General features: G+C 44.5%; 1 protein-coding gene across 1 annotated transcript; it reads left to right on the top strand.

The window, feature by feature from the left end:
* Positions 1-16,698: 16,698 nt before the first annotated feature.
* Positions 16,699-65,008, top strand: LOC122559456 (aldo-keto reductase family 1 member C3-like). Its single transcript, XM_043708910.2, has 9 exons — positions 16,699-16,833; positions 21,265-21,432; positions 32,087-32,203; positions 45,316-45,396; positions 47,763-47,885; positions 49,451-49,560; positions 55,598-55,763; positions 60,358-60,440; positions 64,823-65,008. The coding sequence occupies exons 1-9, from the start codon at positions 16,744-16,746 to the stop codon at positions 64,863-64,865; spliced, it is 981 nt and encodes a 326-aa protein (XP_043564845.1). The 5' UTR covers positions 16,699-16,743; the 3' UTR covers positions 64,866-65,008.
* The last annotated feature ends 7,081 nt before the right edge of the window (positions 65,009-72,089 follow it).

Here is a 72,089-nt window from a genome sequence, read left to right as displayed (position 1 = left end):
ATTTGGCCGGTGGCTTGCACGTCCTTGGTGGAGTGGGAGGGGGAGTTGAAGTGGTCAGCCACAGGGAGGTGGGGTTGTTTAGTGTGTGTCCTGGAGATGCTCTCTGAAACATTCCGCAAGTTGGTGTCATGTCTCCACGATGTAAAGGAGACCATACGGACACAGTAGATGAGGTGTTTGGATGTTCAGGAAAATCTCTGAAGATGTGGAAGGATCCTTTAGGGTCTTGGATGGAGGTGAGGGGGGTGGAGGTATGGGTGCAGGTTTTACACCTCTTGCAGTGGCAAGGGAAGGTGCCGAAAGGGAGGGTGTGGACCTAACAAGAGAGTCGCAAAGGGGATGGTCTCTGCGGAATGCTGAAAGGAGTGGGGAGGGAAATATATCTTTGGTGGTGGGGTATAACTGTAGCTATACAAACATTGTAACTATATCCACAACCACCACTTCCTCAGGAAGTTCATTCTACACGCGAACTATTCTCTTTGGAAAACCACTGCCCCTCGTGGTTTTCTTAAATCTTTCTCCTCTCATCTTAAAATATGTCTCCTACTCTTAAAAATCTACCACCCTAATGGAAGCATCCCTGCCATTCACCTTATCTATACTTCTCATGATTTTATAAATCTCTAGAAGGTCACGCATCAATCTCCTACACTCCAGCGAAGAAGGTTCCAGCCTCTCCTTATAACTCAAACCCTCCATTTCCAGCACCGTTAGGTCCATGCCCCCACCAACCCACCCTCCACACCTGACACCTGCCCTTGCACCGAAGAGGTATGAAACCTGCGCCCATACCTCGCCCCTCACTTCCATTCCCATTTAACATCCTGGTAAATCTCTGCTGACCCTTTCCAGCATAATAATATCCAATAATATCCTTTCTATAACAGGGCAACCTGAACTGGACATCGTAGTCCAGAAGTAGTTCTGTATAATCTCAACATAACATCTCAACTCCTATACTCAAAGGTCTGAGCAAATAAGGCAAGTGTGCTGAATGCCTTCTTAATCACTCTATATGATGCAAACTTCAAAGAATTATGTATGTGAACCTCTAATCTCTCTGTTCTATAACAGTACTCAAAGCCCTACTTTTTATATAATTCTTGCCTGTGTTTGTTTTCCAAAATGCAATACCTCGCAATTATTCACATTAAACTCTATCTGTCACTTTTCAAACCATTGACTGAATTGAACAAGATCTCTTTGTAATCTTAGATAAACATCTTCACTATCCACTTTAGCACCAATTTTGGTGTCATCCGCAAACTTATTAAACATGTCTTCTTTATTCTCATCTAAATCACTTATACAAACAAATGTGGACCCAATACTGATGTAGGTTTGCTTGCTGAGCTGGAAGGTTCAGCGAGCAAACCTACATCCAGAACCTCAACCTGAGCTACAAATCTTCTCAAAACTCGCTATCAGTACTGATGCTTATGGAACACTGCAGGTCACAGGCCTGCAGACTAAAAAACAACCCTCCGCCATCACTCTATGTCTGCTGCTTTTAAGCCAATTTTGTATCCAATTGGCAAGACCACCCGGAATCCCATGTGAAGTTACAAAACTGATTAGTGTACCATGTGGAACCTTGTCAAAACCTTCACTAAAGTCCAAGTTAACAATGTCAACCACTCTGCCTTCATCAATCTTCTTGGTTAATTCCTCAACAAACTCAATCATGTTTGTGAGACATGAGTATCCAACCCAGACCAATTCCCCTATTACTTTACATTTACCCCTGCCGAATCTACCTAACCCTGAACACTATTGGTAACTTAGCATGGCCAGTTCACCTCACCTGTACATTTTTGGATTGTGGGAGGAAACCAGAGCACCCAGAGGAAACCCACGCAGGCACAGGGTGAATGTGCAAACCCCACACAGACAATCGCCTGAGGGTGGATTTGAACGTGGGTTCCTGGCGCTTGAGGCAGCAGTACTAACTATTGAGCCACAGAGCAGGCATAGTCAGTTAGGAGAGCTGAAAGCTAGAGTTTTGAAGCAAGCATAGAACAACAAAATTTGTTATCAAACACAATAATTTAATAGAGGGCTGGAATATTAGTTAACCTATGAGAAGGATACAGAAATCAGGTTAGATAAATCAGGAACTGAATTTTGATGTTTTGTAGACAGTTCAAATTACAGAAGAGAAAATATAAAGGGGGATAAATTTCCAGCATGTGCTCCAGTGTTTCCCTTGGCATTGTGGGAAGTTAGGGAGGAATTTACTGAGCCCTTTGCAGAAATATTTGTATCATCTGTAATAATGGGTGAGGTGCCAGATGACTGAAGAATAGTTAATGTTGTACCTTTGTTTAAGAAGGAGTGTAAGGAGAAGCCTTGGAACTACAGATTCTGTGAGTCTGACTTTGGTGGTGAGTAGGTTGTTGGAAATGATTCTAAAATATAGGATTTATATGCATTTGGAGAGACAAGGAATGATTAGGTACGGTCACCATGGTTTTGTGCAAAGGAAATTGTGTCTCACAATCTTGATTGAGTTTGTTGAGGAACTAGAGCTTAAAAATGTGTTGCTGGAAAAGCACAACAGGTCAGGCAGCACCAAGGAGCAGGAGAATTGACGTTTCGGGCATGAGCCCTTCTTCAGGAATGGAGGAAGAGAGCTTCTTCAAGGAAGGCATCCATGCAAGAGGATTCACAGTAGGTTAAAATCTTCGAGGAGAAAGTGAGGACTGCAGATGCTGGAGACTGCCTCACAGCACCAAAGTCCCACTGCTGCCTCACAGCACCAACGTCCCACTGCTGCCTCACAGCACCAACGTCCCAGGGGCGGCACGATAGTTCAGTGGTTAGCACTGCTGCCTCACAGCACCAAGGTCCCACTCCAGCATCTGCAGTTCTCACTTTCTCCTTTGTTGAGGAACTAACCAAGAAGATTATTGAGGGTAGAGCAATAGATGTTCTTTACTTGGACATTAGTAAAGCCTTTGACAAGGTTCCACATGGTAGACTAATTAGGAAAGTTAGATCACATAGGATCTGGGGTGCTCTTGCCAATTGGTAATAAAATTGTTTTAATGGCAGGAGACAGGGACTGATGGTGGAGGATTGTTTTTCAGACTGGAGGCCTGTTACCAGCAGTGTTCCACAGGGATCAGTGGGTCTACTTTTGGTTGTCATCTATATCAATGATTTAGATGAGAATTTAGAAGAAATGGTTTGTAAGTTTGTAGATGACACCAAAATTGTTGGTATAGTGGACAGTGAAGATGGTTATCTAAGATTGCAAAGAGATCTTGATCAATTCGGTCAATGGGCTAAGGATTAGCAGATGGAGTTTAATTTGGATAAATGTGAGGTATTACATTTTGGTACAACAAACAAGGGCAGGACTTATACAATTAAAAGTAGTGTCTTGTGGAGTGTTGGACAGAAGTGGATACTGCAGATGCTGGAAATCAGAGTCAAGATTAGAGTCGTACTGGTCAACACAGCAGGTCAGGCAGCATCCGAGAAGCAGGAGAAATCAACATTTTGGGCAAAAGGCCTTCATCAGGAATGGGTTGATGAAGGGCTTTTGCCTGAAACGTTGATTTTTCCTGCTTGTCAGATGCTGCTTGACCTGCTGTGCTTCTCCAGCACCACTCTAATCTTATGGAATGTTGTAGAACAGAGAAACCTAGGGGTTCAGGGACATAAGTTTTTGAAGTTTGAGTCACATGTAGCAGTCCTTAGTTTCTCCTAGTCACATGTAGACTTACCTTCATTGCTTAAACCTTTGAGTATTGGAGTTGGGATGTCATGTTGCGGTTGTACAGGATGTTGGTGAACCTCTTCTGGAATACAGTGTCCAGTTCTTGTCATCCAGTTATAAAAAGGATATTATTAAGCTGGAGAGAGTTCAGAAAGGACTTATTCATAGAAATCATAGAATCCCTAATGTGTGGAAACAGGCCATTAGGCCCAACAAGTCCACACCAACACTCCAAAGAGTAACCCACCCAGACCCGCCTCAGGCGACTGACTGTGTGGAGTTTGCACGTTCTCCCCGTGTCTGCGTGGGTTTCCTCCGGGTGCTCCGGTTTCCTCCCACAGTCCAAAGATGTGCAGGTCAGGTGAATTGGCCGTGCTAAATTGCCCGTAGTGTTAGGTAAGGGGTAAATGTAAGGGTATGGATGGGTTGCGCTTCGGCGGGTCGGTGTGGACTTGTTGGGCCGAAGGGCCTGTTTCCACACTGTAATGTAATCTAATGTAATCTAATCTAAAAAAACCCATTCCCCTACCTAATATTCTATCTTTACCCCTGACTAATGCACCTAACTACACATCCCTGAAACACTATGGGCAATTCACCTAACCTGTACATCTTTAGATTGTGGGAGGAAACCGGAGCACCTGGAGGAAACCCACATAGGCATGGGGAGAATATTCAAACTCCACCCAGACAGTCACCTGAGGCCGGAATCAAACTCAGGTCCATGATGTTGGGAATGGATGGTTTGAGTTATAAGGAGAGGCAGGATAGGCTGGGACTTTTCCAATGGAGTGTAGTAGTTTGAGGGGTGACCTTATAGAGGTTTATAAAATCATGGGGTGTATAGATAAAGTGAATGGCAGGTTTCCTTTCCCCAGGGTGGGGGTTTTCAAGACCTCATTTTTAAGTTGAGAAGGAGAAATGTTTAAAAAGGACAAGAGGGACAATTTGTTTTACACAGTTCATGTGTGGAATGAACTTCCAGAAGAATTGGTGGATGTGGCAGTGTTACAACATTTAAAAGACATTTGGATAAGTTCATGAATAAGAAAAGATATGGGCCAAGCGTAAGCAGTTGAAATTACATTAGTTTGAGATTATGGTCAGCATAGACTGGGTGGACTGAAGGGTCTGTTTCCATGCTGTATGACACTATGACTGCATCTGGGCATGGCAATAATTCTCATGATTAAACAGTCTGCTGAAATCTATTGCTCTGGGCAAGATTTGAGTGAATGGTGAACCCCTGTTGAACACTACTCCCATATACATCAGGGCAGGAGCAAAGCAATTTGGAGAGAGAAATAAGAATCAAATTCAATAAGTGATGAATTTTCTAAGAAAACTTGAAAGAACTGGGCCTCTGGGGGAGAGCTCACATTTCTGAGAATCAGTAGTGAATCAAAAACAAAACTATTCCCCCCAACGAGGAGAACAAAACTGAGCACATTAATGCAAGTCCTGTATGGTGACATTTTAAAGATATTTAAAAGACGTTTTTAAAAGTTTACTGAAGAAGGAAATCAGAAGGGGGAAAAGAGATTGCCTTCGCTGAGAAGATTAGGATGAATCCAAAGAGGTACTTGAAGAATATTGAAAGGTAAAAAAAAGCTAGAGAGAGATAGATTGGGGTCCCTCAAGGACCAAAGTGGACATGTATGTGTGGAACTGCAGGAGAGGGGTGAGGTTCAGAATGCATATTTCTCCTCTATGTTTACCATGGAGAAAGACATGAATACTTGGGAACTTGGGAAAATTAGTTGTGATATCTTGGAGAGACTCCATATCACAGTAGAGGAGGTGTTGGATGAATTGGAATTTATGAAGAATCTCCTGGTCCTGACCAGATATATCCAAGAACACTGCAAGAGGATAGACGGAAAATTGCCGAGGCCCTGGCTGATATTGTTGCATCATCGTTAGCCATGGGTGAGGTCCCAGAAGATTGGAGGGTTACAATGTTGCATTATTATTCAAGAGGGGCTGCAAAGAAATGCCTGGGAACTATAGACCAGTAAGTTTAACATCTATGGTGAGTAAGTTACTTGAGAAGATCCTGATCCATGCCTCACAAATTTGTTAAAGTTCTTTGATGACAGATGTTTCTGTGGCCAGCAGCGAGAAATCAGAATGATTTGTGGGCGGCACGGTGGTTAGCACTGCTACCTCACAGAGCCAAAGACCTGGGTTCAATTCCCGCCTCAGGCGACTGACTGTGTGGAGTTTGCACATTCTCCCCGTGTCTGTGTGGGTTTTTTCCGGGTGCTCCAGTTTCCTCCCACAGTCCAAAAATGTGCAGGTTAGGTGAATTGGCCATGCTAAATTGCCCGTAGTGTTAGGTGTAGGGGTAAATGTAGGAGAATGGGGTCTGGGTGGGTTGTGCTTCGGTGGGTCAGTGTGGACTTGTTGGGCCGAAGGGCCTGTTTTCACACTGTAAATAATCTAATCTATGTGTTGCTTCCCTGGTGCCAGGATCAAGGATTTCTCAGAGATGGTGCAGAATGTTCTCAAGGGGGAGAGGGGCCAGCAAGAGGTCATTGTCCACATTGGAACCAATGGCATAGGAAGGGAAAAGGTTGAGGTTCTGAAGGGAGATTACAGAGAGTTAGGCAGGAATTTAAAAAGGAGATCCTTGAAAGTCGTAATATCGGTATTACTCCTGGTGCTACAAGTTAGTCAGGGCAGGAAAAGGAGGATAGAGCAGATGAATGCATGGCTGAGGAGCTGATGTATGGGAGAAGGATTCATAGTTTTGGACCATTGGTAGAAGTGAAGTAGAAGTGAGCTGTACAAGAAGGATGGTGTGCACCTAAATTGGAAGGGGACCAATATACCGGCAGGGAGATTTGCTAGAGCTGCTCGGGAGGATTTAAACTAGTAAGGAGGGGGTGGTGGTCGGACCCAGGAGATAGTGAGGAAAGAGATCAATCTGAGATTGGTACAGTTGAGTACAGAAGTGAATCAGTCAGGGCAGGCAAGGACAAGGTAGGACTAATAAATTAAACTGCATTTATTTCAATGCAAGGGGCTTAGCAGGAAAGGCAGATGAACTCAGGGCATGGTTAGGAACATGGGACTGGGATATCATAGCAATTACAGAAACATGGCTCAGAGATGGGCAGGATTGGCAGTTTAACGTTCCAGGATACAAATGCTACAAGGAGGATATAAAGGGAGGAAAGAGAGGAGGGGGAGTGGCGTTTTTTGATAAGGGATAGCATTACAGCTGTGCTGAGGGAGGATATTCCTGGAAATACATCCAGGGAAGTTATTTAGGTGGAACTGAGAAATAAGAAAGTGATGATGACCTTATTGGGAAATTGAGAAACAAACTTGTAAGGAGATCTCAGCTATCTGTAAGAATAATAGGGTGGTTATGGTAGGGGGATTTTAACTTTCCAAACATCGACTGGGACTGCCATAGTGTTAAGGGTTTAGATGGAGAGGAATTTGTTAAGTGTGTACAAGACAATTTTCTGATTCAGTATGTGAATGTACCCACTAGAGAAGGTGCAAAACTTGACCTACTCTTGGGAAATAAGGCAGGGCAGGTGACTTAGGTGTCAGTGGGGGGGCACTTTGGGGCCAGCAACCATAATTCTACTAGATTTAAAATAGCGATGGAAAAGGATAGACCAGTTCTAAAAGTTGAAGTTATAAATTGGAGAAAGGGCAATTTTGACGGTATTCGGCAAGAACTTTCGAAAGTTGATTGGAGGCAGATGTTCGCAGGTAAAGGGACAGCTGGAAAATGGGAAGCCTTCAGAAATGAGATAACGAGAATCCAGAGAAAGTATATTCCTGTTAGGGTGAAAGGAAAGGCTGGTAGGTACAGGGAATGCTGGATGACTAAAGAAATTGAGGGTTTGGTTAAGAAAAAGAAGGAAGTATATGTATAGACAGGAGAGATCGAGTGAATCCTTAGAAGAGTATAAAGGAAGTAGGAGTATACTTAAGAGAGAAATCAGAAGGACAAAAAGGGGACATGGGATAGCTTTGGCAAACAGAATTAAGGAGAATCCAAAGGGTTTTTACAAATTCATTAAGGACAAAAGAATAACTAGGGAGAGAATAGGGCCCCTCAAAGATCAGCAAGGTGGCCTTTCTGTGGAGCCGCAGAAAATGGGGGAGATACTAAACGAGTATTTTACATCAGTATTTACTGTGGAAAAGGATATGGGAGATATAGACTGTAGGGAAATAGATGGTGACACCTTGCAAATCGTCCAGATTACAGAGGAGGAAGTGCTGGATGTCTTGAAACGGGTAAAGGTGAATGAATCCCCAGGACCTAATCAGGTGTACCCGAGAACTCTGTGGGAAGTTGGAGAAGTGATTGCTGGGCCTCTTGCTGAGATATTTGTATCATCGATAGTCACAGGTGAGGTGCCGGAAGACCGGAGGTTGGCTAACATGGTGCCACTGTTTAAGAAGGGCGGTAAGGACAAGCCAGGGAACTATAGACCAGTGAGCCTGATGTCAGTGGTGGGCAAGTTGTTGGAGGGAATCCTGAGGGATAGGATATACATGTATTTGGAAAGGCAAGGACTGATTAGGGATAGTCAACATGGCTTTGTGCATGGGAAATCATGTCTCTCAAACTTGATTGGGTTTTTTGAAGAAGTAACAAAGAGGATTGATGAGGGCAGAGCGATAGATGTTATCTATATGGACTTCAGTAAGGCGTTCGACAAGGTTCTCCATGGGAGACTGGTTAGCAAGGTTAGATCTCATGGCATAAATGGAGAACTCACCATTTGGATAGAGAACTGGCTCAAAAGTTGAAGACGGGGGTTGGTGTGCAGGGTGGTTTTTCAGACTGGAGGCCTGTGACCAGTGGAGTGCTACAAGAATTGGTGCTGTGCCCTCTACTTTTTGTCATTTACATAAATGATTTGGATGCGAGCACAAAAGGTACAATTAGTAAATTTGCAGATGACACCAAAATTGGAGATGTAGTGGACAGCGAAGAAGATGACCTCAGATTACAACAGGATCTTGATCAGATGCCAATGGGCTGAGAAGTGGCAGATGGAATTTAATTCAGATAAATGCGAGGTGCAGCATTTTGAGAAAACAAATCTTAGCAGGACATATACACTTAATGGTAAGGTCCTAGAGAGTGTTTTGCTGAACAAAGAGACCTTGGAGTACAGGTTCATAGCTCCTTGAAAGTGGAGTTGCAGGTGGATATGATAGTGAAGAAGGCGTTTGGTATGCTTTCTTTTATTGGATTCTGGATTAGTGGTGCTGGAAGAGCACAGCAGTTCAGGTAGCATCCAAGGAGCAGCGAAATCGACGTTTCGGGCAAAAGCCCTTCATATTCGGACTTTTACCCGAAATGTCGATTTCACTGCTCCTTAGATGCTGCCTGAACTACTGTGCTCTTCCAGCACCATTAATCCAGAATCTGGTTTCCAGCATCTGCAGTCATTGTTTTTAACTCGTTTCTTTTATTGGTCAGAGTATTGAGTACAGGAGTTGGTTCATCATGTTGCGGCTGTACAGGACATTGGTTAGGCCACTATTGGAATATTGTGTGCATTTCTGGTCTCCTTCCTATTGGAAAGATGTTGTGAAACTTGAAATGGTTTAGAAAAGATTTACAAGGATGTTGCCAGGGTTGGAGGATTTGAGCTATGGGGAGAGGCTGAACAGGTTGGGGCTGTTTTTCCTGGAGCATTGGAGGATGAGGGGTGACCTTATAGAGGTATACAAAATTATGAGGGGCATGGATAGGATAGGATAAATAGACAAAATCTTTTTCCTGGGGTGGGGGAGTCCTAGAGGGCATAGATTTCGGGTAAGAGGGGAAAGATATAAAAGGGACCCAAGGGGCAACATTTTCATGCAGTGGGTAGTTCATGTATGGAATGAGCTGCTGGAGGAAGTGGTGGAGGCTAGTACAATTGCAACATTTAAAAGGCATTTGGATGCGTATATGAATAGATAGGGTTTGGAGGGATATGGGCCAGATGGGACTAGATTGGGTTGGGATATCTGGTCAGAATGGACAAGTTGGACCGAAGGGCCTGTTTCCATGCTGTGCATCTCTATGACTCTATAAGTGACCTGGAAGGTTGATGAGAGCAGTGTGGTAGGTGTAGAGAAAAGCACAGCAGGTCACGCAGCATCCAAGGAGCAGAGAATCCTGATGAAGGGCTTATGCGCGAAACGTTGATTCTCCTGCTTTCCGGATGCTGCCTGACCTGCTGTGGTTTTCCGGCACCACACTCTCGACTCTGATTCCATTATCTGCAGTTTTCACTTTTTCCAGGGTGGTAGATGAAATCCATATGGATTTCAGTGAGGCCTTTGGTAAGGTTCCACATGGTAGGTTGCTCGGGAAGGTTAGATCGCATGGAATCTACAGCAAACTGGAAAACTGGATACACAATTGGTTTGATGGTAGGAAACAGGCAGTAAGAATGGAAAGACGCTTGTCGGAATGGAGGCCTGTGACTAGTGGAGTGTCTAAGGTTGGTGCTGGGCCCATTGCTGTTTGTTATCTATATCAGTGATTTGGATGAGAATGTTTAAGGCATCATCAGTAAGTTTGCAGATGACACTAAAATAGGTGGTATCGTGGACAGTGAGGAAGGTTCTCAGAAATTGCAGCAGGACCTTGATCAGCTGGGGAAGTGGGCCAAGAAATGGCAAATGGAGTTAATATAGATAAGTGTGAGGTCTTGCATTTTGGAAAGTCAAATCAAGGTAGGAGTTTCATGGTGAATGGTAGGGCCTTAAGGAGTGTAGTGGAACAGAGGGATCTTGGAGTTCAGGTGCATGGTTCTCTGAAAGTGGACTCACAGGTAGACAGGGCAGTGAAGAAGGCTTTTGGCATACTGGCTTTTATCAGTCAGGGCATTGAGTATAGAAGTTGGGAAGTTGTGTTGCAGTTGTACAGGATGTTGGTGAGGCTGTACTTGGAGTATTGTGTTCAGTTTTAGTCAATTTGTTTTAGGAAGGATGTTATTAAACTGGAAAGAGTGCAAAAGATATTTACAAGGGTGTTGCCAGGACTCAATAGTCTGAGTAAAAGGGAGAGGTTGGACAACTAGGACTTTTTTCTTTAGAGCATAGGAGACTGAGGTGTATAAGATGAGAGGGTGAATGCACTCAATCTTTATCCCAGTGTTGGGGAAGCGCTGATTAGAGGGCATCAGTTAGAGGAGAAAGAATAAAAGGGAACCTGAGGAGCAATGATTTTACACAGAGGGTGGTACCCAGATGGAATAAGCTGCCAGCAGAAGTAGTAAACATCATTTACAAGGCATTTGAACAAATATGTGGATAGGAAAGGATTAGAAGGATATGGGGCAATTGCAGGAAAATAGGGTTAGTGTGGATAGACATTTTGGTCGGCATGGACCAGTTTCTCTGTGCTGTAGAACTCTATGACTCTATCACTATTTTTCAGAATTGCACTGTAATCTTCTGTGTGTATTTATTTACACACTATACATAAAAAACTTAGATAGTGCACTAGTTGACAATATAATTAACTTTGTCAATTAGTGCACCAAGTTACAAAATATTGTAGATACAGTGCATATTGAGAGCATGAATTTCAGCTCTGAAGTTTGTCCCTTGATTGCACCATCATCCTTATCTTAGCAGATGAAACTACCTGTGTTGCAGCCTTGAGCCAGTTAATTTTATATGATGATAAGCTATTCATTCATCTGTTCTATTTATTTTCGAACTCCACACAGACTATTGCGCAGTGTTGAATCAAAGTCAGGTCACTGGGGCTGTGAGACAACAGTGCTGAATGTGAAGAGGGCCAATGAAGCCTTAATAATTAACAGAACTAAAACAGCTCAGCCTCATGTTCTAATATTCTCTAAAATCTTAACAAAATATCAAACTCAAAATTCACTCTTCTTTTTTGTGAACACTGCATTAAAAACACAGCAGCAAATATATTTTAATACCATATTCTCATCTGGCTAAAGCATGGCCACTGACCCAACTATTCCTTTTTAAACAGGCAATTTAGAATTTCAAACAGATTAGGGGCTCAAGGCACTCAATCAATTTGTTTTAAGGTTACAAGTTTGAGAATTTTAAAAACAACATAATGTTATACAGTTTCAATGTAAAAACAAAATCTGCCCCATTACAAAGCCCACAAAACACATTGAATTGAGATTCTGATTCAAATAAGGTAAAACAGTTACTTAAAAGGATTTTCTGAACCAAGATTTTAACAAACCAAAATACTTAAATATCAAACATTCACAACATGGCACAATTTACAATGAAACTTCCTTTTCTGACTCAAGTATTAGTCAAGCATTAATTTCAGCATTTCGTGGGTTTTTTTGCATCCTCTCAATGAAATTACACTTATTAAAAAGAGAAAGCTCTCACCACAGACCACATAGTGCTGCAGTCCAAGCCACTCCCTTCCCCCAGCACAACAACTCACCAAGTCGAGTCCACAGCCCAGAAACTGAGACTCCCACAACAAAAACCCAGACAAGGCTTCCCCAGCAGTCAATGCGCTTCACCATCGGGATCTGAGCTGACTGTCTCCACTTTCTCCCCCTTTTCATGTTGTCTTAAAAGTACTTCTAAGAGGAGGTGTGGGGGAATAAAGGCAATAACTTTAAGAAGTACCAAATTCTAACTTATTTTTATTCTGGAGCCTCAAATCTCGCCATTATCTGGGACTCTAACCCAGATTTTAACCATGGGACTCTAACTCCGATTCACCCCGGGGCTCTAACCCTGATTGATCCCTTGTCAAAACCCTGTTTAAAACCCAGCTTTGCACAAAGCAAATGTTACCTTAAAGATTCTGTCACTACTGAGTCCTAGAAGATGAGGGGTCATCTGAGTGCTACGTTTAGAGAGAGAGAGAGAGAGAGATCAAGGTGAAGCTTACCTTGTGGGCCCGTCTGTCTCACGCAACCAACACTCAGACGATTGCTTATTCAGTCCCCCTGGAAGCTCCGTGTATGTTGGAAGCCCACCGCTGCCACCATATGTTAGGTTCTTTTACTCTTGAGATTCTTACTCACTTGACGCAACTGCAACACACGTACTTCTGCGAACAAGCAACTAAATTTATTAAGGACAGTACAGCACAAGCTTTCTGGAGGAACCTTTAACACACACCTTACAGAGCTTACAGAATCATGGCAAAAGCTCTCCCTGAACAAAGGAAACACAGTCTTTCCTTTATACAAACCTCTCAACATCACAGTCAGTACTGCCCACAAGACAACCCTCAGCCAACCCCTCATATTCACATGCCATTCAAGATACAATGCAGTGACCACCCCACCTCCAGAAACAATGTAATGCAAATCATCCCTTAATGGTCAAATCTGTTGCAAATTGTTTTTTGTAACTATAGGGGAGTAGTCAAATTCCAACCGTAGTGCTCTTATTGGATGAAAATGTAAATCATCCCTGAATGGCAAGGAAAAGGCTGTGTCGACCTTCCACATTCCACCTGTAAGGCAAAGACACACCACCCTTCCCTCAGAACATTCAATTTCTTGCAGGTCAGCAGAGCAAGTTAACTCTTTAATATCTCAGCACCATCATCCTTATCTTAGCAGATGAAACTATCTGTGTTGTAGCCTTGAGACAGTTACTTTTACATGATAATAAGCTATTCATTCATCTGTTCTATTTATTTTCTAACTTCACATAGACAATTGCCCAGCGGTAGAATTGAAGTCAGGTCACTGGGGCTGAGGCAACAGTGACTGAACCACTGTACCATCCTCTTGAAATTGCTTTACCCAGGAAATTACCTTATTTTCTAAGAATTCAATGTAAGAAAGGAGAGAAATTGAGAAGATGAAAATATAGAGCAGATAGACTAACATCTAAGGTAATTTCCTGGGTAAGGTAAGAGGGTAATTTCAACATCCAGACTAAAAGGTCACTGCTAGATGAGAACTCATAATGTTGGTGATAATATATCAGCGTGGATAGAGGATTGTTAACTAACAAGAACCAGAATCAAGGTAAGTGGGTCATTTTTAGCTTGGTAAACTGTTAGAAATGGATCTAAGGCCTCTATTATTTCTGATCCATATAAATGACTAGAATGAAACAAATGTGTGTACTTTCCACATGTACTGATGATACGAAGATGACTAATAAAGCAAGTTTTATGGAGGGCATAAATGGCTGATTTTTTTTTCAGTTCTTTTCTTCCAGGGATATATAGGGAAGTGGGAGGTCAGTATATGGTGGGTCAAGGTATCAAGAGGGGAATGCAATGAATTCTGGTCACCAATCCAGATGGCTAATGGTGAGTATCATAGTAGCCTCAATGTCAGTGAAATAGCCAATTGTGCTTTTTTAGGCCTGTTTTTTCCCACATGAAGGTTTTGACTGTCAGAAGGACTTCCTGTTGGTGGAGATGATCTCCATCTTGCTAGTTCCAGGAGTAGGTTCCCTCATTAGTTGTGTTCCATGGCCCATGGACAGGTCCATCAGTGGCAACAGTCATCCCCGTGGCAACACCCCATAAGCACCATGTCCCAACATGACCCTCCCTGATAGTCAAGAACTCAACGCTGAGAACCAGTTCTCCCAATCAAAGTCATCTCTCTTCAAATGTGTCCTGTTATTAAGAAGCCCATTTCCTACATGTTACAATCTCATTAATGACCACCATTAGAGGGGGTGATGATATGGCCTCCCAGCTTCTGGCCCTCTGATTGGGCAGATAGCTGTCATTTGGCCAGTGGAAGCAAAATGTAGTCTACGGCTCATACAGCAGGACCTCAAATTCTAGCAAGAACTTCAGCCCAAGCATCTGCTCCTGGCCTCCAGGGTGGAATCAACTAAAATCGAAGGGTAGAATTTGAATGATGATTCTGACACTGAACTCTGTTAAATTTAGCAGAAGGTAAAGACAAATTCTGCAGAAACACTGACATTGTTTCTCTTGGGTATTCACTGATCTCTTGCTGAGAATCCAGCACAAACACCAGATGTTAATTTGATTCTTATTCATAAAGAATAGAAGGTGTAGATTGCTGCCCATGTTTGTAAGTGGAGCAATGATGTTTGTATGAAAAGTCCTTCAGAGGTCACTGCCAACCATAGTACTTTCATCTCAAAGTCAGGACATTGTTTATTTGGAAACCCAGCATGACAAGCTTGAGAGAATGATCCAGTTGGACATGCAAGTGCAGTACTGAGGGAGCTCCGTAGTATCAGCAGATCAGTAATGAGGAAGTGCTGCACTGTCATAGGTTGAGTACTGAGGGAGTGCTGCACTGTTGGACGGGTTGTACTGAGGGAGTGCTGCACTCTCAAATGGTCAGCACTGAGAGATCATGATGAAGAGTCAAGCCTGAAACATTGACTGTATTCAAAGTTTGTGAGAAGATTTGTAGCTCGGGTGCTCGTTGCTGTGGTTCTGTTCGCCGAGCTGGAAGTTTTTGTTGCAAACATTTCGTCCCCTGTCTAGGTGACATCCTCAGTGCTTGGGAGCCTCCTGTGAAGCGCTTCTGTTGTGTTTCCTCCAGCATTTATAGTGGCCTGTCCCTGCCGCTTCCGGTTGTCAGTTTCAGCTGTCCGCTGTAGTGGTCGGTATATTGGGTCCAGGTCTATGTGTTTGTTGATGGAGTTTGTGGATGAGTGCCATGCTTCTAGGAATTCCCTGGCTGTTCTCTGTTTCGCTTGCCCTATAATGGTAGTGTTGTCCCAGTCAAATTCATGTTGCTTGTCGTCTGCGTGTGTGGCTACTAGGGATAGCTGGTCGTGTCGTTTCGTGGCTAGTTGATGTTCGTGGATGCGGATCGTTAGCTGTCTTCCTGTTTGTCCTATATAGTGTTTTGTGCAGTCCTTGCATGGGATTTTGTACACTACATTAGTTTTGCTCATGCTGGGTATCGGGTCCTTCGTTCTGGTGAGTTGTTGTCTGAGAGTGGCTGTTGGTTTGTGTGCCGTTATAAGTCCTAGTGGTCGCAGTAGTCTGGCTGTCAGTTCAGAGATGTTCTTGATGTGTGGTAGTGTGGCTAGTCCTTTGGGTTGCGGCATGTCCTCATTCCGTTGTCTTTCCCTTAGGCATCTGTTGATGAAATTGCGAGAATATCTGTATTTGGCGAATACCTTGTACAGGTGTTCCTCTTCCTCTTTTTGCAGTTCTGGTGTGCTGCAGTGTGTTGTGGCCCTTTTAAATAGTGTCTTGATGCAACTTCGTTTGTGTGTGTTGGGGTGGTTGCTTTCATAGTTCAGGACTTGGTCTGTGTGTGTGGCTTTCCTGTATACCTTTGTGGTGAATTCTCCGTTTGGTGTTCTCTGTACCCTCACGTCATCCACAAACTCCATCAACAAACACATAGACCTGGACCCAATATACCAACCACTACAGCACTGACAACCAGAAGCGGCAGGGACAGGCCACTATAAATGCCGGAGGAAACACCACAGAAGCGATTCACAGGAGGCTCCCAAGCACTGAGGATGTCACCTAGACAGGGGACGAAACGTTTGCAACAAAAACTTCCAGCTCGGCGAACAGAACTACAGAATTGACTGTATTGCTTCTCAGATGCTGCCTGAACTGCTGTTTTTTCCGAGTGCCAGACTTTATCAACACTGAGAGATCATTGCAGGTCAGAGGGTCAGTCTGATGGATTGTCATGCTTTTGGAGTGCACTGCTGAAGAGGTGAAATTGATGAAGTGTTGCACTTTGGATGGTGGAAGGTACTATCGAAATGAAAGTCATTTTCACAGTAAATTAGAAACGTACTTTGTAAAACAAACTAAGCGAAGCAGAGCCAAGCAGGGGGTTATCTAGAGAGTGCTGTACTTTAGTTGAGAAGTTCGCCATATTTTTACCAGCATCCCGGTGTGCCCTGTGTTGGCTGGGAACATTGAGCCTGGAGCAGTTGTGTGACAGGCGGGTTGGTGACGAGCTGTAGGGTTGGCTAAATCCAAACTGGGAACGCCCTGTCGTTCCAAGCTCCTCCCGGGAAAACTCGGATTTCATTAAAGCCGCAGCTCAGCGGTATCTAGGATTCTGGCTGGGATGGGCGATTCAGTGGATCAGCGGTGGGTTCCTTTGAGTGATGGGAACAGCATCCCAATCCTGGGGTTGGGCACCTGCTCCCTGGATAAGGTGAGGAAGAAATAAGCTCTGGGTGGTGAGAGAATCTTGTCGTTTTATACTTTCCGGTCATTTCAGACTGCTGGGCCCCGAGTGCAGGGCGATATACGGCTAATAAACCTCTCTGTTCATTTGAGGAGATTACAGCGGGGAATAGAAACCGTACAGAAATCCCTGGGTTAACATTAGTACTGTCTGACCAAATGAGACTGGATTCTCGCTTCACCTAGAACTTAACTGAGATCCTCACGTTCTCAGAAAGTACATTTTCAAAAAGTTGTCCTGTAGCAATTCTGAAAGAAATTTAGTGGCCAGAGGCCACTCTTTCATTAGAGAGCGAGAGGCAACCGGTTGTGGTTTAACCTGACGATCACCAGGTGAGGGTTGATGTTGAGAAAGTGAGGTGTTTGTGGTAACATCAGACAGTGTGAAAAATGAACTCATGCCGTTGGAATCCCATTGTACTGTATCAGTTGTCCAGCCAACTGCACTAACCAACCCTTAAAAGCAACTTCACTTGTGAAGGTGGACAGGGTTACTTCTGAAGAGAGGCATAAACAGAGACTTGGGGGGTCTGGAACACCGTGAGGGATAAAATATGGATCTGAACCCCTAATTACATTGTAGAAGGGCAGGTATTTGAGAGTTTGAAAGTTGCAGAGAAGATGATGCAAACCAAGAAGTTGAAACACAGAAGGGCATTGCAGGTTGGGGCACCAGTCCTAACCTGATGTTGTTCTCACATTATTCTGACTTGGAGACCCTGTGCTCTACAGGCAGGTGTTAAGGCTGGCTCATGAAAGAGCTTCTTGTAGTTGAAGTAAGTGTTGGAAAGGAAGGATCAGTCAGAAGTCATACTCCTGAGTTGCCATCAACTGCATGTGTATTGGATGTGTTTGGAGGAGTGGATACCAGGTGAAAACATGATGATACTCACTTGTGGTGACCTTCCCAGCCAACTAGCTAAGAGGGATCCCAACATCAACAGGAGGTGGCACTGAGAGCTTCCAAGGGAGTGAGTTCGAGAGGAAATTAGAAGCATAGGAAACAGAACCAGAAGTCAGCCCTTCAAACCTGCCCCTCCATTTAATACGATCATTTTTGATAATCCATCTCAGTACCTGTTCCTGTTTTTCCCCATACCCTAATTGGAGAAGTAATTGCTGGGAAGACATTTAGAAGGAATGAGCATGTTTCTTGTGAGCCTTCTAAATATTACCATCCTGTTTGGATGTGCAGGTTTTGCAATTCATCCAGGTATTTAAACAGCATTTTTTCATCTCCAGGATCAATCTTGACATTATGAAGTTATCCCATGAAGCCTACACAAGATATAAATGTATAACAGAGAGAGAAATTACTGGAAAAGCTCAGCAGGTTTGGCAGCATCTGTGAGGAGAAATCAGAATGGCCCTTCCTCAAAACAGATGGTAGCATGGACAATGTTGGTTTTTATGCAGAAGGTTAGGGTTGGAAAGGGAGCAGGGTAAGGAGTAACTAATAGGTGGAGGTAGAGCCGTATGAGAGAGAACAGTTGGACCGACAAAGGAGTAGATAATGATCAGGCTGGGAGATGAATAGCTACTAATGGGGATTGTTTGTCGCTAACAGTGGATTGTGCACAATAGCAGATGATGTAATAACAAGGCCTGATGTGTGGGGCTAGGGGCAAGGACATGGGGCAGCTCAAGCCCTAAAGTTGTTGAACTCAGTTATTGAGACCAGAAAGCTGTAGAGTTTCCAAATGGAAAATGAGGTGCTCTTTCAGCTTGCACTGAGCTTCACTGGAGCACTGCAGCAAGCCTGAGACAGATGTGTGAAGAGTCCTGAAGAAGGGTCACACCCGAAACATCTACTTCTCCACCTCCTTATGCTGCCTGGCTTGCTGTGTTCTTCCAGCTCCTATCTGTCTATGTTGAGACAGATGTTGGCCAGGGAACATGATGGTGTGTTGAATTGGCAGGCAACTGGAAGCTCAGGGGCATTTTTGTGGACAGAACGTAGGTGTTCTGTGAAGCGTTCAACCAGCCTCCAGTAGAGGAGCACATTGTGAGCAGCAAATACAATAGACTACATTGAGTACAAGTAAAGTGCTGCTTCACGTGGATGGTGTGTGTTTCGGCCCTTGGATACTGAGGAGAGAGGAAGTAAATGGACAGGTGTTACACCTGGAATAGAGTCTTATTGTAAAGACTCTATTTCATTCTCCCAGTTCCTCTTTCATAATTGTTCTAATGAGGCTAACGTTAACAAGGGGGCCTCTGAAATATCCGTTTTCTTCTTCAACCAAGGACTCCCCAGCACGGTAATTGACATACTCCTCACCTGGGTCCAACCCATATCCTGTACTTCAGCCCTCACCTCCTCTTTTCCCTGCCTTAACAGCGAGAGGGTTCTCCTTGTCCTTACTGACCATCCCACCATCACCAACATGCATAGGATCATGAGCCGCTTCCAACAGAATGCCACCACCAGACACACATTCCCCTCCCCTCCCTTTTCAGCCTTCTACAGGGACCGTTCCCTCTAGAAACCCTGGTCCACTCCTCTTTCACTCCCAACACCCACCCCACAGTCCCATGGTAACTTTCCCTGCAACTGCAAAAGGTTTACTTCCTCTCTCCTCAGTATTCATGGGCCCAAACACACCTTCCAGGTGAAGTAGCACTTTGTCTGCACTTCACACAATCTAGTCTACTGCATTTGCTGCTCACAATGTTGTCTCCTTTACTTTGGGGAAACAAAGTGTAGACTTGATGACTGCTTCGCAGAACACCTACGTTCTGCCCATGAGAAAGACCCTGAGCTTCCAGTTGCCTGCCATGTCAACACATGATCATGTTCCCTGGCCAACATCTCTCTCAGGCTTGCTGCAGTGCTCCAGTGAAGCTCAGTGCAAACTGGAAGCAAAGCACCTCATTTTCTGCCTGGGAACTTTACAGCTTTCTGGATTCAATATCGAGTTCAACAACTTTAGGGCTTGAGCTGTCCTGTGTCCTTACCCCTACTCCCCATGCACCAGGCTTGGTCTCACATCATCTGCTATTACATACAACCTATTGTCAGCCACTAACAATTCCCATCAGTAGCTATTCCCATTAGTGGTGGCAAGGATCTGTTTTGAGGCCACTGCTGTTTGTCATGTTTATAAATGACCTAGATGAGGGCGTAGAAGGATGGGTTAGTAAACTTGCGGATGACACTAAGGTCAGTGGAGTTGCAGATAGTGCTGAAGGACGTTGCAGGTTACAGAGGGACATAGATAAGCTGCAGAGCTAGGCTGAGAGGTGGCAAATGGAGTTTAATGCTGAAAAGTGTGAGGTGATTGACTTTGGACAGAGTAACAGGAATGCAGAGTACTGGGATAATAATAAAATGTTTGGTGTAGAAGAGCAGAGAGATCTCGGTGTCCATGTAGATAGATCCCTGGAAGTTGCCACCTAGCTTGATAGAGTTGTTAAGAAGCCATACAGTGTGTTAGCTTTTATTAGTAGAGAGATTGAGTTTCGGAGCCATGAGGCAGCTGTACAAAACTCTGGTGCGGCCGCACTTGGAGTATTATGTATAGTTCTGGTCACCACATTATAGGAAGAATGTGGAAGCTTTGGAAAGGGTGCAGAAGAGATTTACTAGGATGTTACCTGGTATGGAGGGAAGGTCTTATGAGGAAAGGTTGAGGGACCTGAGGCTGTTTTTGTTAGAGAGAAGAAGGTTGAGAACTGAATTAATTGCGACATATAAGATAATCAGAGGGTTAAATAGGATAGACAGTGAGAGTCTTTTTCATTGGATGGCGATGGCTAGCACGAGGACACATAGCTTTAAATTGAGGGGTGATAGATATAGGCCAGATGTCAGATGTAGTTTCTTTACTCAGAGAATAGTAGAGGTGGGGAATGCACTGCCTGCAACAGTAGTATACTCGCCAACTTTAAGGGCATTTAAATGGTCATTGGATAAACATATGGATGAAAATGGAATAATATAGGATAAATGGCTTCAGATTGGTTCCACAGGTTGGTGCAACATTGAGGGCCGAATGGCCTGTACTGCGCTGTAATGAACTATGTTCTATTCATTCTCCCAGCCTGATAATTATCCACTCTTTTGTCCACTCTTTCTTCTTTCTCATAGGGCAATATCTTCACTATCGTTTACTTCTTACCCCTTACCCTCTCCCCTTGCTCTCTCTCCTGCTTTAAGGGTTTGCTGTTTAGTTAGGTGATCTGGCTTAGGCAGTATCTGCTTTCTGTGCTGAAACTGGGAAAGAGGAGAATAGAAATGAAACAGGGGTCCTGCCCTTCCCATAAGTCAACAAAACTCGAGACAATGGATATCCAGAAATGGGGACAAAGCCTACCTGGCAAGTGGAGTCTCAGCTGGGTGAATGAGTGTCTCTGTACGTTTTGAGTCTAGCCTTGATAGATGGCTTTGTTTTGACAGCCTATTAAAGGTGAGACGGTGAAAGCTGTGAAGGCTGGTATTGAAATTGGATACCGTCACTTTGATGGAGCCTTCATGTACGGCAACGAGGATGAAGTTGGCGAAGCCATTCGAGCAAAGATCGCTGATGGGACAGTGAAGCGGGAAGACATCTTTTACACAAGCAAGGTATGAAGTGTGAATTATCTTCTCTTCCTCAAGTATCATTGTTTGTGTTATTGAAAGGAAATGACCAGAGAGGGGAAGAGGTAGGAAATGCAGTAGAGGGAGAGTGTTTTATCCCAGATTTGTACTGAATATAAATTTCACCATCTGCCATGGGAGAGACTGGTAGAAGGAAGTGAGCTAAAGAACTGGAACATTAGGGAGGGATGGTGGGGCAAGTGAATCTGAGGTAAGGATAGAGACAAGAGATCCAAGAAAAGAGAACTGGAAAAAAAATGAAGGAGAGAAAAGAGGAATGGGAAGGATGTAGAAAAGATTGTCAAAACATATGTGGAGAGTAGAGTGGGAGGGAAGTAGGAGAGATTTGGGTGTAGCATAGATGTTTAATGTAATTTCACATTGAATTGGTAATGATATGTTTTGAGCATAATATGCAGTGGTGAGTAGATACAGAAAAAGTTTTAATCCTGGGTAGAATTTTAAGGAACATGTTCAATCAATGGATCTTTTCCTACTTATATTTGGGGAGGATTTAGAAGTGGGAATACACTGTTTAACTTATCAAACCTCCTCTGATTCAATCACCTCCTGACTGATCTATGCCCCCACTTCATTTGCACACCAGAACTCAATCTTCATCGAAATCCTTATTTTTAAAAAAAATTCAATCTCAATTATGAAAAGACTGATTGGCTTAGTATCCAATCATGTGAGGAGAGAGAGAACTCCCGATTTCTGCTATTGTGTTAGAACTTCTTCGCTTCTCTCCTCTTTCCTGTTTTGAACATACTGGTTCTGCTTGGATACAATTACTAATGGCATCGAGAATCATATGACAAAAAGTGGCTATTTAATCCATCAAACCCCTGCCTGGTTCTCTCTTATGCAATCTGTGTAAATCCTAAAGATCACATTGTGCCTGCTTTTTTTTGAAAGAACTAGTCAGTTTGTCCCACTTCTCTGCCCTTTTCCTATGGCCATTCTATTTCAGTGCATGCCAGATCAGGACAACTTGCAGTAATCTCTTTTCCCTCTTGTTCCCTCTGGTTCTCTTGTCAAGTGGGAGAAAGTGAGGACAGCAGATGCTGGAGATGACAGTCAAAAAGTGTGGTGCTGGAAAAGCACAACCAGTCAGACAGCATCTGAGGAGCAGGAGAGTCGATGATGAAGAGCTTATGCTTGAAACATCAACTCTCCTGCTCCTCGGATGCTGCCTGACCTGCTGTGCTTTTCCAGCACCACACTTTTTGATTTCTTTTGCCAAGTACCTTTTAAATGTGGGAATTTTCTGGTTACCAAGGTGTTTATCCCTGACAATTCTTCTTCTTTGCTCTTCCAAGTTTAATGAATTTTAATGTTTCAGTCAATTATTGCCTTAACCATCTACTCTAAGGAAAACTCCTTTTAGTTTTATTTTTTAATTATTTGGCCAGCGCTGGTCACAATATTCTTGCTATGGCCTACCCAGTGTTTTAAAAATACTTTACATATCTTGTTTGTAGCAATGTTATTATAAAGCCAAGTACCCCACATCACTTTTTAACAGTCTTCTCAATTTGACTTGACACCTTCAAAGATCTGTGTACTTATTCTCCAAGATGTTTGTTCCTGTGCCCTTTCAAAATTAGACCTTTTACTTATCATTGTCTCTTACTATTTGTGATGATACTGTGGCTTTAAGAGGGGTATTTAAGAGGGGTATTTTGTCCAGTATTGTTTTTTGAAGAGAGGTTTTAAGACAGAGGTGGAAAACTGTCTATTTGGATCCAATAATGTAAACAGCTTAAGAGGCCTTGGGTTTTTTTTTCATCATAACAGTAGAAGCAGCCTGAATGGGTGAAGTCAAGCTCCCCAGAGCCAGGACTTTCTTAGTATTGCTAGACTATTAATCCAAGTTTTAGTTTCTCAGTAGCAGTTGCTGGGGTTTTGAAGCTAGGTTTGGAAGCTGCAGTAGACCTTTCCCTGCTATCCTCTCTGTGTCTGTTTTCTCTTGATGTTATTTCCTGTATTCCTGATGAAGGGCCTTTTGCCTGAAACGCCGATTTTACTGCTCCTCGGATGCTGCCTGAACTACTGTACTTTTCCAGCACCACTCTAATCTAAACTGTGGTTTCCAGCATCTGCAGTCATTGTTTTTACCCAGTTATTTCCTCCTGGACTGGAGAATTGCATGTGAGACAATCTATTTACTGAATTTGCCTTTGCCAAGCGTGTGTTTATGGGATGCTACCATATTAGAACACTTACTGTTCAGTAGTTTAGTAATTTATTTTTTATCAAGTTTTCCAATAGAGTCAATTTATTCCAATTTCTTCTTTCTTTTGCTGTAGTTCACCTGAAATGTATAAATAAAACGTGTTTCACTTCAAGGCTGAGAATTTAACCAATCAAATTGCATCTGGAATGCAATGCCTGACATTTACCTTTAAAATAACTTAGGGTCCAGGCTATTTTCATGTATATTTTGAGGGGTTTGGTCTGGTCTATAACACATGCTTCACACCATTTTCCAAATGTTTCAGCCATGTATTCTGCTTATGACATGTAATTGGCAGACATTTTAAAATGTTTCCCTGTCTACCAGAGTCCAGGTCATTAATTTGATGTGAAGAGCAGCAGCAATCGCTGCACTGCCTCTACTTTTGAAAAACCACTACCCTCCCATTCTGAAACACAGCTGTTCGATGTAAATCTGCTTTCTGCCCTTTGGCCAACTGCATAACTGTACACTATTGATCCTTTAACCCTATCCAGTCAGATAATGTTTTGTTTAGTTTTAAATGTCTTTTCAAAATCCAAATGCACGTTAACTGCAACCCATCCAGTTTCATTCCTTTGTTGAGACTTTGTAGCGATTGATGCAACTGAGTGGCTTGTTCAGCCGTTCCAGAGAGCAGTTGAGTGTTAATTACATAACTGTGGGTCTGGAGTCACATGTCAGCTAGGCCAGGTGAAGATGGCAGATTTTCTTCCCTGACAGATAGACATGAGCCAGATGGGTTTTTCGACAAGCAACAATGATCTCATGGTCATCAGTAGATTCTTGATTCTGCATATTTCTGTGGCTGTGGCGGGATTTGAACTCAAAACATTAGCTGATTTCTTGGATTAATAGTCTAGCAATACTAAGACTTGGCCATCACCTCCCTTTTAAGCATGATTTACTGCTAACATTATTTTACATTTTTATCACTGTAACATTAAATAACATCAATAAGTTGGCCTAGGAATAAAAACAAAAGTTTGTCCTGTCTAAACCTCCTCCCCTTTAATTTAAATCTATGTCCCCTGGTCATTGGTCCCTCTGCCAAGGGGAAAAGTTTCTTCCTGCCTGCCCTCTTTATGCCCCTCAATTTTGCTACATATCAATGATGTCCCCTATCGGTCTCCTCTGCTCTAAGTAAAACAACCCCAGTCTTTCCAATCTGTCTTCATCACAGAAACTGTCCAGCCAGATAACACCCTGGTGAATCTCCTCTGCACCCTTTCCAGTGCAATCATATCCCTCCTTACTGTGGATTCCAGAACTGCACCCAATATTCCCAACTGTGGTCTAACAAGTATTTTATACAGTTCCAGCATAATCTCCCTGCCTTGAACTCTGTGCCTTGACTAATAAAGACAAGCATATCATATGCTGCCTTAACCAGTTATCTATTTGTCCTGATACATTGAGGGACCATTGTACATGCACATCCTGTATTTGGTCTCTACAATGTCATGGAACCCATCACCAGCAAACACAGTAGACTAAAATGCAACACTCACACTGTACACTCACACTGTACACTCACACTGTACACTCACACTGTACACTCACACTGTACACTCACAATGTACACTCACAATAGTACACTCATACTGTACACTCACAATGCTGCGACATCCAGAAGAAATGTTTGGGGCCTTAGGCAGTGAGGAGAAAGAAACTGGAAATGGGTGTTGCATTTCTTTAATTTGCATGGAAGGACTACTATGACAGGAGCATAAGCATGACTGAAGAGTGGACCAGGAGGGAATGGCACATTTGGAATGTTGAAATGCTAAACTTATTTTTGCCCTTACTGTTGCTCTGTCTCCCTGGTCAGACATCTGAAGGGATGTGAAGAGAGAGGACTAAGAGGCTGCTTTTCATTTTATCCCAAGTCTCAGAGCATTGAGGCCTGGGAGAACTCACACCCTGTGTCTTCTTCCACACAGTTTCCTGATTTTCTGTTAACACATGGCTCCACAGAATAAAATTCTTCCAAACGGGTTTGCAGAGTCCTGCCAGGAATTTTCCTGCCAGGCTTAACAGCTTAAGTTTGGCTCTGTGTCATCAGCCATTATGTGAGTGCACCGGTCAGTGACAATCCTTAGATTGGGAACTTCTGGTCTGGGCTTCTTTCCCTGCCAATCCCATCCTATCTCCAGTGTTCAATCGACTGGAGCAAAGCAACTGTGCCCCAGCTCAGTAACTGTAACTGGGTCCCTTGACTGAAAAACTTTATTAACTTAGTGTCTTTATGTAGCAGATCAAAACTAGTCAAACAATCATGAAAGATCCTGGACCAGACTAGGCTGTTCAGCTGAGCAAGAGGCTGCAAGGCAGGCAGCATTGGGAGGTGGAGAAGTCCGACATTTTGGGTATAACCCTTCTTCAGGAATGGAGTTGGGGGTAAGGCGAGTTGCAGATAAAGGTTTGGGGGAAAGGGTTATGGATTGGGAGAGGAGTGGAGTGGTGAGGTGGTGATAGGTGAATACAGGTGATAGGTACGACCTGATAGGTCGATAGGAGGAATGAATCCGGTTGGTCGCTGGAAGGAAGGGTCGGTCGGAGGGATGGAAGAGAGGAGGCAGAGCCAGAAAGGGAGCCAGGGAACGGGTGTGAAATTGGAGAACACAATGTTGAATTCTCCAAGTTGTAGGCTGCCCAGGTGGAAGATGAAGTGTTGTTCCTCTGATTCACTACAGCAACAGAGGAGGCCGAGGATGGACATGTCAGAGAGGGAGTGAGAAGGGGAATTGAAACGAGTGGTGACTGGGAGGGCAGGCTTGCCCGAGATGCTTAAATTCTCTACAGTATATAAACAGGCCCTTCAGGCCAACAAGTCCACACTGATCCTCTGAAGAGTAACCCACCCAGACCCATTTTCCTCTGATTAATCCACCTATCATGGCCAATCCATCTGACCTGCACATCTTTGGACTGTGGGAGGAAAGTGGAGCACCCAGAGGGGACCCACGCAGACACGGGGAGAATGTGCAAACTCCACACACAGTCGCCAGAGGCTGGAATTGAACTTGGGTCCCTGGCGTTGTGAGGCAGCAGTGCTAACCACTGAGCCACCGTGCCGCCCATGTGAAATGTGACCTTAGTTTACGTTTGGCCTCACCAATGTAGAGAAGACTATGTCAGGAGTAGCAGATACAGTAAACTAGGTTGAAGGAGAGGCAGGTGAACCATTCTTTCTTCTGGAAGGACTGGTGGGGTCGTGGATGGAGATGAGGGGAGGATGGTGTGCCGGCAGGATTTGCATCTTTTCGGTTGCAGGGGAAGGTAGCAGGGTTTCAGAGGTGGTTGGTGGGGACGGTGACATGAACTAAGGAGTGGCGAAGGGAGCAGTCCTTGTGGAGGGCAGAGAGGGGTGCGGAGGGAAATATGTTCTTGGTGGTGGACATCTGGGGTGCTTGGGAATGGAACGTCTCCTCATCAGAGCAGATGAAATGGAGTTGCTGCCTGGCTTGCTGTGCTTTTGTAACCTCCTGCTCTTTTATTTTGGATTCCAGCACCTGCAGCTTTTTTTGTCTCTAACTATTCAGCTCCCAGTCGCTTGGCCTGAAATCTCCAACTAAGGTTTGACTGTCACGGACCTAGATCCCTCCTACTTGCCAAATTGATTATTCCAATTCTTCTCCTTTTTTAAAATGTATCTTTCACTTGATTCTTCTGTCAGTTCTCTAATCTTAGAAGGCAGCATTTTGAAAGCGAGGTTCACGTTTTCAGGATCTGCATGATATATTATTGAGTTACCTTCTCCACACTCCCCACTTCCCCACAGCATTACTTGTGCTTCAAGTAAGGAACCTGGTTGCCATACAAACCATTTGTGTAGTTATCAGCCTGCACAGCAGTAGAAACCTACAATTGTGATGTTTTTGGGACAGAGACTGTTATATATTCAGCCAGACGCATTCAGAATTTGAACCGTACAAGCAGTCAAATATGAATTGTTTATTATCTCTTTCTTGCAGACACTCTGCTGGTACATGTATGTATACTAGCCTCAAGCAGAGAATGCACAGTTCAATTTTCAATACATTAGTTAGTAGTCTTCGTGTGAAGATCAGGCAGCACTAACTGTCTCTCAGTCATGCTGTCTCTCTGTCAGATTACCTGAAAGACCTTGGAGTGATGATCGTTGGAACAACGAGTTCTTCCTGCTTCTTGATCTGCTGGTAACCACAGTTGGGTGCCTGAATACTTTCTCAGTGTCTGGTCTTTGAGATTACTGGGAATTTTAAAAATGATTCTTGTTCCCTCAGTTGGAGAAACTGATGCTTTATATTTTGGCAGCTATCAATTTAACAGCATTGATTAAGAAAGTGCAGCAATTCTCTCAACTTTGTGTAAAAGTCAAGACAGTAGCAACTGTCCTTTCAAAATGGTTACATTGTTCAACAGTTACATCTTGAGTTTTGACTCATCAAATTGCTTCTGTGCTTACCTTATCACCAGTTTTCACCAGAACAACAAGTTTTAGCAGATCCCTAACCTTGGAACTTACTTTTCTCACATGTTATCTCCTTTCTGCTCTGTATGCATTTCACAGCGATCTCTGACTGAGCATATGACAATGCCTGGAGAGCTCAGTCACCCTGTCTCCATTCACATGCATGTTCTGGACCAGAGCTCATTACCTCTACTTCCTTTTTTTACTCTATTGTTATCCCTCCCTTCATCCTGTTTCCTTTCTTTTCACTACCCTTGGGTACTCTATCCTCTCAAACCACATCCTTCAAAACATCTCATCTTCCTTATTTAACCAGATGTAACCCAACAGTAAATCTCTTCTTATAAAAATCCGGCATCTTTCTTCCACCAAACGGATCTTTGAGGCTCAGCTTTTTTTTTGAAAGTTCATCTCTTTAACTTCCAATTTCCATCCTTTGCTCTCCATCACCTGGTCCATCTCTGACACTTCCCTTGCCTTCCCAGACTTTACTGTTTCTATTTCTGAGGACATTGCAAACTCACTGACTCCAACAGATATCTAACTACATCTCCTCACACCCTGCTTCTTGGAAGGACTCCATTCCATGTTCCCAGTTTATATCATATCCACCTTCCACTGGGCTACTTCTGTTTTTCTCCTTTCTCTCTCAACCAAGGGCTCTCGCCCCCTCCAATGTGGTTGACAGGACAGTTGCATCCAACTCATTTCCTGCACTTCTGCCCTCTCTCCTACCCTTCCCCCACACCAAAACAATAGTAGCGTTCCCCTTGTCCACACTTTCCATCTCACCAGTCTGTAGGTTTAAGGGATTTCTGCCATTTGCACCACCAAGTACGTGGTAATCAGCAGGATGTTTCCTTGCCCATGTTGGACCTGGTGCCATGGGATCTCATGGGGTCCACGGTTCCCAGGGCAAGTCTCTCTCCTGACTATATGTATGCCTGCTGTGCTGTCACCTCTGAAGGAACAAGATGGTCATGGTGTTGCCTTGAACAGTATGTAAGGTATGTTCAATGATTCTTAATCTATCTTTATCCTTATCCATAACTCCATCGAATTTAACTGAATGATAAATAATACCAAAATATTTTCCCACTGCTGTTTCCACTTCCCTTGAGAAGGTATGGGGCAGGCCTTTTGCATCTCCTGTGTGTTGATGTTCCTGTGACGTATATAGCTTACAATACACACTGAGTATAAGTGACAATCCTAAGTTGGTTGTCAGTGTAATTCTGTACATACTCTGGATCCATTGCAGAATGTGTGTATGCATTGCACCTGTTGCACCTCAACAAAATATTTGACAGCTATTTATTGGTGTATTTCTTAGGCAATGCCTTAACCAATTAGAATGAACTTGTCCAGTTCAAAATTTATCAAAGCTTGGCAGTTAACTATTAGTCATCATTCATTGCAGCATTCTCAGGTTTCCCTTAGCTTTGTATTCTTGCAAATTGTCCTGATGTGTGTGAACAAAAAGCTTGCAGAAATGTATTTTTTCAGTAATGATCAAATTGGATATTCATCATATTTCAGATGGTTATAAGTTGTGTTCATATATGGAAACAGAGAAAAAGAAATTAAGATTTTTTTGGAGCGCTTGTGTGCAGTGGTAGTGTCTCTATTTCTGAGCCAGGAGGCCTGGATTGAAGTGTTTCCTGCTCCACAAGTATGGACTAACATCTCTGAGCAAGTTGATTAGAAAGTATTTACAAACTTGACATTTGAGAAGGATAGTGAATTGCTTGCCTCGAGAAGAGTTCAGTTGAATCTGCTTCTAGACCAAACTACCTTAACCAGATTCATTCTGTTAAGTATGTAACAGTCCAAGAAGGAAAGCAAGTAATTTCTTCTGAGCTGAAATTGTGACTCATATCTGCCTTACACATATGTGTTACCCCCTTTTCTTTTTTTACAATACATTTTACTCATATAAGCATGACTGACCTAAGGACAGTCCAAGTTGGGTGTATCTCTGCTTTAATAACTGAACATTGGAACCGTGCTTGAGACCTCAGGAGAGCATTATGAAAAATGAGCACATTTGGTGAATGGTGTTAACAATTACATAAACTGGTTTGGGTGACCAGACAGTAGAATCTGTTAATATATCAGGTTACAGCGGGATATAGATAAGCTGCAGAACTGGGCAGAAAGGTGGCAAATGGAGTTCAATGTAGCGAAGTGTGAGGTGATTCACTTTGGTAAGAGTAATAAAAAGATGGGGTACTGGGCTAATGGTCGGATACTTGGTAGTGTGGATGAGCAGAGGGATCTTGGTTTCCATGTACATTGGTGGGCGGCACGGTGGCACAGTGGTTAGCACTGCTGCCTCACAGCGCCAGAGACCCGGGTTCAATTCCCGCCTCGGGCGACTGACTGTGTGGAGTTTGCACGTTCTCCCCGTGTCTGCGTGGGTTTCCTCCGGGTGCTCCGGTTTCCTCCCACAATGCAAAGATGTGCAGGGTCAGGTGAATTGGCCATACTAAATTGCCCGTAGTGTTGGGTAAGGGGTAAATGTAGAGGTATGGGTGGGTTTCGCTTCGGCGGGTCGGTGTGGACTTGTTGGGCCGAAGGGCCTGTTTCCACACTGCAATGTAATCTGTAATCTGTAATCTGTAATCTTTGAAAGTTGCCACCCAGGTAAATAGTGCGGTGAAGAAGGCATATGGCGTACTGGCTTTTATTGGTAGAGGAATTGAGTTCCGGAGTCCTGAGGTCATGTTGCAGTTTATAAGACTCTGGTGCGGCCGCATCTGGAGTATTGTGTGCAGTTTTGGTCGCCATACTATAGGAAGGATGTGGAGGCACTGGAAAGGTGCAGAGGAGGTTTACCAGGATGTTGCCTGGTATGGTAGGAAGATCGTATGAGGAAAGGCTGAGGCACTTGGGTTGTTTTCATTGGAGAAAAGAAGGTTTAGGGGTGACTTGATAGAGGTGTACAAGATGATTAGGGGTTTAGATAGGGTCGACAGTGAGAATCTTTTTCCACGTGTGGAGTCAGCTATTACAAGGGGGCATAGCTTTAAATTAAGGTGGGGGTAGGTATAGGACAGATGTTAGGGGTAGGTTCTTTACTCAGCGAGTCGTGAGTTCATGGAATGCCCTGCCAGTAGCAGTGGTGGACTCTCCCTCATTATGGGCATTTAAGCGGGCATTGGATAGGCATATGGAGGATAGTGGGCTAGTGTAGGTTAGGTGGGCTTGGATCGGCGCAACATCGAGGGCCGAAGGGCCTGTACTGCGCTGTATTCTTCTATGTTCTATGTTCTATATTAACAATGGTATGAAAACTGGGGGAACTTGAAAGGGTTCATAAAGGATTTACAAGGATGTTGCCAGGATTAGAAGGTTTGAGCTAGAGGGAGAAGCTGAATAGGCTTAAGCTATTTTCCCTGGAGCATCGGAGGCTGAGGAATGACCATACAGAAGCTTTTAAAATCATGAGGGGCATGGATTGGGTGAATGGCCAAGGTCTTTTCCTTGGGATGGGAGAGTCCAAAAGTAGAGGGCAGAGGTTTAAAATGAGAGGGGAAAGATTTAAAATGGACACAAGGTGCAACCTTTTCATGTAAATCATGGTCATGTATGGAATGAACTGCCAGAAGAGGTGGTGGAGACTGATACAGTTACAACATTTAAAAGGCATCTAGAGGGGTATCTGAATAGGAAGAGTTTAGAAAAATATTGGCTAAATACTGGCAAATAGTACCAGATTAAGTTGGGATATCTGGCCAGTATAGATGAGTTGGAGCGAAGGGTCTGTCTCCATGACCCTATGATAGCCAAACCATAGAATTTTACAGTATAGAGGAAGGCCATTTGACCCATCATGTCTGTACCATCTCCCAAAAGCATATCCTGAATGTTTTGAATAAAAACTGGCAATGTTGGATGGTTTTCTGGTAAAATTAACAACCCTTGTTATGTTTTGACTGTAGTTATGGATGACCTACCTCTCTCCTGCTTTGGTCCGGAAAGGCCTTGAACACACGTTGAAAAGCCTGAAGTTGGATTACATTGACCTATATCTTATCCACTGGCCTACGGGGTTAAAGGTAAAATAAAAATGAACCTATGGAAGATGGAGCTTGTAAGCCTGGTGGGTGAGCAGCCTTGTCTGCAATGGTATTAAACAATTGAGAATTACCAATTTCGGTCCTCTGTCTTCACTGAGTCAGCTGAGCTCGATAGGGCCAACATCAACTAGGAGATAGTGACAACTGCAGATACTGAAAAGTCAAAGTCGATAAAATGTTGAGCTGGCAAAAGCATAGCAGGTCAAGCAGCATCAGAACTAATGAAGGGTCCTGCCTGAAACGTCAACCCTCCTACTGTTCTCGTGCTGCTTGACCTGTTGTGCTTTTTCCAGCTCCACATTATATCGACAAAGTGCATCTACTACCCTTGGTGTTCCTGTGTTTAGAATGGAAAATTAACCATTTGTAATAGTTAACAATAATCCCAGTGTTCATTTCACTTCTATGGATGCCATGGTGACCAGTTTCCAGGAGTAGGATCCAAACATGGCTATCCAAAAATATAATTTGAGCGAAGGGTTGATTTGAATTTAAACGCCAGGTTTGACGTATTATAGACACCGATGTGATTGAAAATTTGTACAGGCCCATTGTTAGCAATCATTCTTTGTTCAGAAAGTATCTACCACTTTGGTATTGACAGTCTTTCTTGGATTTATTTGGCCTTTTTAAGAACTGATGCATTCGCTATTTGTTAATAAAGTTAGAGAAAAGGGAGATTGTCACCACTATTAGCAGCCTGATAGCAAAAAAAACAGAATTATTCCATCTTTCAATTAGAGGTAAAATAAGATCCTGTGTGAGAAAGTGTAATGGATGGTCTTTACTTTTATACAAAACTTTATCGAAAAATTGAACTAATCATACAGTTGTTTGTGTTCTGTGTTCTTTTATCTACCATCTAAAATAAGTTGACAACAGAAGCGATATCCGATTCCCAAAATAGCATGGTTTATGTTTGAAAGTTACGAAGCACTTCCTTCTGGAATCTAAGTCTGCTACCCTCTCTCCTCCCTCTATCCCCATGTTTTCCAGAGAGTGTACACACGACTATCATGTGGCAAGGATGGTGTCTGTCACCATTGCAATGCCAGTGTGAGCAGAGTGCATGTCCCTGTGATTAATATCCATCAGATTTCCCGGCTTTGAAGCTCTGAAACATTTTTTCCCCTAATCAAGTTACTAGTCTTTCATCTTTTGTCATTAGTATAAATTATTTGAGTGTGAACATAGGAGATAGTCTTTTTGCAGATGACACCAAAATTGGTGGTCTGGCAGGCAGTGAAGAAGGTTATCTCAGACTACAATGTGACATTTGCCTTGCCAATGGGCCAAGGAGTTTAATTTAGATAAATGTGAGATGCTGCATTTTGGAAAGGCAAATTAGGGCAGGACTTATACACTTGACGGTAAGGTACTGGGAAATGTTGCTGAATAAAGGGACGTAGGGATGCAGGTGCACAGTTCTTTGAAAGTGGAGTCACAGGTAAACAGAGTGGTGAAGATGGCATTTGGCATGCTTGCTTGCATTGATCAGGCCATCGAGTATAGGAGTTGGAATGTCATAGCTCAGCTCTACAGGACATTAGTGAGGCCACTTACAGAATATGGTGTTTCAATTCTGGTCTCCTTGCTATGGACAGATGTTATTAAACCTGAAAGGGTTCAGAAAAGATTTAGAAGGGTATTGGCAGGGATTGGAGGGTTTGAGCTACAGGCAGAGGCTGAATAGGCTGCGGCTTTCTTTTTCCGTGGAGGCTGGGGGAGGGAATATAGAGGTTTATAAAGTCATGAAGAGCATGGATAGGGTGAATAGCCAAGGTCTTTTTCCCAAGGCAAGGGAGTCCAAAACTAGAGGGGATATGTTTAAGGTGAGAGGGGAAGGAGTTGAGAGGTACCTGACTTTATCACTGAGGTTGGTGCATGTATGGAATGAGCTGCCAGAGGAAGTGATTGAGGCAGGTATGATTAGAACATTTTAAAAGATGTCTAGATAGGTAAATTAATAGGAAGGATTTAGAGGATTTGGGCCAAATACTGGCAAACGGGACTAGATCAGTTTAGAATACTTGGTTGGCATGGACACTGGACTTTAGGGTCTGTTTCCATGCTGTATAACTGTGTAGTGCTTTGGCTGTAGTTGGTCTTCAGCTCCCAGTATGACCTGAATGGGACTCAGTGAATAACCATGGACTTGGCCATTTGGCTGATTGGTTTGTGCCAGCACCAAGATACTCCAGCATCAATTTACCGTGAAGCACAAAGTGGATACTAACTGCCTCCCTTTCTGTTCCTCTTCTCTGAGTCGTTTGGGGCGATGAGGTTGGTGTAAAATCACATGGATATTAAAAAAAATAATTATTTTCTTTCTCTTTTGTTGAACATTTCTAATCACCAGATGTTGAAATATTGAAAATGGAGGGTGGGGCTGTGATGCTGACAGTTGAGCGTCATCCAATGAGTCTTTGCCCTCCGAGGCGAGGTCAGAAAATAATGTGTCAGGTGGATGAGTGCGTTGGTCAGTTAAAGGCTACAGCATGAGATCAATTGTCTAGCAATACACTTACAGATGGCAAACCAGTCATTGGATTTTTAACCATTTCCCAAAGATTGCTTCTCCAATTTCTAAAGATGCACAAGATAATATAAAAATCCGTGCTTTAAAGTAGTTTGTAAAACAGTAATTTCATCGAATTAATATGCATTGCAGTAAAGCTCTCCACACAAGCCTTTTTCCAGACACTCTGAAGCCCCCCTCAAGAGCAGTAATATCTGGATTACTCCCAATACAATGTTCTAGTGAGGGCAGGAATAGGAGGATAGAGCAGATGAATGCATGGCTGAGGAGCTGGTGCAGGGGAGAAGGGTTCACAGTTTTGGATCATTGGAATCTCTTCTGGGGTAAAAGTGACCTGTATAAGAAGAACAGATTGTACCTGAATTGGAAGGGGGCTAATATACTGGCAGGGAGATTTGCTACAGCTGTTCGAGAGGATTTAAACCAGTAAGGTAGGACCCAGGAAGATAGTGAGGAAAGAGATCAGTCTGAGACAGTGGGAAAAGAAGCAAGTCAAACAGTCAGGGGTAGGTAGGAACAAAGCAGAGAACAAGGTAGGACTGATAAATTAAACTGCATTTATTTCAATGCAAAAGCCATAACATGGAAGGCAGATTAACTCAGGGCATGGTTAGGAACATGGGACTGGGATATCATAGCAATTACAGAAATGTGGCTCAGGGATGGACAGGACTGGCAGCTTAATGTTCCAGGATACAAATGCTACAGGAAGGATAGAAAGAGGGGCAAGAGAAGAGGGAGAGTGACAATTTTGACAAGGGATAGCATTACAGCTGTGCTGAGGGTGGATGTTCCTAGGAATACATCCAGAGAAGTTATTTAGGTGGAACTGAGAAAAGAAAAAGGGGTGATTACCTTAGTGGAATTGTACAATAAATCCTCCAATAGTCAGCAGGAAATTAAGAAACAAATTTGTGAGGAGCTCTCAGTTATCTGTAATAATAATAAGGTGGTTACAGTAGGGGATTTTAACTTTCCAAATATAGACAGAGATTGCCCATAATGTTCAAGGTTTAGATGGAGAGGAATTTGCTAAGTGTGTACAAGAAAATTTCTGATGCAGTATGTGGATGTACCCAGAGGACAAGGTACAAAACTTGACCGACTATTGGGAAGTAAGGCAGGGCAGGTGACTGAGGTGTCAATGGGGGAGCATTTTGGGGCCAGGGACCATAATTCTATTAGTTTTAAAATAGTGATGGTAAAGGATTGACCAGATCTAAAAGTTGAAGTTCTGAATTGGAAGAAGGCTAATTTTGACAGTATTAGGCAAGAACTTTCAAAAGTTGATTAGGGACAGATGTTTGCAGGTAAAGGGACGGCCGAAAAACTGGAAGCCTTCAAAAATGAGATAACCAGAGTCCAGGGACAGTATATTCCTGTTAGGGTGAAAAGCAAGGCTGGTAGGTGTAGGGAATGCTGGATGACTAGAGAAATTGAGGTTTTAGTAAAGAAAAAAAGGAAGCATATGTCAGGTATAGATAGGATAGATTGAATGAATCCTTAGAATATAAAGGCAGTAGCAGTATGCTTAAGAGGGAAATCAGGAGGGCAAAAAGGGGACATGAGATAGCTTTGGCAAATAGGGTGAAGGAGAATTCAAAGGGGTTTTATAAATATATTAAGGACAAAAAGGTAACTAGGGAGAGAATAGGATCCCTCAAAGATCAGCAAGGCAGCCTATGTGTGGAACTGCAGGAGATTGGGGAGATGATAAATAAATCTCCTTACTGTAAAGAAGGACATGGATCATATATAATGTGCTTAAATAAATGGTAACATCTTGAAAAATGTCCATATTACAGAGGATGAGGTGCTGAATGACTTAAAACATATAAAGTTGGATAAATCCCCAGGATCTGATCAGATGTACCGTAGAACACTGTGGGATGGTACGGAAGTGATTGCTGGGCCCCTTGCTAAGACATGTGTGTCATCAATGGGCACGGGTGAGGTGCCGGAAGACTGGAAGTCGCCTAACGTGGTGCCTTAAGAAAGGTGTTAAGGAAAAGCTAGGGAGCTATAGATCAGTGAGATTGACATCGGTGGTGGGCAAGTTGTTGGAGGGAATCCTGAGGGACAGGATTTACATGCATTTAAAAAAGTAAGGACTGATTAGAGATTGTCAACATGGCTTTGTGCGTGGGATTGAGCTTTTTGAAGAAGTAACAAAGAGGATTGATGAGGGCAGAGCATTGGATGTCATCTATATGGACTTCAGTGAGATGTTCGACAAAGTTCCTCATGGTAGACTAGTTAGCACAGTTCAATCACGTGGAATACAAAGAGTACTATCCATTTGGATACAGAACTGGCTCGAGGGTAGAAGACAGAGGGTGGTTGGTGGATGGTTGCCTTTCAGACTGGAGGCTGTGACTATTGGAGTGCCACAAGGATCGGTGCTGGATCCACTGCTTTTCATGATTTATATAAATGATTTGGATGTAAACATATGAGGAATAGTTAGTAAGTTTGCAGATGACACCAAAATTGGAGGTGTAGTGCACAGCCAAGGTTACCTCAGAGTACAACGGGATCTTGGTCAGATGGGCCAATGAGCCGAGGAGTGACAGATGGAGTTTAATTTAGATAAACATGAGGTGTGGCATTTTGGAAAGGCAAATCAGGGCAGGACTTATACACTTAATGGTAAGGTCCTAGGGAGTGTCGCTGAACAAAGAGACTTTGGAGTGCAGGTTCATAGCTCCTTGAAAGTGGAGTCACAGGTAGATAGGATTGCAAAGCATTTGGTATGTGTTCTTTTATTGGTCAGAGCATTGAGTATAGGAGTTGAGAGGTCATGTTGCGGCTGTACAGGACATTGGTTAGGCCACTTATGGAATCTTATGTGCAATTCTGATCTCCCTCCAATAGGATGTTGTGAAACTTGAAAAGGTTCAGAAAATATTTACAAGTATATTGCCAGGGTTACAGGGTTTGAACTACAGGGAGAGACTGAATAGATTGGGTCTGTTTTCCCTGGAGCATTGGAGGCTGAGGGGTCACCTTAAAGAGGTTTATAAAATCAAGAGGGACATGGATAGGGTAAATAGACAAAGTCTTTTCGCTGGGGTAGGGGATCCAGAGTGAGAGGGCATAGGTTTAGGGTGAGAGGGGAAAGATTTAAAAGGGACCTGCAGAGCAACATTTTCATGCAGAGGGTAGTGCGTGTGTGGAATGAGCTGCCAGAGGAAGTGGTGGAGGCTGGTATAATTACAACATTTAAGAGGCATCTGGAATGGTCTATGAATAGGAAGGATTTAGAATAATATGGGCCAAATGCTGGCAAATGGGACTAGATTAATTTAGGATATCTGGTTGCCATGGATAAGTTGGACCAGAGAGTCTGTTTCCATGCTGTACATCTCTATGACTCTAAGCTTTGTAGGAGAAAGTCGCCTTCGCCTCCGTGCCCACTTCTTTAACCAAGACTCCCGCCCACCCTCTGACGACCCCTTCTCCCGCCTCCAACACACCCCATCCACCTGGACACCCCGTGCTGGCCTCCTACCTGCCCTCGACCTCTTCATAGCCAACTGCCGCCGCGATATTAACCGCCACCTGAACTCCCCCACCCCTCTCACCCACTCCAACCTCTCACCCTCGGAACGCGCAGCCCTCCACTCACTCCGTTGCAACCCCAACCTCACTATCAAACCAGCAGACAAGGGAGGCGCGGTAGTAGTTTGGCGCACCGACCACTACACCGCTGAGGCCAAACGCCAGCTCGCAGATACCTCCTCCTACTGCCCCCTTGACCATGACCCCACCCCCCACCACCAAACCATCATCTCCCAGACCATCCATAACCTCATCACCTCAGGGGATCTCCCATCCACCGCCTCCAACCTCATAGTCCCACAACCCCGCACTGCCCGCTTCTACCTCCTGCCCAAAATCCACAAACCTGACTGCCCCGGCCGACCCATTGTCTCAGCCTGCTCCTGCCCCACCGAACTCATCTCCGCATACCTTGACACCGTCCTGTCCCCCTTAGTCCAAGAACTCCCCACCTACGTTCGGGACACCACCCATGCCCTCCACCTGCTCCATGATTTTCGCTTCCCAGTCCCCAATGCCTTATTTTCACCATGGACATCCAGTCCCTGTACACCTCCATCCCCCATCACGAAGGACTCAAAGCCCTCCGCTTCTTTCTTTCCCGCCGTACCGACCAGTACCCTTCCACTGACACCCTCCTTCGACTGACTGAACTGGTCCTCACCCTGAACAACTTCTCTTTCCAATCCTCCCACTTCCTCCAAACGAAAGGAGTAGCCATGGGCACCCGCATGGGCCCCAGCTATGCCTGCCTCTTCGTAGGATATGTGGAACAATCCATCTTCCGCAACTACACTGGCACCATCCCCCACCTTTTCCTCCGCTACATCGATGACTGTATCGGCGCCGCCTCGTGCTCCCACGAGGAAGTTGAACAGTTCATCCACTTCACCAACACCTTCCATCCCGACCTCAAATTCACCTGGACAGTCTCAGATTCCTCCCTCCCCTTCCTCGACCTTTCTATTTCTATCTCAGGCGACCGAATCAACACGGACATCTACTACAAACCGACCGACTCCCACAGCTACCTGGACTACACCTCCTCCCATCCTGCTCCCTGTAAAAACGCCATCCCATTCTCCCAATTCCTTCGACTCCGTCGCATCTGCTCCCAGGAGGACCAGTTCCAAAAACGCACAACCCAGATGGCCTCCTTCTTCAAGGACCGCAATTTCCCCCCCGACGTGGTCGACGATGCCCTCCACCGCATCTCTTCCACTTCCCGCTCCTCCGCCCTTGAACCCCGCCCCTCCAACCGCCACCAGGACAGAACCCCACTGGTCCTCACCTACCACCCCACCAATCTCCATGTACAGCGTATCATCCACCATCATTTCCGCCACCTCCAAACAGACCCCACCACCAAGGATATATTTCCCGCCCCTCCCCTATCAGCATTCCATAAAGACCACTCCCTCCGTGACTCCCTCGTCAGATCCACACCCCCCACCAACCCAACCTCCACTCCCGGCACCTTCCCCTGCAACCGCAGGAGGTGCAAGACTTGCGCCCACACCTCCCCCCTCACCTCCCTCCAAGGCCCCAAAGGAAACTTCCATATCCGCCACAGATTCACCTGTACCTCCACACATATCATCTATTGCATCCTCTGCACCCGATGTGGCCTCCTCTATATTGGGGAGACAGGCCGGCTACTTGCGGAGCGTTTCAGAGAACACCTCTGGGACACCCGGACCAACCAACCCAACCACCCTGTAGCTCAACATTTCAATTCCCCCTCCCACTCCACCAAGGATATGCAGGTCTTTGGACTCCTCCATCGTCAGACCACAACAAAACGACGGTTGGAGGAAGAACGCCTCATCTTCCGGCTAGGAACCCTCCAACCACAAGGGATGAACTCGGATTTCACCAGTTTCCTTATTTCCCCTCCCCCCACCCTGTCTCAGTCAAATCCATCGAATTCAGCACCGCCTTCCTAACCTGCAATCTTCTTCCTGACCTCTCCGCCCCCACCCCAGTCTGACCTATCACCCTCACCTTGACCTCTTTCCACCTATCACATTTCCGCCGCCCCTCCCCCAAGTCCCTCCTCCCTACCTTTTATCTTAGCCTGCTGGACAAACTTTCCTCATTCCTGAAGAAGGGCTTATGCCCGAAACGTCGATTCTCCTGTTCCCTGGATGCTGCCTGACCTGCTGCGCTTTTCCAGCAACACATTTCCAGCTCTAAGCTTTGTATCCAAATATAGCTGTACCTGCATTTCAAAATTTGGCAACACAGTTATGGATATACGGGGGTACAGTAGAAGGCTAAGGACGCATCCTTTGAGGTGCTCCAGTGTTGAGTGTAATAGGTGAGAAGGTACAGTTACCTATCTTAACTGATTGCGATCTATGGGTCAGAAAGCTGAGGATCCAGTTGCAGAGGGTGAAGTCGAGACCAAGGTCATGGAGTTTTGAGATCAGTCTGGAGGGGACAAGATGTTGAAGGCAGAGCTGGAGTCAGTTAGTGGGAGTTTGAGGTAGGTGTCCTTATTGTCCAGATGCTCCAGAGATGATTGCAGGGCTAGGGATATGGCATCCACTGTGGACCTGTTATAGAACATAGTACATTACAGCACAGTGCAGGCTCTCCATTCTTGATGTGTGCCGATGTTGTGGAACCAATCTGAAGACATCTATCCCACGCAATTCCATTTTCATCCATATATTTATCCAACAACCATTTAAATGCCCTTAAAGCTGGCAAGTCTACTAATGTTGCAGGCAGTGCGTTCCACACCCCTACTATTCTCTGAGTCGAGAAACTACCTCTGACATCTGTCCTATATCTATCACCCCTCAATTTAAAGCTCTGTCCTCTCATGCTGCCATCACCATCCGAGGAAAAAGGCTCTCCCTGCCCACCCTATCTAACCCTCTGATTATCTTTTATGTCTCAATTAAGTCACCTCTCAACCTTCTTCTCTCTACTGAAAACAGCCTCAAATCCCTCAGCCTTTCCTCATAAGACTTTCCCTCCAATCCAGGCAATATCCTAGTAAGTGTCCTTTGAACCCTTTCCAAAACTTCCACATCCTTCCGATAATGTGGTGACCAGGACTGTCTGCGAGACTATAAGTGCGGCCGCACCAGAGTTTTGTACAGCTGCAGCATGACCTCGTGGCTTGAAACTCAATCCTTCTACCAAAAAAAGCTAACACACCGTATGCCTTAACAACCCTATCAAGCTGAGTGGAAACTTTCAGTGATCTATGTACATGGATACCAAGATTTCTCTGCTCTTCTACACTACCAAAAATCTTACCATTAGCCCAGTACTCTGCATTCCTATTGCTCCATCCAAAGTGAATCACCTCACACTTTTCTGCATTAAACTCCATTTGCTGCCTCTCAGCCCAGCTTTGCAGCTTATCTATGTCCCTGTCTAACTTGCAACTTCCTTCAGCACTATTCACAACTCCACAGATCTTAATGTCATCCGCAAATTTACTAACCAATGCTTCTATGTCCTCATCCAGGTCATTTATAAAAATGACAAACAGCAGTGGCCTCAAAATAGATCCTTGCAGTACCCCACTAGTAACTGAACTCCAGGGTGAACATTTCCCATCAACCACCACCTTCTGTTTTCTTTCAGCTGGCCAATTTCTGATCCAAACCACAAGTCACCCTCAATCCCATACCTCCCTATTTTGTGCAATAGCCTACCATGGCAATCCTTATCAAACGCCTTACTGAAATCCATATACATTACTCAACTTGCCTTTCCCCCAGCAATAACTTTTGCCTTCAAGGAATGATTCTTTGCCCCCTCCTATTTATGTTTTGTGTACTAATGTCCATGGTGTAAGCTGAAGGCACCCCATCACGTTTCACTCCCTCCTTTCTCAGTATCACCTCTCTCTGAGTGACTCCACTCTCTCCTATTTGCTTTACCCTCATCCACCTGTTTGGTCACCATCTCAAAGAACTAAATAAGGTTTGTGAGACATGACCTATCCTTCACAAAACCATGTTCACTATTCTTAATCAACTTATTCCTTTCTAGGATTATAAATCCTATGTCTTTTCCAACACTTTACTCGTAACTGAAGTAAGGCTCACTGGCCTATAATTACCAGGGTTGTCTTTACTCCCCTTCTTATTCAAGGGGACAACATTTGATATCCTCCAGTCATCTGGCACTATTTCTGTAGACAACGATGACAAAAAGATCAAAACCAAAGACTCTGCAATCTCCTACCTGGCTTCCCAGAGAATCCTAGGATAATTCCCATCTGGCCCAAGGGATTTATTTATTTTCACACTTTCCAGAATGACTAACACCTCCTCCTTGTGAACCTCAATCCTGTCTAGTCTCGTAGCCTGTATCTCCATATTCTCCTCGACAACATTGGCTTTTTCCAGTTTGAATACTGATGAAAATATTCATTTAGCGCTTCCCCTATATCCTTGGACTCCACACACAATTTCCCACTACTATCCTTGATTGGCCCTAATCTTTCTCTAGTCATTCTTTTACTCTTGATCTCCCTATAGAAAGCTTTAGGGTTTTCCTTGGATCCTATCCACCAACAACTTCTCATGTCCCCTCCTGGCTCTTCTTCGCTCTCTCTTTAGGTCTTTCCTGGCTAACTTGTAACTCTCAAGCGCCTGAACTGAGCCTTCATGTCTCAACCTAACATAGGCCGCCTTCTTCCTCTTGACAAGAGATTTAACTTCTTTAGTAAACTACGGCTGCCTCGCCCGACCACTTCCTGCCTGCCTGACAGGTACATACTGATCAAGGATCCGCAGTAGCCGTTCCTTGAATAAACTTCACATTTCAAATGTGCCCATCCCCTGCATTTCCCTTTCCCATCCTATGCATCCTAAATCTTAGATTAGTGTGGAAACAGGCCCTTCGGCCCAACAAATCCACACCGACCCGCTGAAGAGCAACCCACCCAGACCCATTCCCCTACATTTACCCCTTCACCTAACACCATTTATGTTTTGTGTACTAACTTTCATGGTGTAAGCTGAAGGCACCCCGTCACGTTTCACTGCCTCCTTTCTCAGTATCACTTCTCTCTGAGCCACTCCACTCTCTCCTATTTGTCATGCTACTTGTCCTGGAATAGAGAGATCCTCCAACTAAATATTGGAAAGACTGAAGCCATGACGTTCTCATACCAAATTGCATTTTATGGCCCCTAGCAACTATTCATCTGATGAATAACCAGATCTTGTGTTCTTTGATCCTGATGACAATCTCTGACCCCAGATAGCTGTTTCATTATCAGCACTGTGGCACAGTGGTTAGCAACTGCTGCCTCACAGCACCAGAGATCCGGGTTCAATTCCTGCCTCAGGCAACTGTCTGTGTGGAGTTTGCGCATTCTCCCCGTGTCTGCGTGGGTTTCCTCCGGGTGCTCCGGTTTCCTCCCACAGTCCAAAGATGTGCAGGTTAGGTGAATTGGCCATGCTAAATTGCCCGTAGTGTTAGGTGAAGCAGTAAAATGTAGGGGAATGGGTCTGGGTGGGTTGCTCTTCGGAGGGTCGGTGTGGATTTGTTGGGCCTAAGGGCCTGTTTCCACACTGTAAGTAATCTAATCTAATCTAATCTAATCTAAACTGCATATAGATTAGATTCCAGACAGTGTGGAAAGTGGCCCTTCGGCCCAACAAGTCCACACCGACCCTCCAAAGAGCAACCCACCCAGACCCACTTCCCTCTGACTAATGCACCAAACACTACGGGCAATTTAGCATGGCCAATCCACCCGATCTGCACATTTTTTTTGGACTGTGGGAGGAAACCGGAACACACTGAGGAAACCCACACAGACATGGGGAGAATGTGCAAACTCCACACAGACAGTCACCCAAGCCTGGAATTGAACCCGGGTCCCTGGCGCTGTGAGGCTGTAGTGCTAACCACTGAGCCCCTGTGCCGCCCCTTATGTCCACTTCTGTCACACAGCCTGACTCCAACCCTTCCTCAGCTCAGTTGTTGCTGGAACCCTCAACCACTTGCCTCGATAATTAGCTCTCCTGGCCTCCCTTCTTTACACCCTCCAATCCAAATTCTGCTGTTCCTATCTTAACGTTTTTTTTTAATTCTTGCTTGCACCAGATCTGGTTCACAAACACCTTCAAGGGAAGGAAACTGTCATTCTAACCTGGTCTGTCCTCCATGTGAGTCCAGACCCACAGCAATGTGGTTTACTCTTAAATACCCTCTGGGCAAAAATTGTTGGTTCAGCCAGCAATGCCAATATCCCATTAGTGAATTTTGAAACTAACTAGCTTTTACGAATGAAATAGGGGACACTTTGTAGAAGTGGGTGCAAGTGATGCTGAAGACTATAGAGCAGGGGGGCTGGGTGCTGCTGATGAGTAGGTGGTTGGGGATGTGAAGGGTGTCTGGGGGGTTTTAATGTGACTAAAATGCAGGACTTCTCTTCTGGAGTCACCACATTGTCATTCCCTGCTTCAATCACTCAAACTCGCTATTGTGGCCAAAGATTCCCACCAAAAATATACACTCTTGAGGAGAGGAGACAGCCAGGGTCAATGTCTCTACTTCAGGCTTTCCTGGAAATAGGACAAAAAGCCATCAACATGAAGGGTAGGCCTTAAATATATGGTGCAATTGTGCTTGCTGACCTACCCTGTGGATGTAGGTTTGCTGGCTGAGCTGGAAGGGTCATTTTTAGATGTTTTGTCACCATACTAGGTAACATCTTCAGTGAGCCTCCAGATGAAGCTTCATCCCGAAGCTCACTGAAGATGTTACCTAGTAGGGCAATGAAATGTCTGAAAATGAACCCTCAGTTCAGCAAGTAAACCTTACATCCAGAACCTCAACCTAAGCTACAAATCTTCTCAAAACTCACTGACCTATGCTATCTCCCAGCCTGATAATGGAATGAAGTAGACCCCTCATGTATTGTTTAAATCATTTCTGTGTTTGTAATTCTGATTTTAGTATAATAAGATGTATTGTAAATATATGGTGGTGTTTTTGTTTGTTGTAGCCAAGTGAAGATGTGCTGTTTCCTGAGGATGCAAGTGGAAAGATTCTACAGAGTGACGTGGATTTCTGTGAAACCTGGGCGGTAGGTAATCCCTGTCAGAATTAATTCAAATGTGACAACGGGGAATGTTCGTAATGTGGGAGACTATAAAGTAGAATTTAATCTTTAAATTTTGTTTTTATTTGTTGGCATCACAGACTGGGCCAGTGCCTTTCAATGTTTCAGCTTTTAGAACTGCATCTTGGATTGCAAGGTTACAAAAATCATTCCATTACTTTTGAAGGGAGTGTGAAATCAGAACATTAAACCGCAGCAAGTTATTAAAAGCCATCAGAGGGGATTTGAGGGAAACCTTTTTCACCCAGTGGGTGGTAGGAATCTGGAATGCCCTGGGAGGGTGGTTGAGGCGGGAAATGTCACAACAGTTTAAAGTATTTGGATGAGTACTTGAAGCATCACATTTAAGACAATGGGCTGAGTGCGGAGTAATTTAAATCATCATGTAAAGCCCAGGAGGCCTTCATAGCTTTACCAGCTCTTTGAGCAAGCTCACTTTTAAAATTACATAAATGTTCACTGCCTGTCCTGACAACTGTCTGAAACAAATCTCACCTTATCCCATATCCAGGTGTTTAGCCTGTGATTTAGAATTTATGACATCTAGTTAATAACTCATGTGCAGCTTTATAAGATTTTGGTTAGGCCACACTTAATAGTATTGCATGCAATTCCAGTTGCCACATTACAGGAAGGGTGTGGAGGGTTTGAAGAGGGTGCAGAAGAGGTTTACCAGGATGCTGTCTGGATACGAGCTGTAAGGAGGTTAGAAAAACTCGGGTTGTTTTCTCTGGAGTGGTGGAGGCTGAGGGGAGACTTGATAGAAGTCTATAAAATTACAAGATGCATAGATAGGATTGACTGTCAGAACCTTTTTCCTGTAGTTGAAATGTCTAAAACTAGGGGGCATGCAATAAGGTGAGAGGGGTAAGCTCAAAAGAGACAAGTTTTTTACACAGTGATAGGAATTTGGAGGACGCTGCCAGAGGTGGTGGTGTAAGCATAGAATTCCCACAGTGTGGAAGTAGACCATTAGGCCCTTCGAGTCCACACTGACATTCCGAAGAGCATCCCAGCCAGACCCTTCCCTATCCCTGCAACCCTGCATTTCCCAAGGCAATTCCACCTAACCCACACATCCCCAGATGCTATGAGAAATTTAGCATGGCCAAACCACCTAACTTGCACATCTCTGGACTGTGGGAGGAAACTCATGAAGTAAGTGGGAGAATGTTCAAACTCCACACAGATGGCCTGTGACTCCGAGACAGTTGCCCAGGTGTGAGGCAGCAATGCTCACGACAGAGCCACCATACCACAGATACGATACAATACAATAGGGGCATTTAAGGGGTGGGCCAAGGGCAGGCAGATGGGATTAGTTTAATTTAGCATCGTATTTGGCACAACACTGGGGGCCAAAGGGCCTGTTCCTGTGCTGTACAGTCCTACGTACAGGAAGGTTTTTCCTTTCTTTCATTCACTCTGTACAATTTAAGACTTCCCTGTCATGAAGACTTTGTTAATTCAGCCTTATTCCAAGGAGAAGTCCTGAACCTCTCCTCATTGCTACCGTCCCTCACCAATGGGAACTTCCTGGTAACCCTTGACCGTACCTTTTTCTTGGACTTTCACATCCTCCGTCGGGTTGTGATGCCCAAAATTGTCTGTGTTCTCTTGTTAACTAGATGTAGTAGGTGGCACTCTCTCAAGGTTCTGTGAAGGGACTGATTTGGACACCTAAATTGGCAGATGATGCAGGAAGTATTGTAAACTAACAGAGGTGTTCAGGGATTGAGGCCAAAGGCAGGGATGCGGAGTTAGGCCACAGATCAGCCATGATCTCATTGAAACAGGCTCGAGGTGCTAAGTGGCATATTTCAGTTCCTAACTAACTGAGTGGGCATTGACCTTCATCTGATAATGTACGGAAGTTTGGGCTTTTTATCCCTGGTAGGGTATGAAGTGGAATCTGTTTAGGTGTCAGCAGGGAGGGTGAGGACAAGGTGGATGACATGATTCACAGAAGAATGTTGATTATTTACAATAATCTGGAGATTATATGCAGGAGGGGGAAGCACACATTTGACACATAAACAGAAGACAGGAATGAGTGAGTTTTACAGCACAGAAGGAAGCCATTTGGGTCATCCTCTCTTTGTGAAAACTTTTTTGTTTTAAAGAGCTACCTAATCTCTGAGTCTTTTCCTATAGTCTCACAATGTGTACCTTTTCTAATTATTCATTGAAATTTCCATTGGAAATAACCTGGGGGTGCCGATGTTGGACTGGGGTGGACAACAACTTTTCCTTTTGAAAAATTGTTAAATCTGACACACACACACACACACACACACACAATGTTGAGTTGTGAATTTTACCATTTGTAGGTGATGGAATCCTGCAAAGATGCTGGTTTAGTGCGATCTATCGGAGTGTCCAACTTTAACCACAAACAGTTGGAAATGCTGCTCAGGATGCCCAAGCTGAAATACAAGCCAGTGTGTAACCAGGTAAGACATGGGAAGTATGCAAACTGTTGTTGTATCTACTAATAATGGCCCCATTTTGCATCTTCTGATATAGGAGAGGCTCTGTTACATAGTAATAAATAAGAAAAGACTGCAAAGTTTCAAACCTTGCGTCTTTTGATACCTTCTTGCTCGAGCCTGGAGAGTAAGTTATAGCTGTCCGATTAATTGACTGTGGAGACCATCAATTGTGAATTCTATTTTAATTTAGTGTACTCGTCAAGGATCACCAAACAGGAGCATGATAAAGCACATGTCCTTTGTCCCATCAAGTGTTCTATGGCAGTCAAAAGCCATCTAATTATTCTAATCCCATTTTCCAGCAGCTCGAGGAAAGAACAAAGACAGACATCACTTTGAACCATTTTTAAGAAGTCATTTTGGGGATAATCCATCAATAAATTGAACAAAAATAGTCTGTACCTGTGACAGATGAGAATGCTCCACTGATCGCAAAGCTGTTCTGTAGAATGGAGAAGCAAGGACTGTAGGTTTGAAGTGATATCTGTCTTTGTTCTTCCCTTGAGCTCTCCTGGTGTAGAGGACTCTCCTGGTCTTTTCCCAAGAAGATGGTGGCTTGGTTCTCTGGATCCTCTGTCTTGTATCTGTCTCCCACCTATCCTCAGCAGCAAATTACTGCAGATGCTGAAATTTATACTGAAAACAATTGCTGGAGATCACAGCGAGTCAGATAGCATCTATGGAGAGAAGGCAAGCTAATGTTTTGAGTCTAGATGACTCTTCATCAGAGCATCCAAACCTATCCTTGCCAAACCCTCTTGGACAATGGCCATGAGCAGATGTCATGATGCCAGGAAGACCATCATCCATTTCCATTTGAAGGTGTGTTTTCATTCCTTCAAAAAAATATCTTTTGTTTATTATTCAACAGACTGCACTAAGATTAGGTAGTGAACTGCCCAATTAAATCTTTGTGTTTTAACCTCTGTGATTCTTCTCACCCTTCCTCTTTTCATGTACTAGAGATCAGATTAAATTTGCTAAGGCTCATTGCTGGAACACTCAAATTGTACAGAAAATACTAAATATAAAGTTTCACTTTTGAAGAGGACCCCAACTTCCAACAACACATGCTATTAGGCCTCATGAGTATTTCCAGGAATTTCAGTTTTCAGTGGAAGTAGGCGAATTGGGGTCCTGTTTGAAATTATTGATGTTTTAACTTTACTCGTGTATCACTCTGACTCAGTGAGTAATTCTCATCTTGAACTCCATGTTAGGGCTCATGTATATAAACCAACCAGCACTACAGTGCCACACAAAGGGTGTGCATTATCTTGAAAGTTGTGGGTTGGTAAACTGAAGCCCCATCTGCCTGCTCATGTTATGCTCCTGGAAACGTTTTGAATTCTCCTGGTGTTGGTCCTGCATTCCTACCATATTACTGCTGTTTGTCAGACATCACTGCACTCTGTGGGTTCTTTGGTTGTTTTGAGATGCTTCAGTGGGAGAACAATTAACCTTTGTGACATTTTCATCACTTGTTTTGTGCCATTTGTAAACTGTCTGCCCTTTGTTCTTTGCAGGTTGAATGTCACCCGTACTTGAACCAGAATAAACTGCTGCAATACTGTAAATCCAACAATATTGTTCTTGTGGCCTACAGTCCGTTGGGATCATCGCAAGATCCTAAGTGGTAAGTTCATCAAAAGGGGAAACTGCACTGTGCAAAGCACATTGAACTATTTCTGCAACTTTTCCCTGGGTCTGGGGAGCTGGACACCCAGAGCATTAAGAGAACTTTAAGATCTGTTTCATTTGAAAGGTCCAGGAAACTTTAAGTTTCCCCCAGCCCCACTCAGAAAGTGTACCACTTAGAATGTTTAACCATATAGTCAATCAAGGTGAAAAAAATCCCAATGACCCAGTCAACTTCTCAAATGCAATGAAGAACCTCTACTCTTGGATTTATCGCTGCATCTTGCTGGACATCCATATGAAATACGAATGGAATTAGATCAAGTGTCCTTGGAACCTCTTCATTTGTTCAGTGCAATCCAGGTTAGTCATTGGCCTCAAACCTACTTCCCTGCCAGATCCCCATATCCCTCATTTCACTGACTTAGGCTGTTTCCGTTCCACCATTTAATCTGTCCTGTTTGCAGTGCCCCTCCTGACCCTTTTCCCTTCCATTATAAGGTCACCTGCAGTATTACATTCCCTGAGTAAAAGCAAAGTACTGCGGATGTTGAACATCTGAAATAAAAGCAGAAATTGCTCGAGAAACTAAGTGCATCTGGCAGCATCTGTGAAGAGAGAAGCAGTTAACATTTTGTCACATTGAACTGAAATGTTGGCTCTGATTCTCTTGCTGTCTTCAGATGTTGCCAGATAGACAGCCCTATCCCATTAGCTGTATGCCCTCTACTCTTCCCTTCAACCACAGCCTGCCTGTATCATGACCTATAGATTCTTGCCTTACTCTTCTTGTGAAACCTTAATCATACTTGGAGAGCTGTCACTGCAGTTGAATGTAACAGTAATTTGAATTGATGGAAGAACAGAGCAACAAGTGCTTACCCTGAAGGTTCCTGAAGAAGGGCTTGTGCCTGAAACGTCGATTCTTCTGTTCCTTGGATGCTGCCTGACCTGCTGCGCTTTTCCAGCAACACATTTTCAGCTCTGATCTCCAGCATCTGCAGACCTCACTTTCTCACAAAGTCAGGGTGGCCAAGTACATGCCTTTGAGAAACAGTCAAATATCTGAAGCCACCGTTTTCTCATTGGGACAAAATTCATTGGGAAGGCTGATTTAGTTGCAGTGAGTTGTGTTTTTAGTGAGATGCTAACGCACACAGTTAGGTATCGAGACACTGACCATCAGAAAGGCCAAACCGACTTTTGAGTTTGGGAAAGAGCTAAAATTTATGTCGACGATGAGAGTCTGAGTTCTTGACTCTCACTCAATTATGTTGACCTGACTGCAATTGTCCTGGCCTATTCCTGGTCTGGGTATCCAGGGTTAGGAGGTCTGGAGAGTAGGCCATGCCAATCCTGCAGGTCCAGCTTATCCAGCCCAGGATTAGTGGTAGATCAGACAGGAAGCTGTGCTGAGAACAGCCAGGGGTCTGGGCACTTGTGAGATAGGGCTGATTTTCCAAGTTGGTTCGTGGTGGTCGGTGTAGAAGTTCCTCACTGAAAATCAAGGTCAATTTTTGTGGGCCACTGTTGAAGTGGGCACTATTGAAATCAGCTGTGGGTACTGGAGACAGCATGCTGGGATGCAGAGAGGGTAATAATTGTGAAATCCAGAGAGCAGGATAATCAACATACAAGGATGGGAGGCAAAGGAGCATAGGAGACATGGGGTAATGCGGCAACTAGCTCACATCCTGACTCTCCAAAGCCTGTCCCATCATCGACAAGGCAAAGTCAAGAGTGTGATGGAATACTCCCTATTTGCCTGGATGGGTGCAGCTGCAACGGCTCTTGAGAAGCTTAATACCATCCAGGACAAAACAGCCCTCTTAACTGGCACCACATCCACAAGTGTCCACTGCCTTCACCACCAACACTCAGTAGCAGCAGTATGTACTATCTATAAAATGCAGGGTAGAAATTTACCAAAGATCCTTAGACAGCGCTGATATCATCTAGAAGGACAAGGGAAGCAGGTACATGGGAACATAACCAAGTTCTCTTCCAAACCACTCACCATCCTGTCTTGGAAATGTATTGCTGTTCACTATCGTGGGGTCAAAATCCTGAAATTTCCTTCCTCAGGGCATTGCATGTCAATCTACAGTAGGTGGACCGCAACGGTTCAAAAGGCAGCTCACCATCACCTTCTCAAGGGCAAGTAGGGATGGGCAATAAATGCTGGCCTGCCAATGTTGCTCACATGCCACGAGTAATGTAGAAAAACCATGTCTCCGTGCAATTGTGGAGTGCACAACTAATGTGGGGGTAGCCTGGCCTATAGTGCAGCCTACTAGCCTTAGATGTATGGATGTGTGACCGCTAGGTTCTTTTGTCTAAAGGCCATCAGGCATGCAGAATTTGTCCTGTACAAAAGTATGTTCACCTTCCCCAGCTTGAACTCCCAATGGATTGGGGATAGAAGATGGAGTGAAAGTGAAGGGCCTGGGCACCTCTAGATTGTCTGAGCAGCAACTTCCTTTTCTGTAGCTCCTCTGCCAAGGAGGGTTAGTCATTTAGGGGAGTTGTGGTGGGTAAAAGTGCATGAGGGATGATGTTGCAGGTAATACTGGGAATGGTAGACCATGAGCCTTGGTTTGGGTTGTGTATAGTAACAGTTAATGAGTCTGAGGTAGTAGAGAAAAATGGTGCAAGATACCCTGGCGGAGCACAGAAGATCAGTACGCTTGTGGTGTTGTTGGTCATTCTTCAGGATATTGGCAAGGTCTGGTACTGTGGTCTTCTCTAGTGGTCATGAGGAAAGAGAATCACTGTCTTCTCCACCAGGATCTCCAGGTCCCTGTCAGAAAATCAGCATGCCAACTTGCTGGAACAGTGAAAGGAGATATTTGGTTGGCAGCAATTGAACTGTTTAAAATACCACCGGAATACAGTATTTAAATGACACAACGTGTTAAATACTTTACTCATTGCTGGTGAGAGCAAGTTAGTACATGATGCATACATAATAAGGTGAGCAGTGTAAAATTGTGAGGGATCTCACTCAGGCTCACAGAGGAGAATTCTCCATGGAACACTTTGTCAAATTCAACTTGTGCGAGTTACTCGAGAGAGTACATATTTCAGTATATCCTGACTCTGGGAATCTTTGCTCTGTCAAATTGCCTCGCAAGATGTAAATTATTATTTGAGAAGCTGCACATTATTGAGTTTTTTCTGAGCAAGTAGGGGCACTGGTACCAATACCACATCTGAGTGACTGAGTGTCTCGAGGCAATGAATATTGGCAGATTATCACCTCAGAAAGGGCATCCATAACTGAATCAAATGCATGTCTTCAGTCTTCATCAGGAAATGAAACCTGATTTTATTTTCTAATTGTCTCTTGTCAATCCAGTAGCATTTAAAACATAAAACATATTAACAAAATAGCAAACCAAACCACCCACCCCACCTCCACCATGCTCACTTTAACCCAAACTCCAAAGACACCATGTCTAATCTCACTCACCAGAATCCTAACTGATAATTTCTGGTTTAACTTACTCAGAGCCACTTTCATAGGAGCATTTTATCTTTGAGTTTATTTTCATTTGCAGAAAAAAATCACATGAAAGACCATCCCAGATATTGACTGTATATTTGAAGGAGAGGGGAGCTTTGGGAAGTTCTTGGATCTTGTAGTGCCCCCTCCCATTTCCAATGCAGGTTCGACCCAAACAATCCTATCCTTTGAATGATCTCGAGCTGAGAAAAATTGGTGAGAAATACAACAAACCAGCAGCTCAAATTGCCCTTCGTTATCAGATACAGTGTGACATTATCGTTATTCCAAAGAGTTTCAATCTTAGATGGGTGAAGCAGCACAAAGAGGTAAACGTTCATCAAATAGATGCTTGTTCTTTTCGCATGAGTGCACCTGATTTCCAGCGAGGTGAGCCTTGCAAGTTTTGTCTTACAAAGCATGCAGCCTAATCAGTGTAAATTTTCTTAAGTTAGCCTATTTTTCCTAATCCACCAGTTCAGAGATGTTATTACTCACCTTTAGAGCAGGTGGAACTTGAACCCAGGTCTCTCAGTTCAGGGATAGTGACATTGCCACTGCACCACAAGAGGGTTCAGTGCACTTTTATTAGTCTGAATGTAGCCAAGGGCAGCATCAGTTATTGTAGACTCACAAATTACAGGCCTGACTTGTTAATCTCTGGTTGATCTTTTCGTTAATGCCTTTATGGTTCAGAGAAACAGGTCGTGGATATTCATTGTCTTTGAGCATATCTAAAAAGAGAATCTCTGTCACTCTGAATGTGTTGGGAGGGGGACTACTGCACTCTCGCCACAAAGTAAGGTCGTAGCTTCATTCGCTGAGCTTGTGTGGTTTTCTGCAAATGTTTTGTTGCCTCGCTAGGTGACATCATCAGTATGTCTTCAATAAAGCAGCACGGTGGCACAGTGAGGGCGGCACGGTGGTTAGCATTGCTGCCTCACAGCGCCAGAGACCCAGGTTCAATTCCCGCCTCAGGCAACTGTCTGTGTGGAGTTTGCACATTCTCCCCGTGTCTGCGTAGGTTTCCTCCAGGTGCTCCGGTTTCCTCCCACAGTCCAAAGATGTGCAGGTCAGGTGAATTGGCCATGCTAAATTGCCCGTAGTGTTAAGTGAAGGGGTAAATGTAGGGGAATGGGTCTGGGTAGGTTGCGCTTCGGCGGGTCGGTATGGACTTGTTGGGCCGAAGGGCCTGTTTCCATACTGTAAGTAATGTAATCTAAAGTGTTGATGGTCTATCCCACCTGGTATTTATATCTCTTCTTTTGGTATTTCTGGTTCTGTGTCTGAGCGGTTTGTATATGGGGTCCAGTTCAAGGTGTTTATTGCTGAGTTCTGGTTGGAGTTCCAGGCTTCAAGGAATCTGTCGCATGTCTGTGTTTTGTCTGTGCTATGATGGTTATATTGTCCCAGTTGAATTTGTGTCCTTCGTTGTCTGTGTGGTTGGATATGAAAAAGTATTGGTTGTGTCTGGCAGTGGGGAGTTGATGTACATGCACTCATATGGTCAGTTTTCTTCCTGTTTGTCCTATGCAGTGTTTTTCCCAGCCCTTGCAGGGTATCTTGTAAATAATGGCTCTCAAAAAGGAATTCTCCATGAAACTCCCTACAATGAACACTTGGTCAAATGCAATTTGTGCAAGCTGCTTGAGAGAGTGCATATCTCAGTACATGATGTGGAGTAGCCACATGTAGAGAGGTTGACAGCCAAGTTCAGTACTCATGAGGATGGCCTCAACTGGGATCTTGGGTTCATGTCACACTACAGGTGACCCCACTATACTGTACACTGCAACCCAGTCTAAAAATGTCATTTCAGTTGCATGACACTGTAATCTTTTGCTCTAAATTGTGACACAGTTCCTGATGAAGAAGCAACTAGTGCTTCCAAATAAACCTGTTGGATTATAACGTGGTGTTGTGTGATTTTTAACTAGCTCAGTATATCCTGACTCTGGGAAGCTTTACTCTCTCAAATCGCCTCGCGGTGGCAAGATGTAAATTATTATATGAGAAGCTGTGCATTATTCAGTTTTTTCTGAGAAATTAGGGACACTTGTACCAATACCACATCTGAGTGACTGAGTGTGTCAAGGCGATGAATATTGGCAGGTTATCACCTCACAAAGGGCATACATCACTGAATCAAATGCATGTCTTCAGCCTGTTCCAGGAAATGAAACCTGAGTTTATTTTCTAATTCTCTCTTGTCAATCCAGTAGCATTTAAAACATAAAACATATTAACAAAACTGAAACCATTCCCCACCTCCACCTCCACCACGCTCACCTCAACCTAAACCCCTAAGATACCATGTCTAATCTGCTCATCCAACAGCATCCTGAGGCTTTCTGTTTTAAGTTACTCAGGACCACTTTCATAGGAGTGTTTTACCTTTGAGTTTATTTTCATTTGCAACAAAAGAAATCAGATGAAAGACCATCCCAGATATCGACTGTATATTTGAAGTAGAGTGGAGTTTTGGGAAGTTCTTGGATCTTGTAGTGCCTCTTCCTCATTTCCAATGCAGGTTCGACCCAAATAATCCCATTGTTTTGAATGATCCTGAGCTGAGAAAAATTGGTGAGAAACACAACAAAACAGCAGCTCAAATAACTCTCCGTTATCAGATACAGCGTGACATTGTCGTTATTCCAAAGAGTTTCAATCTTGGACGGATGAAGCAGAACAAAGAGGTAAAACATTCCTCGAATAGATACTTGTTCTTTTAGTTGTTTTGCACGAGTGTACCTGATTTCCAGCAAGGTGAGCCTTGTAAATTTTGTATTGCAAAGCATGCAGTCATATTTTTCCTAGTCCACCAGTTCAGAGATGTTATTACTCACCTTTAGAGCAGGTGGAACTTGAACCCAGGTCTCTCAGTTCAGGGATAGTGACATTGCCACTGCACCACAAGAGGGTTCAGTGCACTTTTATTAGTCTGAACGTAGCCAAGGGCAGCATCTGTTATTGTAGACTCACAAATTACAGGCCTGACTTGTTAATCTCTGGTTGATCACTTTGTTAATGTTTTTAAGGTTCAGAGAAACAGGTATTGGATATTAATTGTCTTTGTGCATATCTAAAAAGCGAATCTCTGTCACTCTCAGTGTGTTGGGAGGGGGTCTACTGCACTCTCTCCACAAAGTAAGGTCATAGCTTCATTCATCAAGCTGGTGTGGTTTTCTGCAGACGTTTTGTCACCTCGCTAGGTGACATCATCAGTGTGTCTTCGATAAAGTGTTGGTGGTCTTTCCCACCTGGTATTTATATCTCTCTGTTCTTTTGGTATTTCTGGTTCTGTGTCTGAGTGGTTTGTATATGGGATCCAGTTCAAGGTGTTTATTGCTGAGTTCTGGTTGGAGTGTCAGACTTTAAGGAATTCTGTTGCGTGCCTTTGTTTAGTCTGTGCTTTGATGGTTACATTGTCCCAGTTGTATTTGTGTCCTTCATGGTCTGTGTGGTTAGAAATGAGAGAGTATTGGTCGTGTCTGGCAGTGGGGAGTTGATGTTCATATGGTCAGTTTTCTTCCTATTTGTCCTATGCACTGTTTTTTTTTCCCAGTCCTTGCAGGGTATCTCATAAATAATGTTCATCCTGTTGGATGTTGGTGTCCGGTCTTTAACCTTTGTGACGAGCTGGTGAACGGTATTTACTGATTTAATGGGCCACTAAGATTCCTAAAGGTCTGAGTAATCAGGTAGCCATTTCTGATATTTCTTTGATGTATGGTATAGTCACTATCATGTCTGATCATGTTGTGTTTTCTTCTTTAGGTTGCATGAGTATTGGAGGGTAGTGCTGTTGCAATATCTGTTTTGTTTAAATCCCTTGAATAGGTCTTCCTGTTCTGCCTTCTGAAGTTCTGGGTTGCTGCAATGTGGTCTTGCTTGTTTGGATTTAAACAAAACGGGTACCCCAAGAGCACTACCCTCGGATACTTAAGCAACAAACCTAAAGAGGAAAACACTATACAACCAGATATGAGGGTGACCATACCATACATTGAAGAAATATCAGAAATGACTACCTGATTACTCAGACCACTAAGAATCTTAGTGGCCCATAAACCAGCAAATACTGTTCACCAGCTCCTCACAAAAGTTAAAGACCTGACACCCACATCCAACAGGACGAATGTTATTTACAAGATACCTTGCAAGGACTGGGAAAAATACTACATCGGACAAACAGGACGAAAACTGACCATACGAGTGCACACATATTAACTCCCCACTGCCTGACAGGACCAATACTCTCTCATTTCCAACCACACAGTCAACAAAGGGCACAAATTCAACTGGGACAATGTAACCATCATAGCACAGACTAAACAAAGGCACGCAACGAAATTACTTGAAGCTTGGCACTCCAACTAGAACTCAGGAATAAACGCCTTGAACTGTACCCCAGATACAAACCACTCAGACACAGAACCGGAACTACAAAAAAAAGCAGAGGGACATGAATACCAGGTGGGATAGACCGCCAACACTTTATTGAAGACACACTGATGATGTCACCTAGCAAGGTGACAAAACATCTGCAGAAGACCACACCAGCTCAGCGAACAAATCTATGATCTCATCCACAACCCAAGCTATCCACAACCAAATCTTTTCAAAAACTGTAAAAGCTACATTTATTAGTTTCTACCTGACCAGCTGGTTTGGAATCTATGTACAAACTCTCCGGCTTGTTGATCTCCAATATGAACTTGGATTTATGTAGCACCTTTAACTGGGGAGGGGCAAGTGAGAATCTCGAGACATTCAACGTGTAACAGAGGGATCCTCTATAAATAATTAGGAGCTTGACTGTTTTGCAGCTTTTCATTTTTAGATTTAACTATAGCATTTAATAGTCTTAAGTGTTACAACAGGATTGTTAACAGACTAAAATAATGAAGCCAAACCAATTAAAGCAATATCAGAGAGAATATAAAGATACATTTTAAGAAAGATCTTTGAGGAGGAAGGAGAGTTTTGGAGAGGGAACTCCAGAATTTAAGTTCTTACTTTCTGAAAGCATGGCCATCATGCACTGAAGGGAAGGGAGAATGTATGAACTGAGAGTTGTTGGAATGCAAGTTCTTTGAAAGGAAGAAGGAAGGAAGGAGATGGTATTTGAACGCCAGGGCAACAATTTTAAATTTGAGGCTTTAGTGAACAGGGAGATGAGCATAATATGATAGATTATGATGGTGATTAACTCACTAATTGACTAGTTTCATGGAGCATGGAGATTGAGACAAGGAGAGTATTGCCATAGTGGAGATGGATAGGTTTCACTTTCATAAACTGGGAGAGATAGAACTTGGGTGTATTGGAATCAAACACTTGTCAGTTATTAACCAATCTTCAATAAGTGGTTATTTCCAGTGCATAGATACAGAGTCTTGTGGTTCATGGACAGGCATGTAAAAGCTAAATTTCAGATGTTAAGATTGATAGAGACATAACTGGAGTCTTAACAAAATGTAAAGTTTACAATACATCTTACCTGGTTGTAGTGCAAGATTTAAAAATGTAATTAAAAGAGGCAAGGCAGTGTGCGAGAATAGACTAACAGTTAATATGAGAGAACCCAAAAGTCTTTTATAACACCTAAATTAGACAGCAGTATGTTTAAGCGACAGGCATGACTGAAGTACTATATGAGTACTTTACATTGGTCTTCACAATAAAAGAGACTTCCAGTATAGCAGGAGAAGCAAGAATATTGATAGGCTGTAAAGGTTAATAGGGTCTCTATCTTCAATGTAGAAAAATCAGCCGGTTTGGATTTGATAAATCCTCTTTAATAGACAGAAGTAAAAACAAAAAGGTGCAGATGCTCTGGCCCACGGTCTCCTTTGATTATGGGAGAGATGTCAGAGGATAGGAAGATTGTAAATGTTAGACCAACTCCAAACTCTATCAGAGGGATTAATCCAACAACCACAAGCCAATTTGCCAACTGTCAATTGCAAGGAACCTTGTAAGGCATTTGGAAAGGTAATGGGTAATAAATGATGGCATATTGTTACCAATGTACACTATAGCTGGATGCCAAAATTTTGAGTATAGTGAAGATTTGATAAACTTCAGTTGTGAAACTGATTCAATTGTAACTTTCCAAAATAAAGCAGATAAGTTCTTACAGTAAAATATTTACAATATTGTGGAAAGAGGTGTAATTAAATAACGGTGGCATGGGCAAATAGCCCCTTCACTACCTTCTGTGCTGGATCATCTTAACCCAGTTTTCAACAGAATCAGTAAGAAATGTGTTTGTCCATGGGATATGGGTGTTGCTGCAGCATTTATTAATCATCCCTATTATCCTTGAACTGGGTGGCACGGTGGCACAGTGGTTAGCACTGCTGCCTCACAGCGCCAGAGACCCGGGTTCAATTCCCGCCTCAGGCGACTGACTGTGTGGAGTTTGCACGTTCTCCCCGTGTCTGCGTGGGTTTCCTCCGGGTGCTCCGGTTTCCTCCCAAAGATGTGCAGGGTCAGGTGAATTGGCCATACTAAATTGCCCATAGTGTTAGGTAAGGGGTAAATGTAGGGGTATGGGTGGGTTTCGCTTTGGCGGGTCAGTGTGGACTTGTTGGGCCGAAGGGCCTGTTTCCACACTGTAATCTAATCTAATAATCTAATCAATAGCTTGCCAGGCCCTTTTAAGAGTCAAACACACTTATGGGTTTGGTGTCTCGTGCAGGTCAGACCAAATAAGGATGGCAGATATCTCTTCCTAAACCACTTTTAGTGAACTGGATTGGTCTTTACAAGAATGGTTATGTGGTTACTTGTCGACTAGCTTTTAATTCCAGATTTTCATTGATTCAAATTTCATTACTGGTTCAAATCCTACTCCAGCCATTGTCCCAGAGTATTAATCCTGGGTCTCTGGATTACTATTGAGAGAGTGGTGCTGGAAAAGCACAGCAGGTCAGGCAACATCCGAGGATGTTCAATCAGCTATCAGCACATTCCTGATGAAGGGCTTTTGCTTGAAACGTCGACTCTCCTGCTCCTTGGATGCTGCCTGACCTGCTGTGCTTTTCCAGCACCACACTCTCAACTCTAATCTCCAGCATCTGCACTCCTCACTTTCACCACCCTGGATTAGTAGCCTAGTGACAGTGCCATTACACAATTGCCTCCACTTTGTTAGAGATTGATGATAGAATCACTTCTTGGTGAATGAAATGCAATGTCCAAGGATTGTTCTATGATAATGTAAAGAAAACCCAACAATTTCCTAATATGAATCTGAAAGAATTTCTTTCTGGACAAATACAGATCTTTGACTTCCAGCTGAGTGCTGAAGAAGTGAAAGCTATTGATGGAATAAACAAAAACTGCCGATACATAACTTTGAAACAGTAAGTAATATACAGAAGCGAATTGCGATGATGTGATCCTCAATATAAGGAACCCCTACTATAGAATTAATATAGTTCAGTTATTGCTGGTGGTACAGGTGAAATAATGTTAATGGCACTTTTTCAGGTTGTCTCTCTATTAAACATTTTGAACTTGAAAGTTTATGTTGATGTGTAGATTTCAGTTTGTTTAATAATTCAATCAATAGTTAACTTGCTGTGCACAAGTTGAATGGCTTGTTCCAGGATTTACCATCTCCAACCTTCACTGCCTTCACCATCAACACACAGTATTGAGCAGCAGTGTGTACCAACCACAAGACGCACTGCAGCAACTCACCAACACTCCTTTAAACAGTAGCTTCCAAACCTGTATCCCCTACATTCTAGAAGGACATGGCTGCAGATACATCAGAGCACCACTACCAATCCACTACTTCTCCAATCCACTCACCATCCTGACTTAAAGCTTCATCACCACAAACGTCATTGTCAATATGTGAAGATCCTGGAATTTCTTAGCAGCACTGTGCCTGACCCCACACACATGGACTGCAGCTCGCCACCACCTTTTCCAGGGTAATAAATACCAGCAATGCTTGCATTTCATGAACAAATGTATCGAAAAATTCCAGTTCTGCGGTAGTTTCTGGGTGCAATAATATCTTTAAGAGTCAATCCTGCTCATTATGTTCTGCACATAACTTGACTTTGCACAAAATTATAGATGACCTTGACTAGGTTTAAACGTAATACTTGTAAAATCTCAAAAGTAGTTGAAACAAATGTGAAGTCTGCATTAGATATTCCCCCTAATTTGGCATCAGTAAATGAAATGATTCTATCCCGATTTAATTTTTTTACTTTCATTGTCCAGCATCTTTATCCTAGAAATGAATGAATGAGAGACTGTAATACTGAAAAACATTTGCTAACTGAACCTAATAGAGTAGCCTTCTACATAACCACCATTATGTACACTTTTTCAATATTTTGAAAACCTGTTTGCTGAGTGATATTTTGGCTGTGAGTTTAATAGGGCCCCAGAGAGTAGGCTGACATATCTGGGGCACATAAATTGGGTGAGATGGCTATGAGTGAAATGTCTGCCACTTTTGGCATTTTGCCAGTGGTGTCATATATATAGATGTCTACAGCACGGGAAAACCCCATCAGCCCACTGAGTCTGTGCAAATCTCATTTTTCAGCACTTAGCTGTCACCTTGCATGCTTTGCCATCACAAGTATATATCTAAGAACTGACTTAGATGTTTTTGAAGGTTTCTGCCTCCACTTATAGGCAGTGAATTCCAGATTCCCACCACCCACTGGGTGAAAGAGGTTTCACTCACATCTCCTCTAAACCTTCTGATCTTTACCTTAAATCTGTGAACCCTGAATTTTAATCCCTCTGCTAAAAGCAAATGCTTATTCCAGTTTGCCCTATCGATGCCCCTCAGATAGCAATGGGCAGGGATAGATATGTGCCGCAGGGAAAGAGGTATAACTGGGGGAAAGGCAATTGTGATGCAATTAGGCAAGATTTAGAGTACATAGGATGTGGGAGGAAGCTTCAGGGGATGGGTACAATTGAAATGTGGAGCTGATTCAAGGAACAGCTACTGCGTGTTCTTGATAAGTATGTACCTGTCAGGCAGGGAGGAAGTAGTTGAGGGAGAAAGCCATGGTTTGCTAAAGTTAAAGCTCTTGTCAAGAGGAAGAAGAAAGCTTATGTGAAGGTAAGGCATGATGGCTCAGTTATGGGGCTTGAGCGTTATAAGTTAGCCAGAAAGGATCTAAAGCGAGAGCTAAGAAGAGCCAGGATGGGATATGAAAGGTTGTTGCCGATAGGTTCAAGGACAACCCTAAGGCCTTCTATAGGTACATCAGGAGTAAAAGAATGACTAGAGTAAGATTAGGGCCAATCATAGACAGTAGTGGAAAGTTGTGTATGGAATCTGAGGACATGGGGAAGCACTTAATGAATATTTTTCATCAGTATTCACATTGGAAAAGAGCAATGTTTGTGAGAATACAGAGATACAGGCTACAAGATTAGATGGAATTGAGGTTGACAAAGAGGAGGTTTTAGCAATCTTGGAAGATCTGAAAATAGATAAGACCCCTGGGCCAGATGGGATTTATCCTCGGATTCTCTGGGAAGCAGAGCCTTTGGCTTTGATCTTTATGTTATCATTGTCGACAGGAGGAGTGCCAGAAAGACTGGAGGATAGCAACTGTTCCCTTGTTTAAGGAGGGGAATAGAGACAACCCTGGTAATTATAGGCCAGTGAGCCTTTCTTTGGTTGTAGGTAAGGTGTTGGCAAAGGTTATTAGAGATAGGATTTATAATCATCTGGACAGGTATAATTTGATTAAGGATAGTCAACACGGTTTTGTAAAGGGTCGGTCGTGCCTTACTAACATTGAGTTCTTTGAGAAGGTGACAAAATAGGTGGATGAAGGTAAAGCGGCTGATGTGGTGTATATGGACATCAGTAAGGCACTTGATAAGGTTCCACACGGTAGGCTATTGCACAAAATACAGAGTTTCAGGATTGAAGGTGATTTAGCGGTTTGGATCAGAAATTGGCTAGCTGAAAGAAGACAGGGTGGTAGTTGCTGGGAAGCTCAGTTACCAGTGGTGTGCTGCAAGGATGTGTTTTGAGGCTTCTGCTGTTTGTCATTTTGATCTGGATGTGGGCGTAGAAGGATGGCTTAGTAAATTTGCAGATGACATTAAGGTAGACAGAGTTGTAGGTAGTGCCGAAGAATGTTGTGGGTTACAGAGGGACAGAGATAAGATGCAGAGTTGGACTGAGAAGTGGCAAATGGAGTTTAATTCAGAAGAAGTAACTGGAATGCAGAGTACTGGGCTAATGATAAAATTCTTGGAAGTGTAGAAGAGCAGAGAGATCTCGGTGACCAGGTGCATGAATCCCTGAAAGTTGCCACCCAGGTTGATAGAGTTGTTAAGAAGGCATATGGTGTGTTGGTGTTTATTGGTAGGGGGATTGACTTTCGGAGCCACAAGGTCATGCTTCAGCTGTACAAGACAGTGGTAAGGCCGCACATGGAGTATTGCATGCAGTTTTGGTCACCACATTGTAGGAATGATGTAGAAGCATTGGGAAGTGTTCAGGGGAGATTTACTAGGCTGTTGCCTGGTATGGAGGGAAGGTCTTACAAGGCGCGGCTGTGGGAACTGCAGGTTGAGAGGTGACTTAATTGAGACATACAAGATAATCAGACGGTTAGATAGGATGGACAGTGAAAGCCTTTTTCCTTGGATGGTGATGGCTAGCACGAGGGGACGTAGCTTTAAATTGAGAGGTGATAGATTTAGGACAGATATTGGGGTAGTTTCATAACTCAGAGTAGTAGGGGTGTAAAATGCACTGCCTCCAACAGTAGTAGACTCGCCGATGTTAAAGCTGAAAATGTGTTGCTGGAAAAGCGCAGCAAGTCAGGCAGCATCCAGGGAACAGGAGAATCGACGTTTCGGGCATAAGCCCTTCTTCAGCCCTTTTCCAGCAACACATTTTCAGCTCTGATCTCCAGCATCTGCAGACCTCACTTTCTCCTCGCCGATGTTAAAGCCAATTACATGGGCATTGGGCATACATATGGATAATAATGGAACAGTGTAGGTTAGACGGGCATCAGATTAATTTCACAGGTCGGCGCAACATCAAGAGCCAAACGGCCTGTACTGCGCTGTAACTGTCTATGTTCTATGTAATTTTAATGCATCTCAGTCATGAGTCCCATCCTAACACCATAACCACCACTACGGTTTGCTCTGCTCTAAGGAAAGCAACCCCAGTCTGTTCAATGTCTCCTCATAACTAAAAGTCTCCTTTGCAGTAAATCTCCTTTGCACATGCTCCAGTGTTATCACATCCCTCTTATAATGTGGATTCCAGAACTGCACACAATACTCTAGCTGTGGTCTAACCAACATTTTATACAGTTGCCTGCTCTTAAAATCTATGCCCCAACCAATTAAGGTAAGTATCCCATATGCCTTCTTAACCACTTTATCCACCTGTCCACATAACATAAGAGACTGATCGCCGTGCACACCAAGGTCTCTCTGATCCTCAGTGCTTCCCAGAGTCCTAATGTGCTAGTGCCAATTGATCACTGGAAGGCCTGTTCCCATTGCTTGCATTTTACCAGCAATGGTTGGAGAGATCATCAGGTCTAGTCTGCCAACCTTTCTGTGTACTTGGGTGAGTGGATGAAGATCTCCTCCTGATCTAGTCTTGCTCTGGACCCATTCTTTCCCCCTCCCTAGCCCCTAGTGGAAAATCATGTCTCAGCTGAAAGACCCATTTTAAGCATGTTTAGCTGCTTCCATTTTTTTTGTTTCATCCCAGGTTGATTGACCACCCTAAATATCCATTCCATGATGAATATTAATACGATCTGCAAGTAATGGGATGTTTCAGTGATGCAACGATACTATGTGGATATGTCAAGAGCAAATCTTAAATACCCTGAAGAAAATGTTTTGATAAAGATCAATAAAGTCTGAGTATTGTTAGAAATTTTATGGCAAGTGTTTTTATTCGATGGTCAATGTGTTCACCATGTATTATCTCATCTTTCTGTTTCTCTTCGCCCATTCTATATCTAAAGTGTTCTCTGCTCTTTTCCTGTTTTCGCATCCTAACTATGCTCATTTTAGAGCATTCATACAGACATCAAGAAGGCCCCCTTTGCAACACAATCCAAATGGGTCGTGCCCGAGGTGTAACAGAGTATACTACTGCTAAATTATAACTCCTCATTCTTTAGTTTGAAGGGAACATAGATCAAATTATGTCTGACCTGCTATTGGTGGATCTTCATGCTGGCTTCGGCCTAACGCCAATTCAGGGACCAGCCAACCTCAGAGCTATGGCCTCAACAGCTGTGCGCAGCCCTGGGCAGGGGGTTCGAAACACCGTCCGGGTGTCTGTTAAGAAGGTGGAGGAGCGTACACCAGTCGATCGGACGGTGTTCGTCAAGAAGGTGTTGTTCGAGTGCTGTGGGTTCGCCGCAGCAGACGTGTACTGCCTGCAGGATTTCCCCGGGGCAGGCTACTTCGATGTCACCTTCAGGAGCGTGAAGCAATGTGAGCAGCTCCTGAAGGTCTTCAAAGAAAAGGAAGGGGAGCCGCTGTTCTCCATCTTGTCGGCCGTCCCGTTGTGTGTGCTTCCTGCACAGAGGAGCCGGGTTGTTACAATCCACATGTACAACCCCTGCGTGCCAGCAACTGATGTCCTGACCTTCCTGGGAAGATATGTGCAGGTCGAGGGTCAAAGCACCGACGTGGTTGACCCTTTTGGGATCTGGACCAGCAAACGACAGGTCAAGGTAACCCTGAGGGTGGACGCCAGCGGGAATATCCTCCACCCACCCTCCAGCTTTGCTATCGGAGGGAACAGAGGGTACCTGACTTATGCAGGGCAGCCGAAAGTGTGCCGAACCTGTGGGAGGTCAGGCCACATGGCGGCGGACTGCAAGGTCACGATCTGTCGCAATTGCAAGAAGGAGGGCCACCCGACCAAAGACTGCAAGGAGGAAAGGAACTGCAATCTGTGCGGGGAGGCGGGCCACGTGTACAGGGCCTGCCCAAGACGAGGGGCCGCCACCTACGCGCAGATGGCCAGAGGTGGGCCACAAAAGGACAGCAAGGCACCGCAAACCGGCAAGGGAATGGTGTCAGGAGGCATGCAACAGGAAGGACAGGCCGGAGCAGAGCAGATGACAGTTACCGGAGAGGTACAGCTGCCGAGCGAAGCTCCGACAGGACAGGAGGAGGAGGCGGAGAAAGGAAAGAAGGAGGCAGAGGAATGGACCGCGGTGAAAAACAGGAAGAGGAAAACCCACCCGGTCACCAAGACCTCCCAGAAAAAGGGGAAAAGGCAGCTGCAGGTGGAAGACACGGACAGCTCTTCGGAGAGTGAGGACGGAAGAAAGGAGGGTCGTCACCAAAAGAAGAGGCAGAGCGCTGCGAGGAGAAAGGAGAGCAGCAACTGCCAACCAAGGGACGAGCCTCCTGAGGAAATGGGAAACCACCACCCCCTACCAGGTGAAAGCCAGGAGGGCCCCACCGCCCCACAGCTCCAGGTCACTGGGAGCAGCGACCCTCTGACAGCCCCGCTGTCAGATATAGAAACAGACAGCGTGGACCCTGGTCTCGGCCCGATGACACCGAAGCGGGCAAATGGGCCGAGTGAGGAACTGGACAGCTACCTCAGCCCAGCGAGGGTCCAGCAGTTTGCGTACTGCACGGGGATGCAGACAGCTACCCCAGAGGGGCAGGACCAGCGACAATCGGACATGGGTAACCTTACAACCTGTTAACAAAATGGGGTTTAAAATTGCAACTATCAATGTGCGCAGCATAAAATCTGCTGCGCGATGTGTTTCAACTCTGGCCTTCCTGGCCAACGTGAAAGCCGACGTCCTGTTTCTGCAGGAGTGTGGGATACCGCACCTCAGTAGTTACAGGAGATGGTCGGGCTTGTGGGCCCATGGGCCGTCAGTGTGGTCGGGGGGCAACGATAACCGCGCCTCGGGCCTGGGTATTCTGTTATGGGGAGGCAACTTCACCATCTCCGAGGTTAAGGAGGTGGTGGGCGGGTGCCTCCTCATTGCTGATGTTACATACAGAAACGCTCCCATGAGACTAATCAACGTGTACGCCCAGCGGGTAAGAGTGAACGGTTGGCCGTCCTGCAGCAGCTTCCACTGTTGCTGGCTACGTCCAGGCCGGTCATTCTGGCCGGAGACTTCAACTGTATCATTGATGCAGACGGACGATCCGGCGGGGGGGACAGTAAACTGGACGCCACGTCCAGAGCCCTGATGGACACGGTCAAAGACGCCAAGCTGCACGACGTCTTCAGCACCCCTGCAGACGGAGCGCAGCATAGATATACATGGTCACGGGCAGACGGGTCTATCCGCTCAAGGATAGATTACCTGTTTGTGTCCCGAACGCTCTCGGTCAGATCCACCGACGTCAAGCCGGAGTTCTTCTCTGACCACTGCCTCCTGCTGGCCGACTGTCACCTACAGGACGAGCAGCGGGCTGGTAAGGGAACGTGGAAACTGAACACCAAGCTGTTGACCCCGGGAAACATTGAGGAGCTCAAGAGGGATTACGCAGGTTGGAGAACCGTGAAGCCCCTCTTTGAGTCCCCAGCAGACTGGTGGGAAACAGTAAAAGGGAACATCAAGAGGTTCTTCATCCTCAAAGGTGTTCAGGAGGCGAGAGAGAGACGGGGAAAACTGTCCCAGCTCCAGGAAAGTATGCAGAACCTGCTCCTGCTGCAGACGTTGGGGGTCGATGTCACGGAGGACCTCAAGGAGGTGAAAGGCCAGCAAGCCTCGCTCTTTGCCTCGGAGGCCTCCAAGATAATCTTCCGGTCCAGGGTCCGCTCGGTGGAGCAGGACGAGACGTGCTCACGTTTCTTCTTCCAGAAGGTGCACAAAGAGAGCTCCGTGCTCAGCAGCCTGAAGGAAGAAGATGGCTCGATAACGTCATCTCAGGCTGACATCATGAGGATCAGTAAATCCTTCTATGCCAGTCTGTATGACTCGAAGCCAACCGACAGCGCGGCCTCCAAGTCGTTCCTGTCCTCTATCACGGAGGTCCTAGACGACGGAACACGAGAGAGGCTGGACCAGCCGCTATCTCTGGATGAGCTGACCAAGGCCCTCGAGTCCTTCGAAAAGAATAAAACTCCCGGAAGCGACGGCTTACCGGTCGAGCTCTATTCCGCTCTGTGGGACTTGGTTGGCCAGGACCTGCTGGAGGTGTATGTTGGTATGCTTCAGGCAGGTACCATGAGTGAATCCATGAGGAAAGGCATCATCACCCTCATCTACAAGCAGAAGAGGGAGAGGGAAGAAATTAGAAATTGGAGACCGATCTCACTGTTAAACACAGACTACAAAATCTTGTCAAAGGTCATCGCCAACCGGGTCAGGTCTGCTCTGGGATCGGTGATTCACCCTGACCAAACCTGTGCTGTACCGGGCAGGAAGATCGCTGAGAGTCTCGCACTCCTCAGAGATACGATCGCCTACGTGCAGGACAGGGGGTGGACACCTGCCTCATCAGCCTGGACCAGGAGAAAGCCTTTGACAGGATATCGCATACATATATGAGGGCTGTCCTCTCCAAAATGGGCTTCGGGGAGGGAATCGCTAATTGGATCAGACTGCTCTACACCAACATTGTCAGTGCAGTCTCAATCAATGGGTGGGAATCAGATAGCTTCCCAGTCAGATCTGGAGTCAGGCAGGGCTGCCCCCTCTCTCCTGCCTTGTTTGTGTGTTGCATAGAGCCATTTGCCGAGTCCATCAGGAAGGATGCGAGCCTGAGAGGGGTGACTATTCCTGGCAGCGGGGGCCTGCAGGTTAAGGCCTCCCTGTACATGGATGACGTCGCCGTTTTCTGCTCGGATTCGCTGTCCGTGCACAGACTCATGTGCATTTGTGACCAGTTCGAACGGGCCTCGGGGGCCAAGGTAAACCGAGGCAAGAGCGAAGCCATGCTCTTCGGGAACTGGGCCGACCAATCCTCTATTCCCTTCACCGTCAGGACTGACCACCTGAAGGTGCTGGGTATTTGGTTCGGGGGGGGCTGGGGCGTGCACCAAGACCTGGGAGGAGCGGATCAGGAAGGTGAGACAGAAACTGGGCAGATGGGAGCAACGGTCGCTCTCCATCGCGGGTAAGAACCTGGTCATCAGGTGTGAGGTACTCTCAGTATTGTTATACGTGGCACAGGTCTGGCCTATCCCCAGAACCTGTGCCGCCGCAGTCACCCGGGCCAGCTTCCACTTCGTGTGGAGATCAAAGATGGACCGGGTCCGAAGAGATGTAATGTACAAAGACCGGTGCAATGGGGGAAAAAATACACCCAATGCCACCCTCACCCTGATGGCCACCTTTGTGTGTGGCTGCATCAAGCTGTGCGTGGATCCCCGGTACGCAAACACCAAGTGTCACTACGTACTGAGGTTCTACCTGTCCCCGGTGTTGCGAAGGATGGGCCTGGCCTCGCTGCCGCGGAACGCTCCGAGTAGTTGGACCATTCCGTACCACCTGTCCTTCGTGGAGAAATTTATCAAGAAAAACACCTTTGACCACAAGTCCATTAGGAAGTGGTCAGCACGTAGTGTCCTTGAGACCCTTCGGGAAAAGGAGAGGGCGGATCCTGTCGAGCGGTTCCCTGAGCAGACTGTCAAAGCCATTTGGCAGAATGCCTCATCGCCAGAACTTTCCAACAAGCACCAAGACATGGCTTGGCTGGTAGTGAGAAGAGCTCTGCCTGTGAGATCCTTTATGCACGCCCAGACTCTCAGCCGCATCGCACGCTGCCCTCGAAGCGGCTGCGGGGGGGACGAAACTGTCACACACCTCCTTCTGGAATGTGCCTATGCAGAGGAAGTCTGGAGAGGAATGCAGTGGTGTTTGTCGAGGTTCGTCCCGAGCAGCGCCGTGACGCGGGACTCCGTGCTCTACGGTCTGTTCCCCGGGACGCACACCGAGACGAACATCAACTGTGCCTGGAGGATCATCAACTCGGTGAAGGACGCTCTCTGGGTGGTCCGAAACCTGTTGATCTTCCAGCTGAAGGAGTTGACCCCGACTGAGTGTTGCAGACTGGCACATTCCAAGGTCCAGGACTACGTGTTGAGGGACGCGCTGAAGCTTGGGGCAGCTGCCGCCAAGGCGCGGTGGTGAAAGACCACCGTCTAACATCTGCCTGCCTAAAGAAGAACAGGGGGCCCGCGCAGTCATTTGGGCTCCGCTGGCGCCTCAGCTCAATGTAATCGCACCAACCTGTGACTAGGAATGATTACCCTGTTTTGACAGGCAAAGAAATGGAATGTTTACAGAATGATGACATGTCCAATTGTATAGATTAAATATATATGAATAAAGTATATTTTTGAAATAAAAAAAAATGTTTGATAAATTTGCTTGAGTTCTTTGAGAATATTAGCGTGTTTTTGAGAATATAGAGTTGATAAAGAGAAACTGGTAGATCTAGTGTATTTGGGTTTTCATATGGAAGTAACATGGCTCATAAAATCAGGAAAATAAAGTTTCATTTTAGCAGCTGTCTTCCCTGAAGGACGTTCATCAGATTGAAGGTCCTTTGGTTGATGTTTTGAGGCACCTATCTGATTCAGCATGGAAGACCTCCACTGTGAAAGAATTTCAGGAGGATTAAGTCTCCTCCAGTATAGACAGATGGCTTGGTTTGCTAGGAACAAAAACCCGAGCAAGGGACATCCCAAGAGACGAAGGGATGACAGGGCTTGGAGTGTGGGGTTAGGTAAAGATCATGGAAGGAGGTGTTCAGGCTCTAAAATTAACGGCCTTAGTATTCAGTCTTGAAGGCTGCAGGGTCCCCAAGAGGAAAAGGAGATGGTGTTCTTCTAGCTTGTGCTCAGCTTCACTGGAGCACTACAACAGGCTAGAGACAGACATTGACCAGGGAACATGGCGATGCATTGAATTGGCAAGCAACCAGAAGCTCAGGGTCATGTTTGTGGACAAAACATCGGGGTATCACAAAATGGTTGCCTGGTTTGCGTTTCCTCATCCCCAAACTGAGAGCAGCAAGTATTGTAGACTAGATTGAGTGAAGTGCAGGTAAATTGTAGACAGGGAGAATGTGGGTTAGGGCAAAATGGTATGGGAGATGGGTCAGTTTTGAAGAAATGTCACTGGATTCAAAAACGTAACTCTGCTTTCTCCCAACAGATGCTGCTGAGTTTCTCCAGCAATTTCTGTTTGTGTTTCCGCTCTCAAGTTGTCTGCGAAGAGCACCTCCCAAATTTCAAATGAAGGTGAATAGGCTACCAAGGTCCAAAAGAAGTCAGGCTAAAACTCAGACATTTTACTATGGCAATGCTCATCTGATAAGCAATCTCCTTCAGATGGAGACAAGTAAGGTCCCTCTCTGACTGAAGTTGTTCTCAAACAATACATATGGGAGCACATTTGAAATCCTATGATAAACCCTGTGATTGCCCTGATTGAACTGCCAAGGCATTTTGGCAATTAACCAGCTAGCTGTTGCGAGGATTGGTCTATTTTGTTCTCTACTAGAGTCTCAGAAATTTGGAGTGTGAATGTGGATCAAAGTGGGTTAATATGCAGATGCAGCAGATAATTTGAAAGAGAAATGGTATATTGACCTTCATTCAAAGGTGATGGAGTATACAAGTGGGGATGTCTTGCTACAACAGTAGAGGGCATGAGTGAGCTGGATCCGAAATATGTGTACAGTTTTAGTCTCATCGCTTAAGGAGGGACTGATTTTTTTTCCCTAATCAACCTATTCAGAAATATTACATAGTCCTGCAACAGATGGGACTTGAATCCAGACCTCCTGGTAGAGGCTGGTACAATTTCAACATTTAGAAGGCATTTGGATGGGTAGATGAATAGGAAGGGTTTGGAGGGATATGGGCCAGGTGCTGGCAGGTGGGACTAGATTGGGTTGGCATATCTGGTCGGCATGGACGGGTTGGACTGAAGGGTCTGTTTCCAGCTGTACATCTCTATGACTCTATGACACCACCACTGTGCTACAAGGGTCCCTGTAGCTACCTATTAGGGTGGTTC

The sequence above is a fragment of the Chiloscyllium plagiosum genome, unplaced genomic scaffold (genome assembly GCF_037043375.1).
Source record: "Chiloscyllium plagiosum isolate Xiang-an unplaced genomic scaffold, Cpla_swu_hap1 HiC_scaffold_19, whole genome shotgun sequence".
In the NCBI taxonomy this organism is placed as follows: Eukaryota; Metazoa; Chordata; class Chondrichthyes; order Orectolobiformes; family Hemiscylliidae; genus Chiloscyllium; species Chiloscyllium plagiosum.
Note: the sequence above shows the minus strand (reverse complement) of the source record. Positions and strands in the feature narration are given on the sequence as shown.

Bases quoted from the DNA above. Each gene is read 5' to 3' on its own strand.
- LOC122559456 (XM_043708910.2), top strand. From the start codon at position 16,744: ATGGGCGATTCAGTGGATCAGCGGTGGGTTCCTTTGAGTGATGGGAAC. The intron at 16,834-21,264 runs GTGAGGAAGAAA...TTGTTTTGACAG, and splicing joins GCACCTGCTCCCTGGATAAG to CCTATTAAAGGTGAGACGGT. The intron at 55,764-60,357 runs GTAAAACATTCC...GGACAAATACAG, and splicing joins GGATGAAGCAGAACAAAGAG to ATCTTTGACTTCCAGCTGAG.